At 39.6% G+C, this 72,089-nt stretch overlaps 4 protein-coding genes and 1 long non-coding RNA gene across 5 annotated transcripts in view; 3 read left to right on the top strand and 2 right to left on the bottom strand.

The window, feature by feature from the left end:
• The window catches only part of LOC143735259 (CD48 antigen-like), an 8,015-nt gene extending 4,829 nt beyond the window's left edge, over positions 1-3,186 (bottom strand). The window contains exons 1-5 of the mRNA XM_077225375.1: positions 3,122-3,186; positions 2,583-2,903; positions 1,567-1,854; positions 1,319-1,429; positions 1,170-1,231 (exon numbers count right to left, since the gene is read on the bottom strand). Of these exons, the coding sequence (XP_077081490.1) occupies positions 1,170-1,231; positions 1,319-1,429; positions 1,567-1,854; positions 2,583-2,903; positions 3,122-3,170 (831 nt within the window). The 5' untranslated portion in view covers positions 3,171-3,186. The remainder of the gene's footprint in view (positions 1-1,169; positions 1,232-1,318; positions 1,430-1,566; positions 1,855-2,582; positions 2,904-3,121) is intronic.
• A 13,618-nt stretch (positions 3,187-16,804) lies between these two features.
• LOC143734840 (uncharacterized) lies at positions 16,805-36,242 on the top strand. The gene is made up of 6 exons (XM_077225243.1): positions 16,805-16,949; positions 22,937-23,275; positions 25,386-25,715; positions 31,282-31,446; positions 31,536-31,567; positions 31,955-36,242. Exons 1-6 carry the CDS (start codon positions 16,841-16,843, stop codon positions 32,984-32,986), a joined length of 2,007 nt encoding a protein of 668 aa, XP_077081358.1. The 5' UTR covers positions 16,805-16,840; the 3' UTR covers positions 32,987-36,242.
• A 7,174-nt stretch (positions 36,243-43,416) lies between these two features.
• LOC143735561 (uncharacterized) lies at positions 43,417-43,648 on the bottom strand. Its single transcript, XR_013203225.1, has 2 exons — positions 43,570-43,648; positions 43,417-43,518 (listed from the first exon to the last, which is right to left on the bottom strand). It is a non-coding gene; the product is annotated as an uncharacterized LOC143735561 (long non-coding RNA).
• A 2,628-nt stretch (positions 43,649-46,276) lies between these two features.
• LOC143736299 (uncharacterized) lies at positions 46,277-47,996 on the top strand. Its single transcript, XM_077227042.1, has 4 exons — positions 46,277-46,307; positions 47,020-47,352; positions 47,444-47,731; positions 47,845-47,996. The coding sequence occupies exons 1-4, from the start codon at positions 46,277-46,279 to the stop codon at positions 47,994-47,996; spliced, it is 804 nt and encodes a 267-aa protein (XP_077083157.1).
• Positions 47,997-63,995: 15,999 nt separating this feature from the next.
• LOC143735214 (uncharacterized) overlaps positions 63,996-72,089 on the top strand; it is a 14,373-nt gene continuing 6,279 nt past the window's right edge. The window contains exons 1-3 of the mRNA XM_077225296.1: positions 63,996-64,315; positions 64,922-65,239; positions 65,323-65,658. Of these exons, the coding sequence (XP_077081411.1) occupies positions 64,228-64,315; positions 64,922-65,239; positions 65,323-65,658 (742 nt within the window). The 5' untranslated portion in view covers positions 63,996-64,227. The remainder of the gene's footprint in view (positions 64,316-64,921; positions 65,240-65,322; positions 65,659-72,089) is intronic.

The following is a 72,089-nucleotide window of genomic DNA, read 5'->3' as shown; positions in this document are numbered from 1 at the left end:
TGTAGCTCTAATGCACCTGTTACCCAACTGTGATTTTATGATGTATTTGGTCAAAATAATTTTCGTAAGGTAGTTTGTGTTTCTGGTATCAAACTTTGTCTTATTTTATTGTTGTATGTCATGCAGTGGATGAGGTTAAAGTCAACTGGAAAAATGTAGGAGAAAATGCATTCTAGGTCAGCGCTACCTATCATGCAGGATTAAATTACGCAAAGATAAACAATCGTTTCGCGTTCAGTGTGAAAGCACTGTTTGTCGGCGATTCACTTTATATCCTAGCGCCCACCCCTGTTAAGGCCCCCCTCCCCTCCCTTCACATCTCTACAGATAAAGCGTTGTCGGGATAATTACAGTTCGTGTGGCTACGCGGATGCGAAAAACATTCTGTCTTATAAATTTTAAAAGGTAACTAAACCCCTGGTCAGAGCCTGACTCCACCCACTGGCAATATTTGAAAAATGCTGGAAAAGTAGGCAGAGCCCAGTGGAGAGGGGGCGTGCACTTGAGACGTATCTCTCTGCAGGCAAGAGCTTGGTTAGTTGGTACCCTCTGACGTTACCGGCCACCACAACTTCCAATAGGAAAATTCAACTGCAGTAACCACCGTTCAACCTGAAGAGGGCAGCACTCAGACGTTTTTACACCATATATTTTAAAATTAAAACACTTTAAACACAAATGTCAAAAAAATTACTTGAATCAATGAACAGCACTAATAAAGCCCCATTCTTACAGATCATTAACTAAAAAAAGTTGGTTTAGGGTTTAGTTACCCTTTAAGGCCAGATAAGTAGTTTGTTGAGGGTTGATTTGTAGGGAAGGTCTACATGCTTGTGCACATTTTCAAACGCCCATACCTATAGACTGAACTCATAAAACACATGTGTACGCCATCGGCGTTCTCACAGGTTCACTTTTGAATTTTGCGCAGAAAGAACTTAAGAGTTTTGTGTTAAAACAGTGTCGTGTTGGCGGCCCCTAAGTTAATAACTAATCATCATTGTGATGAAAGTGAATCAATTACATTGTTAAAAATGCTATGATGGCTTGACTTGACTTGACTCTCTGTGAAGAGGCCTTTTTGCTGTGCACAAAACTTCAATCAACAAGCTTCAATCAGACTAACTGACTGCAACAACTTCTTGCAACATAGTTATGATTTATCTTACCGGTTTTTGTTTTGTTGGTTTCCACAATGCTGATTCAGTTCTGACTTCTTCCTGTCTCTGGACTGCATTAACAGTAATACACATGTTAAAAACGACCATTTATAATTCCATTAATAATATTTCCATCTCAAAAAAGATGAACATTTGACCTGTTTTTCTACATTTCTTGCAGATGCAGCACATCAGGACTATAACAACAATCATCAGAGATCCAGCGGCAGCAGAGATCAACACTATGTACATTAAAGGTAGGCTTTGATCTGTAATAGACAAAATGGAATTGAGCCATTAGTGTGAGTGAATCTGTCCGTCTGACCTACAACAAACACTACCAAACATGAACACTCTATAACATGCTCAGCTTAATTAATCAATGTTAATATCACCACCATCATACTTGCACATGTGTGACATAGTGTGTTGATGTCTAGATGTGTGGTCTGGTTGCCGATGGGATTGTTCAGCACACAGCTGTAGGTGTTTTTATCCTGATATTCCACCTCCAGAGGTAGAGAGAGACTGATGCTGAGTTCAGACGCACTGATGCTGGACAATACACTGATTCCTTTGTACCAGGAGAGAGTCACATTACTCACATTCAACACTGAACACAACAATGAACATGATGATGATGATGATGATGATGATGAACAATCTCTGGTAATGTCAAGAATGGGCAGAGGAGCTGGAAAACATGAGAGAATGAGTAAAAATAATGACAAATCTAAACATCAAGTCTTATTTTTAGTGTAGTGTGGTAACAGTCAGTGAGTGCCTCCATCATTTCAAAATGTAAAATGATCAAACATTTTAGTATGTAAAAAAAAAGTCTGGTTTAAAGTTAGGTGCTGAATGGGGCCGACTTAAAATACTTGTTTCAATTGCATGTTAACATTATTTTAGTGTGAAAAATCAACTACTAACTTTTCTGTGTGAAGTTATATCCAAAACTTACTTGCCATGTCAATGCAATGACAAAAAACTGTAAAACGACTTTAAAAATGCTCATTTAAAAGAGGATTTAATGTAAGTGGTTTTGAGTTTTCTTTTAGTTCTTCCAATTAATGGCCACATTCACGTCATGTATTAGTGCCTTGAAATAAGGGATGAGTCTATTGTTTTATTTATTTTTTGCCAGTTTGAGCACACGCAACAGGAACGAGCGCAGTGGACAATTGAAATTGGCAATGTGCAGTATCACAGACCAAAACAATAACAAACATTCCAGCCATTTCAAAGTAAAAGTTCAAAGTTCAAACCTTGCTGTAGAAGTGTTTTTCAGAGAAACGAGTATGTGAATTTAGCATGTTTCCTCAATATATGCAAACATAATATGGTTTTTTTATGCTTTAGTAGAGTGAAAAAGTTACATACAGCTCTTTTAAATGATGAAATATAATGATCTCTACTCACCATGGACAGAAACATTGAATGTTTTTGATGTCAGTTTCAGTCCATTCAACTCTAGATCATAAACTCCGGTATGTTCAGTTCTGATGTTTGTGATGGTCAGAGATCCAGTTTGATCGTCCAGCTTCAATCTGTCTTTGAATCTCCCATTAAGAACATTATCATATGTGTAGAAGATTTGCTTGTCTTTGTTGATTTTAGCTATGAGAGTGTTTTCTTCTCCAAATGTCCACAGTATGTCGTCGTCTTCGTGTATTTCAGTAACATCAGTCTTTAGAGTAACAGAATCTCCCACCATCACTGACATTGACTCACCAAACACACCTGGGGAACATGAAGAGGATAAGGCTTCTGATGGTTTACAAAGCCTAAAGGAAGCAATAGTTTGACAAATCACAATTTTAAAATGTCATGGGAAAAAGAGGCCTGACTGCAAAGCAGATCACACAACATTATATGTTTGAGATAACAGTAAGAGAAAACATAGTAGATTGTTCTGCCATTCTGAAATATTAAGCCATAATAATACTTTTATAACTTACCAGTCAGACGGCACCAGCACAAACAGAACAAAAAAAACATGTGAAACATTTCCTTCACCTGCTCTGTGTCTGACCTCAAACAACTGCTGAAAACACTCAAGCTGATGTGAATCCTCCTATGACAGAGTGTAACCTTGTTCACACAACCTGAACTCATGTTATATAGCCTATAGTTACATAAAAATGTTTTTTCTGGCTCTTATTAAGAATTGAACTATATTTTAAAAGTGGAACCATTCTTCTTTTTATTTCATTTCATTTAACATTGATTCATTCATTTAACATTGCTTATGTAGTTGTCTGATATTACATATTAATTACCTAAAAGCAGAAGAACGTGTGTGAATCTTATTGAATTGCATGGGTAAAAACAGCTTCAAATGATTTAATGATAAAACTTAATTATCTCTATATATATATTACTGTGTATATGGAAAAAACAAAACAGAAATGTTAAAACGTCATCCATCTCTCATTGCCAGGTTTATTGAGGTGTGACTCTTGCAGCTCATCTGAGTCAAACTGAAACCTGCTGCGGTTTGATTTTTCAGAATCCTGGTTTGATCTTTTGTGCTGAACAAACTGTTTAGTTTGCAGGTGAAAAGCTTCTTCCTGTCTTTCTGAAACCTCACAGTCTGACTTCCTCTCTAGACAAAACTGCTCTACAGAGTAATAATTCTGAATCAATCAATCATCAAGACTGATGTTTGAAAAACCAAGCAGAGAGAAATGTCAGGTCAAACTTGATTCTTACACATTATGTATCATTGATAAACCACAGATTGACAGCCAAATACCAAACTACACTCGATCATGGAGCCAGTATTGAAGCGGTTGAAGCAACCTAACCAGTTTGGCTGCCGCTGCGGATGCCATATGCCCCAGGAGCCTCTGAAATAGTTTCAGTGGAACCGCACTCTTGCTCTGGATGTGACGCAGGCAAGTCAGCAGTGTCTGCACGCACTCACTCGTAAGCTGGGCTACCGAGTCGATTTCCACACAGAGAAAAGAGATCCTCGGCACGGGGCAAAGTTTGCTCTTCTCCCAGTTGACCCAAAGGCCCAGATGAGCTAGGTGCCGAAGCACTAGGTCCCTGTGTTAGCAAACCTGATCTCGAGAGTGAGCTAGGATCAGCCAGTCGTCGAGATAGTTCGGGATGCGAACACCGTGTAGCAGTAGGGGAACAAGAGCTGCTTCGACGACCTTCGTAAAGACGCAAGGAGACAGGGCTAGCCCGAATGGGAGAACCACGTACTGGTATGCCTGCCCCTCAAAAGCAAACCGAAGAAACTGTCTGTGTCGAAGGAAGAATGGAGACATGATAGTAGGTGTCCTTCAGGTTGATCGTTGCAAACCAATCCTGTGGCTGAATACATTCGAAAATGGGTTTGGCCGTGAGCATCTTGAACAGAAGCCTGTGAAAGGATCGGTTTAGAATGCGCAGGTCCAGGATTGGTCGTTACCCACTGGTCTTCTTCGGTACAATGAAGAAGGGGCTGTAGAACCCGGACTTCATTTCAGCTGGAGGGACAATCTCGATCGCACCTTTCGCCAGAAAGGTAGCAATTTCCGCACGCATAACAGGGGCATTGCCACCTACCATAGTGTCGTGGACTCCCCTGAAGCGGGGAGGAGATCGTGCGAACTGAATCGCAGAGCCGAGCCTGATGGTCCTGGCGAACCAGCGGGACAGGTTGGAAAGCTGAAGCCAAGCTCTGTACCAGCTGTACCAAACTGTACCAGCGGGGTCATGGGGACCACAGACGTACCATCGGTGAGGCAGCGAAGCGGTATGACTGACCCGGACTGGGGAGGTGGAGCGTCCCGGTGTGGAGGCACAGTCATAGACTGTGTCCTGACAGAGGAGACCAGGGAAGGACGTGCGTTCCACTGGGGTCCGCTAAGACAGGGTTCTGGTGACAGAGGTGGACGAGAGTGGCAGGGCTCATAATCAGCGCACGCTGCCGTCTGCGTACTCTGGGGGCTCAGAGATGGGGAAGTTAGCTCTGTCTTTAACCACATAAGGGGGCCAAAAATATTCGCCCCCGGTGGAGGCCCTGCTACCACCTCCTCCCTCCTGCATTGCTCTAAGACATGGGCCCATACCTTGAGCGACTATGTAAAGTTTACCAGAATAGTAATGAATTGGGCGTAAACCGCCCCCATGATCTTGCATTAGACATGCAGTCATGATGCCCAAGTGTTAATGGGCATAAAGCACAAAGGGTCTATCAGATAATGCCTAATGCCGGTGCATGACATAGTGCTCTCTTCAAATCATTGAAAGCTTTGAAATGAAGTGTTTCCATACAAACAGTATCGGAATATTTAACATGGCCTTTCAACAAGTCATAGAGCAGCTGCGCTATCGAGGCATAGTCTTCAGTCCAAGGTCTACAGGAACCTGCTGTTCCTAAAAATGATCGGAGTGTTTTAATGATAGTAGGCGGAGGTATGGCTTTTATTGAAGCAGCTCAATACTGTGTAATGGATCTATGTCCTGCACCAATTGTTTGATCCAGAAACATGACTTGGTTTTTAGCAATTTGAGCCTTGTGAAAGCCGCATTTGTGTCCTTTTTTCTGCAAATAGTCCAACAATGCTGCAAATTAAGTTTGATGTACCTTGTGACCTGTTGAGGCAATCAAAATATCATTGACATATTGAATCATAGTGTTTGACTGGACATTCTGGGTCACACAGATCACGTGTTACAGCCTGATGGTATATGGTTGGGGAATTCTGAAATTCCTGTGGCAACCGTGTCCACTGGTATTTCTCATTGGGCTGTAATGATACACCAAACCCACGATTCAGTTTGCATCAGGTTTTTTAACCCACAATTCGATACAAACCGCATTTTTATTTATTATCAATCAAATTTTATTTGATCATCTCCTCATGGTGATACCGGCATACACCACGTCATTCTCCTCTTTTGTGTTATGCATAAAAAAACACAGTATACAGATTTCATAATAAAGTCTTTGTAGTTTGTTCAATAATCAGAATGAAGGAAGAGGACAGGGTCGGCAGTGCTGGGTCTCTTTATTAATACTTTAGAAATAAAAAAATGAAAACAAAATGGCGCTCAGAGCGCATTCGCCTTGGGGAAGGCAAAAGTCAATAAACAGACAGGAACAATCAGGAAAACAGACGGCGTTGCTGCAGCGGTTTGGCATGGAGACCCAGATTTCTCTCTCCTCTCTCTGAACCCCACGGCTTTTATCCTCTCTCTCCATGCCAATTACTGGAATTGGACACAGATGTTAATCATTCCCTCATTCCCCACTCACATCACGCTGATCTCCCAACAGTTCATCCTTCACAGACCGCGCTAAACCACGCCCCCTCCGCCACATTCTTCTTAATGAAAATGTGGCAAATTAATCTTGAAGACTGATTGAGATTCAGTGTGATTATATATTTTTTGATAAATACCATAATTAGCACTGTTATTAGAATGTATATGTACTAATACTAAGCAAACATGAAGTTGTTTTAGGAAAAGCCATTAATCATTTGCTTTAAATAAATCACTGATTCACTCAGTGATTTTGCTTCAGGTAAGTTTTACTTTGGACATAAATAGTGATGCAATTGTTGAAAAATTGATTATCTTGTAAATGTAACCAAATTTAGAATGTTTTTCTCACTTTTTAAATTTGATGTTGGGTCTGCAGAACATATACTCTGTGGGACTATTCACACAGAGCATACTTTCGCAGTTAAAAACGTGAAACTGGTCAGTAAAGTGAAAAAAAAACGAAACTTAATGGACTGGAGACATGTTTTTTAAAGTTGAAATAATTTTAACTATAGCGACACATTTTTAGAATGGCACGTCATGCACGAGACGCTGTGAACGATGCCAGACATGAGTGTAACGGTCAAACACGTCCTTCTTACGCTTGATCTGTGGTAGATTTTTCCCCTACGTATGACTTATGATTACCTGGGTCATCTCCTAATTGACGTCCCTAAACGTCTCCTGATTGACATTCAATATTTTTTATCCTCTAGAGCGTCTCCTAATTGATGTCAGCTCAAAACCTCAAACATCAAAAGCATTCTTTGTGATCCGGCCCTTACTTTAGTGCGGATAGGTAAATGCTTATTCAGACATCCCAAAGTAGAGGCTGCTTTCCCCAACCTGGTTGAGATCTCATCTTCTAGGATGGTTTCATGGTAGATCCAAGTTAAGGGGAACTTTACCACATCAACTAGTGCTACGTTATTTAACTGAAAACAACGTGTGTTAGTAGCTTGTTATGAAGCTGGGGACTAGTCTTACAAGTTAAACATCCTTTTTTTTTCTTTAAGACATAGAATGGCTTAATACGATACCGAAAAAGTAAGACTGACTGCCCCTGACTAACTGTTAGTGGGTCATATTAGAACTTAAAGTGCCCCTAATAAGATATTTTAAAGTTTCCTAATGTTGTTTTGGAGCTCTCCTCCAACAGGTTTACATGCATCAAAGGTTAGAAAACTGTTTAATTTTCTCATAATAAACATTGCACCACATTTTTCAATGTCCATCTAGTGACAAGAAGGGAATTCTGCGGGCCTTGGGAATGGTGAATTTCCTAGGAAAATTCCTGCCAAATCTGTCAGTCAAAACCACCCATATGAGAAAGTTGTTTCAAAATGATCAAGAGTTAGTGTGGGCTTCAGTACATGATCAAGAATGGAAGAGGTTAAAGGAGATTCTTACTACTGAACCTGTCCTTGTTTTTTTTGTTTTTCTATCACACACGGCCAACTAAGATCTCTACAGACGACTCTCAGGATCGATTGGGGGCAATGCTTCTTCAGGCCATTGGGGATTCATGGAGACCTGTGGCCTATGCTTCTCGATCTATGACAGAGACTGAAAGACGCTATTCTCAAATAGAAAAAGAGACCTTGGGTTTAGTATTTGGCTGTGATAAATTCCATGGATATGTTTATGGATTACCTACTTTTTACAGTAGAGATGGATCGTAAACCATTAATATCTATCATTCAAAATAACCTAAATGATATGTCACCTCGAATTCAATGCATGATGATGAAATTACAAAGATATGATCTGAATCTAGTGTATACACCTGGAAAGTATATCATTGTGGCTGATGCACTGTCTCGAGCACCAGTAGCTTCGGAGATTAGCAAAATGGTCGAAGTTGAAAGACATGTGAGTATGGTGTTTTCATCTCTACCAGTTTCAGATGAGATGTTAAGATTGATTGCGGAGGAAACTGCAAAGGACGCTGAACTGCAGAGGGTTATTGCATATCTTCGTTATGGATGGATTAAAGGCAAGTGTCCACAGTACTTTCCATTAAGGGGAGAACTGAATGTGGTTGAGGGCACGCTGTTGAGAAAAAAACAGAATTGTCATTCCAGTGTCAATGCACCAAGACATGCTTCATCGAATTCATGAGGGGCATCTTGGTATTGAAAAATGCAAGGGAAGAGCTAGACAAGCTGTTTTTTGGCTAGGAATTAATGTGCACATTGAGAAATACATCAGTCAGTGTGACATCTCTCTGAGTCATCATTATAAACTGGTTAAACCTTTGATGATAGCTGCTCACCCTACTGAACAGTGGCAAAAAGTAGGAACTGATCTTTTCCATTTGAATGTTAAGGACTATTTGGTGGTTATCGATTATTATTCCAATTATCCTAAAGTTGAACAGCTCTGTCATACAACATCAAATGACATGATTCAACGCATGAAATGCATTTTTGCAAGGCATGGAATTCCTCATATTGTGCAAAGTGACAATGGTCCTCAGTATAATAGTCGTGAATTCAGGCTGTTTGCAGAACAGTATGGCTTTAAGCATACTACTTCAAGCCCCCTTTATCCAAAGGTAAATGGTAACGCAGAAAAAGGGGTACAAATTGTAAAGAAGACTTTTGAAAAAAGCAGCGGCAAGCAATTCTGATGAAAATCTGTCTCTACTGAGTTACCGTTCTTCTCCACTCAATTGTGGATTATCTCCTGGTGAGTTACTGATGAATCGTAAACTGTGTGACACACTGCCAAAATGATCCCTGAAAACAGACAACAAAAGTGTTTCATTGAAAGAGATGCAACATCTTAAAGAGAAGCAGAAAGAATACTATGACAAGGGAGCTCTGCAACTGAAACCTCTTTCTGAACGAGATGTAGTTAGAGATGAGGAGCCTACTGGATGGAGAAAGAAAGCTACAGTCCTAAAAGAGGTAAACGAACCCAAGATCATATCTTTGTTCAAACAGAAGATGGGCAGACTGCAGAGAGCCAACCCTGTCTCCAGAGATGTAGTCTTGTGAAATGCCCTCTGTTGATCTGCCATGTCCTTTATATACCCATCTTTATATACCCATCCCAGAGAGCGCTCAGGGCTGGTATGAGAGGAGCAAGAAAGTGAAACTTTGCACATGCAAAAGAGAACGTCTGCGCACATCCAAATACGTGCAAAATTGATTTTCGTGCGCTCAAAATATTTTCTTATCTGCGAGACGAACATTTCTCTGCAAAACTCAGTTCACGCGCGTGCAAAATGCCCTTTTGCACGCTCAAAATGTGATCTTGTGCGCGCAGAATTGTGACCGAAATCTAACCCCATACAGAACCACATAACAATTCAGAGAGGTTTAGCGCGACCACCTTTGGAGCAATGCACAACATGCTGCAGAAATTTTCACTGCCCTTTTTGTGATAGCAGTATTTTTAAACCGACAAGACGGGACAAACAATCAAATTAAAATCCACTTTAAAAAGGCTGTTGTTCACAGTAGCACCTCAATGCAGTACATGAGATCCAGGAGCGGAGTTGGATCCAGATATAAAGGGTGGGTTTAGGGATTAAGGGGTGGAGATGAGTAGGTTTGGGTATATGTAAGGTGGGAGGAGTTGGATCTGGATCCAACTCCTCCCCCTGGATTTTGTGTTCTGCAGTGAGAACCATCTTGTTGTTCATGGAGGTAAACATCTGAGGCCTGTACCATGAGGGTAGTTGAACAAACTCAGGGTTACAGGATTAGTTTAGAGTTGACAAAACCAAACCAATCCAACCAGGCTTTGTTGGTACCATGATGCTGATCATCAATTTTCTCTGTCAACCCAGGCTTTGATCCTGAGTTTAGGAGTTTAAGTGTGACATCAGTAGTGAACAGCCAATCACATGTTGAGAAAGAGTGAAACTGAGATTAATTTCTCGCGAGAGAAGCAGCGCAATTCACTTATTAAATAGAATTATTAAAATAATAAGAATGTAAACAAATTTACACAGCAAGAAGTAAACAGCTGTCTATGGAAGAGGACAACTAAAAGAAAAAGTCTCGCTACTGTATATCAGTGCAAGTAAAAGTTGTGAAGTTATTTTATACAGCTGATAAAGGTATAGAGAGAATTGAACATTTAAGCTCACATGTAGTCATTTTATAGCTTCATCTATTGATGCTAAAGCGTATATATATTACCTTTACATATTTATTCATTTAAACTGCGTAATAATAATTGATGAACTAAAATTGTACATGTGTGATTGATAAAGGGTATCATAATTACATAAATAATATCTAAATCATACACATTTATTATTCTAAATAAGCATCACTAAAAACCTGACGATTTTGTCTTTAAAAATCATTTGCTATGTAGTGACCTTTAATTTGGAGTAGAAACAGGTGGAGTGACTTTATCGCAGACGACGTGTCACTTTGCTCACAGCTGATTGGTCCAAGTTCAGTTTGCAACCTCTTAACTAGAACATAACCTGCCCCGGACCAGGTTAGCTGTGGAGCATAAGTTACTATGGCGATATACACTGCTAAAAGCCAAACCACTTTCATGGTCCCTAAAACCCAGGGTTGACGCAAACTAAACTGAAACATAGCTGGCTAGGCACCTAAACCGGCTTCATGGTATAGGCCCCTGGAGTTATTTTTTAGTATACAGTGGAAATAGATATTATTTTACATTTATGCATTTGGCAGACGCTTTTATCCAAAGCGACTTACATTGTGACTTAATGTCTTTGATTTTGTTTTATATAATTTATTTATTATTTAGTTCAATTTTGTATTTTTGTTTAATTAATATTATTTATTTTGAGCAGGTAAAGCTAGTGTGTGATTCTTTTGATATTTCAGAGAAAAAAAAACTAATTTTATTTAAATTAATTATTTTGGGTTTTTTTTTCAGTCCATCATATAATTGTGTATGGTCTATGAAAATAATTGTTGGTTGATTATTAAAAATTATTTTCAATTAAATCAAATGTTCAAATACTCAAGCTTTGTTTTCATTGCATAATTTTTTTGTTTGTTTTAAGTTTTGTTTAATTATATTGTTAAATCATTTGACTCAACAAAACAAATGGATAAAGTATAATTTTAACATTTGTTAATAGTAGTATATTGTCTTTCATTAATAGGACAAAACATAATTCTTATCTTTTATACTATTTTCTAGGACGATCATTTTTATCAAGCTCATATTTAAGTTAAATAATTTCACTTAAATGGCAATGCAAATTACCTATTAATTGTCATTTAAGTGAAATTACTTAACTTAAATATACAAGCTTTATAAAAATGATCATTCTAGAAGAAAATTTCAGATGGCACTTAGAGGCTTTTGCATGAACTCTTCATATATAAAGATATATCTTAAAGATATCTTTTCAATTTAATAGTTTTTAAAAAATTCTTTATAATAACTTTGTTTTAAACTTTGAAATGTTCCAAAACACGGAAGTAGCGCAATGCCGTGCTGCAATTTTTTTATTTTTTTTTTGCAGGGTGGTAGCAGAAGACTCATTAATATTCATTAAGGAAGTCATCCCTGATTGGTCTTAACCCCAGAGACGGGTAGGTTTAGGGGTAGGTCATCAGACCAATCAGGGATGACTTCCCTAATGAATATTAATGAGTCTTCCGCTACCACCCAAGGGGGTAATCCATCAGCCGGAAGTTGAAGCCTCGCGGGAGCCGCCATTGTAGCAGAACTTCACCTGTTGTTAGCTTTCCATTGACTCCCATTCATTTTGGCGTCACTTTGACAGCGAATAACTTTACATCTGAGGCTCCAAAGATTTTGCCCATTATTTGTTTCTAAAGAAACATGACAATGTATAAAAGGCTCCATTACTTTGTATCTTACGTTATGGCCCCGTAGAAGCCATGTTTGTAAAAAATAGGCTAACGATTGCGTCATAACCACGCGACTTTCTGTCGCACAATAGAGACATTACCGTATAGACAGGAGTGTGTTTACTTGTTGCTAGCATATTGTCCCTCGTGCGAAATGTCTTGCTGTGTAGCATACATGTGTTCTAAGAGACAAGTCTCTTCTTCCGAGTTAAGCTTTTTTAGGTAAGTCCACTGTCTCCATCAGTATAATGCAAGATTATGATTATTTGAATCATCATTATATAGGCCTAAGCAGAGGTGTAAAGAGTAACGTTACCTGAAAACCATACTTGAGTAAAAATACAGTAAGAGTATCTGATTTCAACAGTATTTAAGTATTTTACTTATATATAAGACATGCAGGTGAAAGAAACAATTGATTTGTAAGATGAAATAATCATGTTTATTTTCTAAAATCAAAATAAAGAAAGGAAGGAGTCCGTGCCATCGAAGTCCACCCCAGCCAAACCAGACAACCTTGGCCGCTAGGCCATTGGCCCCGATGGTCTCTCTGGCCCTCTCTTCCCCACGACGAATGTGACTGCTGCCCATGATCCAAATCACTGGACCTGTTAATAGCATACAGCAATCACAATCAAAACATTGTTTTGTCAGTGTCAGTAAACAGATTTTAACACACACAAGTTACTTGTCACAGGCCATTGATTTCTTTCTATCCTAACAAAACAGAAAAAATGACAATATAGGTATTATACAAGGTTCATTTATTATTTTATTCTCTTACGGTCAATGTGTTGCTTTCCATATTTTACACTATATTTCTTAATTATATACAGGTGAAACTCGAAAAATTAGAATATTGTGCAAAAGTTATAATTTTGATGATTATGGTTTACAGCTTATGAAAACCCAATTCAAAATCTCAGAAAATTAGAATATTACATGAAATCAATTAAAAAAATATATATTTTAAATACAGAAATGTCAGCCCTCTGAAAAGTATAATCATGCATATGTATATAGTTTTATATACTAAATATATTAGTTTCACCTTTTAATCTGAATTACTGAAATACTTTAACTTTTGCACGATATTCTAATTTTTCGAGTTTCACCTGAATAATTAGCTGAACACCTTTAATGCTGCTAAAAAGGTTAGTATTTGAACCTATGAGGAAAGAAAAATAAAAAATGGCAACCATTAGTTATAGATGTTATTGGTGACATTCGTTATTGCCCATCTAAATATGTTATTTAACAGGCCAAAACAGACGCTTTTGTCCAAACCGATTTACTGAATAACTTTTTTTATGACTGATTCGTCCATTTCTCTTGCGATGTAGATAACAGTTAACGCCATTTTGTGGTTATATTCGGCGACAATTATTATTATATTATACAACATCATGTGCATTAAGTAAGGTTAATCATGTTAATTATGTGCCCAGCAAGCATGTTATCTTTACCAATGCCCAATTTCACCGTGCTTAAATGATATTTAAAATATGCGCTCCCTGGGCGGTTAAATAAATATGACTCATTTAACTTACATTCGACTTACATTAGCTGTTTAAGTTTAATTACTAATGTTACTAATGTTAACTAGCTATTTAGTTAGCAATAATTAGCCTGTGTCTAGTAGCCTAGTATTTTATCTCCTTACATAGCCTATAGCCTACCTATTGGGTAGAATTCATATCACAAGTTCTTGAATATCATTTTACATAACTTCTTAATATTATGCATTAACTTAATATGGCGTACTGGTGTTAAATTTTAAAATAAATAAATACTATGCAAAACGACAAAATAATTAATCAGAAGAATACTAGGGATGGCTGACGCGAAACAGTCGTTCCGAAGCTTTGCGAGATCCCGAAGCGCAGATGTTTCGAAAGACTGATCCGAAGCGTGATTCAAAACACCCATGTCACGTGACTACGGCTAAATGAAGCTTCTGAGTGTTTCGACAGGTGGCGTGCTCCGCCGATTCAGCGTTTGATTGACAGGGTCGGGAACAGACCACACAATCGCACATCTGTATAAAAAGTGAAGTCAACTCATCTTGACCTCGTGGGTTTTTGTGAGAGGATTTTTTCAAAGACTGGAGAATTTATCTGTTAAAAAAAGTAGGCTAAGTCCTTCCAAAGAAGAGAAATTAATATTTTTCATAAGAATCTCTAAAAAAGTGAGACATTGTGGCTTGATGTATTTTATTAATATTCATTTTTCAGGACCAAAATAACATTCTGCACAGTGAGGAGTCTACAGGTTACAAGCTTCACATATTAGAAAAATAGCTACAATAATAAAGAAAAAAAAAAAGAAAAATTTAATGGCTCGTTGTCAAGGTTGTTTCAGATCAACACCTGCAAGTGACCACTAGGTGTCACCGTTGAGACGGGTGTCGGATTGATTCGAAGCCTCGACACAATATGGCACATTTGGTTCAACTGTTTCATTGCTTCACGAAGCCTCGATCTGCCCACCACTACAGAATACTTACCAAAAGTTGCTCCAGGTCACACTCGCCGTCTCTACAAAATTAGGTGATTCAGATTTATCTTGGCACAGCTACTTTTTTTTTATTTTATTTTTTATTTATTTTTTATTATTATTCAATGCCACAAGAACAGAGGTATCACATATTCACAATATTACATTAACTGCCAAAAAAAGAAGAAAAAAATAAATAATAGTAATAATAAATAATAAAAAATAATATTATTATTTTTTTACATAAAATCCAGTGTTTTCAAAGCATTGCATGTTTTCATTGCTTTTTTGTTTTTAGTTTGTTCCAAAAGATGTACATATAATTTAAAGTCATTTATAAAATGTGGAAAATTTGGTTTACCTTGAGCCCACTTCTTTTTATGTCTATGGTATTTTCCTAATAAAATAAATAACTGTATAATATGCTGTTCTTTACATTCCAAATTGTCTTTCTGAGTATAAAAAAACACATCAAAAACACAAATTTCCATCATACACTTCAGTTTTTTATTAATAAAGGTTTCTAAATCTTTCCAAAATAATCTTGAATAAATACAGTGAAAAAACAGATGCAAAATTGTTTCTTTCTCTAGTGCACAAAATTCACAAGTATACGAAATATTAAGATTAAATCTTTCCAAAACATGTTTAGCAGGATAAATTCTGTGAAGTATTTTGTAAGACACTTCCTTAATTTTGTTATTGACACAAAACTTATTTGGTAATTTCCATGCTTTAACCCAAGAGATATCACCTAATAAAGAAGACCAAAAGAATCTTGCTGCAGGAAAAGACACAGAACCAAGAGCCTTCCTTATAATCATATTGCTACATTTTTGTTGTAAAACATCAACATTATCAATGAAAATTTTACCACAAATATTGTCCATGTTGATTTCCACTGAATCAGCGTTTTTTAAGAGTAAAATCACACTCTTTGGAATCGCGTCAAGAACAATAGCAAACTCTCTTGGTTTAACTGGTAATTTACATTTTTGTAGAAATTCAGTATATGATAACAAATATCCGTTGGAATTAACCAATTGTCTTACTAATATAATCCCTTCATTGAACCAAGTGTGATAGAATAGTGATTTGTTTTTAAAAAGTATGTCTTTATTATTCCATATGAAATAGTTGTGTGGTGAAAAATTGTGTTTATATACCAATTTCCATGCTAGCAGGGCTTGTCTGTGAAAAATTTTACAGGAATTTTGTCAGCAGAAAAATTACATTTCAACAAAAAATCTATGCCTCCAAGAGTATTAAATATATAATTTGGAAAAACGTTCCAAAGACTTTCTCTATTCTTCAAAAACTCTATCAACCATTTAATTTTAAAAGTGTCATTAAGTGTATTATAATCTAAAACCTCAAGTCCCCCTTGTTCTTTGGTGTTACATATTACCTCCTTTTTTAAATAATGTGTTTTTTTTTCTCCATATGAAGTCATAAAGTATCTTATCTAATTCCTTAATCACCTTAGGAGGCACATCTAATGATAAAGATGTATATACTGATCTAGATATACCTTCCGCCTTTGACAATAATACCCTCCCAATTATTGATATATCCCTCATTAACCACCAATTAAATTTATTTTTTGTTCTCTCAATAATTGGTTCAAAATTTAACTGACTCCTTTGTTTTTCATTTTTACAAATTACTATACCTAGATATGTTAATTGGTGTTTAACTGGGATGTTCTCTATTTCTGTAGAGGAGCAATCTTTAAGGGTCTTGGCACAGCTACTAGAAGATTTACAACTGTCAGACTGTCGTCACGCTCAGTTTGAGCCTGCGCAGTCGCTCAGCCATCAGACAGGAAGTGCAATAATCGGGCTTCAGTCTTCTCCGTTGAAATCAATGGGGTCGCTGTGTCCATTTCTTTTACTCTCGATGCTACCCTATATCTATGGATGCTACCACCCTGCAAAAAAAAAAAAAAAAAAAAAAAAAAAAAAAAATATATATATATATATATATATATATATATAAATTCGCTGCCTGCCTACGCCCACTTCCGGCATCAGACTGCTATGACGTATGGTTCTGCAGTTTGGTTTCACTTTAGTCGCCATTCGCCAAATGCGGAAGAGCGAGACGGTTGTTTTTTGTTGTTTTTTCGGACGAAAAGTAGGGAAAATGAAGCTTCTGTTTATTTTGATCTCATTGGGTTCATTTTTACTCGATCATGGTAAGACATTATTTGTTACAGTCTCTCTTCCGGTCTATCAAAGCGAACAAAAAACGTGAGCAGTTTCACTTTGTACAAGTTCTGTTTGCTTTGTGGTTGTTGACGGTAATTTATGTTATTATATTTATTTCCTTTATTCTTGCATTGTGTGTTGAGCTCGTGCATAGTAAAGCATTTATTGGGTACAATCTTTCTTTAGACCACCATCGAGCAGTGGTGGCGCAGATAGGATTTTTTTAACTGGGGGGGACCAAGCTGTCAGCAAATGATTTAAACTCAATTCGTTATTTTGCGTAATTTGGGCTTTAACTAGTGCTCAAGTAGTTACTTTGCGTAATTTGGGCTAATGATTTGCACTAAAAAGCCATTGGGGGATTCTTATTTGAAATCATGGATAAACAACTATGAACAAAGGAAAACAAAGGCCTACCTGATCACCACTAGCAATGCATGATCAGACTGTTATTTGACTAGTATGCCAATCACCCACCAAAACTTCATGTCTTCAGCAAAGTATTTTTTGTGGCTGCCCTCCTGCAGATCCTCTCTTGACTGACTAGGGCAGAGGTCTTCAGTCCTGCTCCTGGAGGGCCACTGTCCTGCATAGTTTAGTTCCAACCCTAATCAAACACACAGTTCATCAAGCTCTTCAGGATCGCTTGAATATACAAAGGCAGGTGTCCTGAAGAGCTTGATGAGCTGATTCAGGTGTGTTTGATTAAGGTTGGAACTAAGCTCTGCAGGACAGTGGCCCTCCAGGAGCAGGATTGAAGACCTCTGGACTAGGGCCTGCCTTACTGTCATCAGAAATTGCCTGCAGGCCAGAAAGACAACATTTTAAATCTCATAATTTCAGTTAACCCTCTATACCTCTATAGAATTTCACAACAATGTGAAATACAACATATTCCTGAGAATTAATGGCTAAAACTACTATTTCAAAAATGTCTATGAATAACCCAAAATTTTAAATTTAAGTGTTAATTACAAGTTTGTTGCAATTTATAGATTAGAAATATCTTTCAAATGATGTATAACATATTAAGAAATGTTTTTCATAGCCCATAATTTAAGAATCTATATCCTCCGTTGCTCCAGTCCATATAATAAAAAAAAAAAACATGATTTCCTGCTATAAGAGGATGTCAAAAGTTTATTTAGGCCTTTATTTGTTGTTTGCATAAACCTTGCACCTCACAAATTTACTTATTATAATAATTTTTATAGTGGCTTACATGACAGTGAACATACCTCAGTCAATACAGTACAATGGGTTAAATGATAAGATAAAACATTATTTCCATGACGACGATGATAAATTGTTTGATTTATCCAACTATTCTTTTTGTGTTCATTCATTATTTGCCTCTGTCCACTCACCTAAATGCATCGTTATGGTCTCCACATTTTGCTGTGTTTACTAAGTGCAAAAGCCTTCTTGCCATTATTGTCAGACTAGCTATTCCCCTTAACAGATCTAATCTTCCACATCTGGGAAAGTCAACAGGATGTACTTACATTGTTGGCAGTCATGGCCTAATGGTAACAGATTTGGACTGGTGACCCAAAGGTTGCTGGTTTGATTCCAGTACCGGTAATATGACTGAGGTGTCCTTGAGCAAGGCACCTAACCCCCAATCGCTCCCCGGGCGCCACTCAAGGCTGCCCGCTGCTCCGGGTGTGTGTATCCACGTTTGCAGTGTGTGTGTGTTCACTACTCACTACTCTGCTCCTAATGTGTGTGCACTTACTTGGATGGGTTAAATGCAGAGGTCAAATTCCAAGTATGGGTTACCATACTTAGCCATCACGTGTCACTTTCACTTTCACTTGTTTGGTTTTTGAAAAAACGAGGTGATTGTTTTTTGTCTCTTCATTGCCTTTATGTGGCATTTATACAGTCGATTTTTTTCAGTTCAGAAAATCACTTACTCAGCTCAGTCATAGATGGTATATGATCACTATGGTTACCGGTCTGCTCCGGCACGATTGAGGCAGCTACCAGCTCCTCATAGGACCCCGGCGACGTCACTCAGGAGTCGTAGCACACACACAGAGGGAGAGTGTGTAAACGTCGGTAGCATGATGGCATCGTGTGTTTATTGACAACAGAACAGCGTGTAGTGAGAATGTGGGTACAAACAAAGTAATGGTGACCGGTGTAGATTATTATTGTGTGTCAGCCTGCGCCTGCCCCGACCCGATTCTGAAGCAGCGGCGGGCCGGGACACTACTTTCAAACTTTGGCTAATGTACATAGCAAAAACACTGGTGAATCCTCTGTTTTCCAAATTTTTGTCGCCTTTCGAAAGGATAGTGAGGGCGGGGAACGGCTTGAATTCTTCAGATTGCATTATTCAGTGTAAAATGAATAGAAATGTTATATATATAACATGTTTTCAATCAGGTTCCAAAAGTCACACGTCATGCAAATTTGAAGCTGGGTTAAAAAAAAAGCACATACTACGTTTTATATTTATTAGTAAAAAAAACTCTAAATTCTGTCATCACTTACCCTTCAGTAGTTCCAAACCATTTTAAACTTTAGTTTATCTTCAAAAGAAAAACAGATATTTAATGAAACCTGAGAGATTAATATCGCTCCGATAAATGATTCACCTAAACTGAGAGGTCCTCGCTGCATCCTGTAGCACGATGACGTAACTGGATCAGATCCAACACATACTGGGCGCTTTTACACGCATGTGCGGTGGTGTGTTTTGGTGACGTCATATATGCATGCGCACTAGTAGATTGTGATTGGTGTTGTCAAATGGAGTGCATTCTCCAGTGACTACAAGGAGATGTAGCCTATCGAGTGCCATATAAACTGACTAGTTGCCGTTGTTGTTGGGACTTATTTAAAGACTTCCCGACAGGCTATATTGGAGATGGAAAGGAATAATTTGTGCATTTTACTCGACCAAAGACTTTGAAGGTTACTGCTCAGCAGACTGCTTCATCTGTGACAGCAATCACTATAGCCCCAAGGACAACTATTTATAAAGTTAAATATAAATGGTCACTTGAGTGACAACTGCTTGATCTGACTGCTGTGATCAGTTTGTATATTAAACTTAAAATCTTTTTTTTTTTTTTTTTTTTTTATGTACGTACATGTCTTGCGTGTTGACACTTAACAGCAAATTAAGAGGAACCCTATATGTACAGATCACTGTGGAAAAATTAACTATTATAGAAGGAACTCTTACCAGAAAAAATATCATCAAGCACTTTTTTTTTAGTTTTGATATCTGACAATATTTCTTTTCTTGATACTGTTTTTATATTTGCACTTTCCCTTGAATGTGTACTGGTATTTTAAGTTGTTTAAGGATCTTATTGTATTGTACCTTTAGGATTAAAATTACAGAGACAATTACTTGACTCATTTTTGCTTTCACTCAACAGCAAATATGACCTGAATAAAATGGCTTAATTTTAAAATGTTCTATATACACGTATAAAAAAAAAAAATTGCTATGACGACATGCTATTAATCCATCAAATTTAGATTTAAAATCATGTGATTTAAAATGTTGTAAAATGAACTATTTTGCATGTATATATAGAAAAACTAGGATAACATAAGCATCACATTTATGTAAATAATTACTTATTCATCAATAATATAAATAAATTACTTATTACTATTTATCAGTACTACTACTACTACAAAGGTTAGAAAATCATTTCAATACAATATTGAGCATACATGTCACTTAAGACCAGCACATGTGCATTATAACCCAGAGATTGGTACTGCGCATGCGTCTGTGACGTCGCCAAAACACACCACCATCCAGTACGTATTGGATCTGATCCAGCTACGTCATCGTGCTACAGCCTGCAGCGAGTGGTGTCTCCCACAATCACGTATATAACAGTTTAAATGTATCTAGTAACATTTGTAGAGATGACGCACAACATATCCGATAAACTGAAGCTCTGAGGTGTGAGGCGATCTAATTATCATAAGAACCAATCAGAGCCGTTCAACGTTCAAATATAAAAATTGTATTATCTTTAAATATATTGAAAGTATATTCGCATCATAGTTTTACCTATTTGCACAATGCAACTTTTAACACGCTTTAAAATAATTGTACTTTAGTATATTTTCTAAAAAATAGTGTAGCCTATTTATTTGCACTTAATTAAAAATATGTTTTGGTATATTTTAACTGTGTGCTGGAAATGATAATTGTAACAATTCATTGAAAGTAGAGTAGGTACGGAAAGTATTCAGACCCCCTTCCATTTTTCACTCTTTGTTATAATCCAGCCTTTTGCTAAAATCATTTAAGTTATTTTTCCCCTCATTATTGTACACACAGCACCCCATATTGACAGAAAAACACAGAATTGTTGACATTTTTGCACATTTATTAAAAAAGAAAAACTGAAATATCACATGGTCCTAAGTATTCAGAATACTTTCCGTACCTACTGTATACTTTCACAATACATTATAGTATACAATAGTATTTTGTACAAAGTATTATTTGTCTATTGATGTGCATTTGTTATTGAAGACAAAGTGTACAATTTGTAAGATCGGCGCTGATCTCAGGAGACAGGAAGTGAAACTAACATTGCATTCGGACGTGCCTTGATGCCTTCCGACCGAAGGCAGCTTTTATCAGTTTTCGGACACAGCCATAGAGTTGTCCAGTAGTTAGGTTTAGGGTTATGGTTGCTATTCTAGCCCCACCCATTAGGTCCAAATTACATTCACTTCTTTTCGCTGGACATCTAGCGAGGAGAAGCTGGATAAGCTCCACCAAATGACAGTTCTGCGGTAGCAGAACAACTGAATAAATCAGTTAAAAATGTAGTTTCAAATTTGTCTCACAATTCTGACTTTTTTCTTGCAATTTCAAGTTTATATCTGACATTTTTGAGAGAAAAAAACAATCTGAATTGCGATATTATTCTGTCTTTTTCCTGCAATTCTTTCCTCAGAATTGTGATATAAACTCAAGATGATAATGTGACATTCTATTCAGAGCTGCACACTGCAAAAAAACTGTGATAATTATTGACGCTAAGATATATAGACTATACACTCACCTAAAGGATTATTAGGAACACCTGTTCAATTTCTCATTAATGCAATTATATAATCAACCAATCACATGGCAGTTGCTTCAATGCATTTAGGGGTGTGGTCCTGGTCAAGACAATCTCCTGAACTCCAAACTGAATGTCAGAATGGGAAAAAGAGGTTACAATTTGCACAAGCTCACCAAAATTGGACAGTTGAAGACTGGAAAAATGTTGCCTGGTCTGATAAGTCTCGATTTCGGTTGAGACATTCAGATGGTAGAGTCAGAATTTGGCGTAAACAGAATGAGAACATGGATCCATCATGCCTTGTTACCACTGTGCAGGCTGGTGGTGGTGGTGTAATGGTGTGGGGGATGTTTTCTTGACACACTTTAGGCCCCTTAGTGCCAATTGGGCATAGTTTAAATGCCACGGCCTACCTGAGCATTGTTTCTGACCATGTCCATCCCTTTATGGCCACCATGTACCCATCCTCTGATGGCTACTTCCAGCAGGATAATGCACCATGTCACAAAGCTCGAATCATTTCAAATTGGTTTCATGAACATGACAATGAGTTCACTGTACTAAAATGGCCCCCACAGTCACCAGATCTCAACCCAATAGAGCATCTTTGGGATGTGGTGGAACAAAATCTCCCACAAATCTCCATCAACTGCAAGATGCTATCCTATCAATATGGGCCAACATTTCTAAAGAATGCTTTCAGCACCTTGTTGAATCAATGCCACGTAGGATTAAGGCAGTTCTGAAGGCGAAAGGGGTTGTTTGCATGTATTCCATTATAAATCCAGATTCCAGACATAATCCTATATTTACAATCTTTATTTTCTGGAGGAAAAAAAAAACTATACCGCAGCACTTTCATGTTGTATAATGTTGCTTGGTTTATAATAAACTGTTCTTTTCCTCTCCAGGTATTCTTGCTGTTGAGCCAGACAGTGATAGAGTGCTGTTGTCAGTGATGGAGGGAGATTCAGTCACCCTAAACACTGGTGTTCAAAGAAACCAACAAGAAAAGATTAAATGGTATTTTAATGGCACTCGCATTGCACAAATCACTGGAGATCTCAGTAAGATCTGTTCAGATGTTCAGTGTAATACTGGCACTGAGAGTTTCAGAGACAGACTGAAGCTGGATCATCAGACTGGATCTCTGACCATCACAAACATCACAAACACACACTCTGGAGTTTATAAAGGACAGATCATCAGCGGCAACAGCATTGCGAGGATATTCAGTGTTACAGTCAATGGTGAGTTGTTTAAAAGAGTGTCTTGTGCATTTCAGTCACATCAGTCAGAAGTATAGGTCTTTGATTACTAATGTGTTTAAAGGTCAGTGCAATCAGGAAGGTGTGAGTAATGTACAGTAGCTGCATGAAACCATGCAGTGCAGTGGTTGTACAGTAGGCCTACTGTTACAGCATCTGTTTGAACCAGCAACTGCAGTTAGTATGTTATCTGAGTCAAGTCCTCATTAAAGTCCCCTTGAACCGGAAGTTGCAAACGACTTTTATTCAGTGTTGTGACGTATTTCCAAGTGATAGTAGTGATAATAATATTGAATAGAGGACAGGGTTTTACTTTAGCACTCCTCCTCTCCATCTCTGCTCATAGCAGACTAACGGTTTGAGGGGAGTGGTTTAACGCTTTCAACCCAAGCAGTCAAACTGACGTCATCAGAGAAGGAACGCCATTCCAGACCGGAAGTAACTTTACAGATTTTGATTAAACGATTTAGAGATTTGCAGATTTAGATTACCACGGCAAACAATTTTTTTCTGTGTATTAACTTGCACGGATTAATTGTTCACCACAAGACTAGTAATATGCGCTAACGAAGTAAATGGGGTCAATTTTGATTTTGTGTCGACTTTAATCATAATTTAAGTAAAAATCTTCTCTATACACTCTATGGGCCCTATATTAACGATCTGAAACGCAAGTATCAAATGCGAAACGCTAGTAACTTTGTGGGCGGGTCTCGGGCGCTGTTGCTATTATACCTGCGGGATAAATGACTCTTGCGCCTGACGCAAATCTAAAATGGGTTGGTCTGAAGTAGCTACATTACTCATAGGTGTTGTTTGGGCATTACGTGAAATAAACTAAACAGAGCATCATCTCACATTCCCTTTAAGAGCAGGCGCACTTGTTCCATGGCGGATTGCTATTATAACGGCGGATACGCCAGGCGCACGCCAGGAGCGGTTCACAACCGAGGAGACCGACGTTCTCATCAGGGCCGTAAAACACAGAGAAGTGACATTGTATGGGGATGGGAGAAACCACTCGAATTAGCTTCGGTTAAACAGGCGTATAATAATAATGTGTGTAAGCTTTATGTACGGTGGCCGAGAGAGCTCAACGTGCTGCAACTGAAGACAGCACATGCAAATAGAAAAAAAACACCCACAAATTAAGAAAACATCTTCATCAGTTTCACAACACACATGTGCTCCAAATACTAACAACACAACCAAATACAGAAATGTGCTGCAAAAGTTCACAACACAACCAACCATAGAAACGCGCTCCAAATAATACAGACCACAACAGAAATGTTTCCAGGGGAACCAAATAAGTGTAGAACCCAGCTGGGACACAAAACCTAAAGTTCAGTGTAATGAGAGATTCAGATACAGTTTTTATTTTTTTTCCTCTTTGCATTCTTGTAAAGGCACACTATGCAAGATGTGTATCTTAATATAACCTCTTCGAAATCATTTTCGATGGTAAACAAACTCGTAGTATCCCGATAGCAAAGCAGGGGGTGGACACCGCTGGCAAAACCAGCAATGAAATCAGGCTGTGAGTGCTGAGACGCTCTCCGTGAGTAGTATTTACAACAGAAACGTTAAATACAATTACTCTACAGAGACTCTAGGGGTCGCTGTTTGACAAAAACGGAAAACTGCATAGTGTGCCTTTAATATACATTATTAATTGAAAACAGTATATACGGTAGATAATTTCTTCAAAAATAAATATACTGTTAAATTGGAATTGTAAATGTTGTTCAACATAGTTTTTGTTTTTCCATTAGCATGTTGTTACTTTTATCAGTTTGTTCTTGTCAATATTTCAGTTTCTCATAATATCATCTGTTTAAATACATCAGACTCAGTGATTTGTTTTAGTTCACCAGGGGGGATTCAAACAACAGGATTTGATGGAAAATTTTCTTTATGATGTAATATTGGGACTAAAACAAGTCCAAAATGTGGATAAACATTGCTTTTCAGACTGAAAATCAATAGACAATATTTTTTTTTTATTGCTTTCATATTCAGTTGTTTTTTGTTGTGGAGTTTAATCTCTTCAGCAAAAAATCCTCCAATCATCTGTTGGTGTGTGTTTCAGCTGTTTCTGCTGCTGAACGAGATAAAATGAAGAGAAAGTCAGTGATGGAAGGAGAATCTGTCACTTTATACACTGGTGTAATAAGAAAACTGAATGATTCAATAACATGGTATTTTAATGCCATTCTCATCGCTGAAATCACTGGAGATCTGAGTAAGATCTGTACAGATGATCAGTGTAAAGAGAGATTCAGAGACAGACTGAAACTGGATAATCAGACTGGATCTCTGACCATCACAAACACCAGAAACACAGACTCTGGAGAATATAAACTACAGATCAACAACAGCAGATTCAGCATCATAAGGAGCTTCAGTGTTTCTGTCACTGGTGAGTCTCATTTAGTCATTCAGTGCATTTTCACTTTAGCAGTGAAATACTTAAAATCCAGAATGTAAATATCAGCCAGCTTTCATTTAAACAATTATTCATTCACTCTAAAAATGCTGGGTTCCCATATCCCATATATTTTTGTCCATATTTGACTCAAACATGGGTTGAAACAAGTGTACAAATTGAGTCAAAGCTATTGGAAATATAAAGCCTTCTTTACCAGTGTTGGGCATGTTACTTTCAAAAAGTACTAATAGTTACTAGTTACTTCTCACAAATAATAACTGAGTTAGTAACTGAGTTACATCATTATAAAAGTAACTAATTTCCAGGGAAAGTAACTATTGAGTTGCTTTATAAAAGATAATAAAAATTCAAATAACTTGGATTCCCCCAATATTAAATATATTAAATTAATGAAATGGACACTAAATAGAATAAATTGTTGTTATTAAACATTGTACTCTAATTTACACTATTTTAATGTTGCTGTGGGACAATGTGAGAGACACCTATTAAATTCAATATATTATTGTAAATATTATCATTACTATAGTGGAACAATAAAACACAATAGATGGCTTAGAACTTTTAATACTTATTGCACTGACCGCAACTGGCCAACAAATAAGTCTAACAATAAATTATTATTCTTAAGAAATGTACCAAAAATGAATAAATAATAATAAAAAAATATACATACACTCTTTGTAGTGCAAATTAAAAATTTTAAACATAAAACACACAACTTCACAACTGGTAGACATACTGTAGCCTACTTGAAGTATTTTCTTCCTCGCAAAAGTAAACCGTTTAACAAGAAGTGCTCTCATTATAATACTGAACAATGTATCAAAAATAAATAATATTATTTGTGTTTTACTTGTATAACCTACAGAGAACGTCATCATCAGAGGTTATTTCAGCCATATTCTAGGTGTGTTTGCTGCACGTGTTCACAACCTGTCAAACTAAGAAAGGAAAGTTCCCTGCAGGTTTTCTTTAGATTTAATTTTTTATAACCAAAACGTTGCAGATGATACCAATAGGCTACAGAGAATATTCTAATGCTGAAATGTGTAATTTATTTATAAACAAACTATATTATGCTCAGCCACCCTCGTCTCTCTCGCGCAATGTCGCTCTCTCTCGGACACACTCGGCCTCTCTTGCACACTGGGTACTGGGCACTGTCGTGCTCGCGGCGTTCGCTTCGCTTTTGTCCAGTCCGGCACCTCATAAACACACACACCAGAGAAAAAACTTTGCTGGTCTTATGGCAGAGAGAGAGCCTACTCTGATGAAAACTGCTTCAGTGAGCTCAATTATAGTAACGCCACATTTTATTGTCAGTAACGGTAACGGTGTTGTAACGGAGGAAACAGTAATTAGTTTGATTAATCGTTACTGAAAAAAATAACGCCATTAGAAACGCCGTTTATTCCCATCACAGTTCTCTACACCTAACTCTAATCCAGTGGTTCTCAAACTTTTTTTGGTCACGCCCCCCTTTAAACCTTTAAAAAAATCTGCCGCCCCAGATTTTTGCAAAATATGTTTAACCAAACCAAACCAAATAATCTCCTCATGAGACTTTACACAGGTTCCTTACCCAGTGGCCAGGAAAGCATGGAGACACGTATCAGTCAAATAATACAAAAACATTATTTGAAAGCCATTAAAACTATAAAGGTTTAGATTTATAGAAAGGATAAAAACCTCACACATCAATTTTAAGACCGACTTGCATAATCATAAATCATTTAAACATCATGATTAAGCTGTGGCCTAATTACATGGAGGACACTCCAATAAGGGATCTCCTAATCTGCATAACACACTCACACACCAATTAAAGAAACCCAGTGCATGCTGCAGACCACAGCACACAATGAAGAAACACCACCAGAGGAACTGTTGCCCAGCTCCTAAAATAAAAATAACACTCAACACACACATAAAGTTAATACAATAATCTTATATCAATTACACACCAAAAAAAGACAGAGAACAGCAGGTTACCTTTAACTCAAAATAATACCAACTACAACATGAATGGAACTAAACATAAAAATCTACAATACAATGTTTCATAATATTATCAAACAAAAATAAACCAATTTAAACTAAAACATTAAACTCAAGACTCAAATTCAGACACTAAAGCCTCGTTCAGATTGTCAGTCCAAATCCGATTTTTATGCAAATCCGATTGGAATCCGATCAGTTTTAGATGGTGTTGTAAGCCTGTTTATTGGTCCAATGAGGGTTTCCAATAATACAGGTGAAGGTCTCTGTGCGTAACTGTCTTTCCTTTTACGCAACACAACAAGATTAAATGGAACACATTTTCTCATATGTATTGACTCGTTATTTCATCTGACTCCATAAATGAAAAGGGTTTTAATGATATCTGGGTATCATTAAAAGTGAGCGAATGTTTGATTATTCTTTTGAAACTCTTTAATTACGTTTTACCCGTTCAGATTAGGAAACTATGCTGCTTAGAGGTCCTCGCATCTTCTGCGGGTCTCACGATCACAATCTCGTCAGTTTCGTCACTAAACAGAGGTTTTGACTAATATCTCAGACGGTCGGATTCACCCAAAACACAATCAGAGATACTTTTCTTTTAGTCCCCTTGAATTGCATACACTTGAACTTAATTCAATAGTTATACTTTAGTAGAGGTTTTGGCCCTATTATAGGAATGAGTTGACCAACGATACTTTCCTCATAATAGTTTAGACTGGCCAAGCCCGTGATCTCTCACGTACACTTATCTAAAGTTTCATTAAATTAAGACAGAGGTAAAATAGACGTACCCAAATTTAGGCTGGTCAGGCAGCACGTTAGCTACCCCTAAACGGAATGCCCCGTCTCTACAAAGCAAGTACACTTGAAATAGTGACAAAGTATTAGTCGTCGCCAATCTGACGCAGAATTGCGGGAGCATACGAATCCGATAATCTCCTCGGGAGAACAAACTCAAGAGTTAATCAGAGTAAAATCAAACGTCTACAATTTATTGACCAGGTAATGAAGCAATAATTCAAAATCCAATTCATGAGAATAAAATCATCAGTTGATCATATCATAACAGAAATCAAGGAATTTGTAGAAAGTATTACCTGGCAATGAAAATTACACACAGCGATTGTGTGGGCAGTCAACCTACAGCGCGGCCGCGCTACCGAAGCACCACCTAGTGGCTGTTACCAAAAAAGCATCAGAGTTTCGCCTCTTGTTCTTCTATACTCTTTGCCTATACTACACATGTTAACACAATTACATGTGACGCCACTGAAAGGATGTTATCCACCCAAATGACAACTGTGGGAACCGGGATATAGCTGGAAGTTTAAATACTCAGCCTATTTTCAACAGCTGTAACACATACTGAAATAACACAATTAACTGAAATAACACAAATTGCGACTAACACCACTTCCACGGTTGATAAGCGGATATAAATGAAATATTCAGTAATAAACTCATACCTGGAGGACAGATGCACATTCATATTCATCAGCCGATTAGAGCAGCTGTGACAAAACGCAGAAGACGAAAGCGAACATAAACACAGCCGCTCTCCTTTACTCTTTCACATCCCCTGTTAAATACCTACACTTGCTGTCTTGGCCTCTTGAAAGCGCGTGCATATAATTAATAAATAAATAAATAAAAGCTTTGTAAACATAAGTGTGTTCCATCAAGTAATCAAAAGTTCTACACACATTTGCAGTCTTTATGCCTACTTGAACAGTAGGCTTTTTTGTGCTTTTGTCTGGCCCAACCAGACATTAGTGGGCGGAGTTCATGTAAATAGCCTCTTCCAAAAAGAGTTATGTGGGACAATCTTTTTGTCATGATTCATATACTTAGTCGTCTTTGTTATCGTTGACAAAATAAAAAAAAGGCTTTATCAGTGAACATCTTCATTAGTAATGTCCCTAATGAAATTAATGCTGTTATTGAGTAGGTTACTAGATTTAAAATTATTTGTTTAGTTCAAAATGGGTTGCTAGCTCTAATCAAGATTTAATTTTTGTAGTTAGATGGCTAATTGCAACTGTCTGATAGTGAGCTATATAGCATTGCGCAAGATACGACTTGCAGATCCAGATTATAATAATCTAGTGACTGTTCTGTTTTAAGATGAATACTTATTCAGTATCAGTAAAATAGGTATACAAAACTATCATAAAACAAGGAGAATTTATATCTTACCATCATGACATGAAAATGAGGATCCACTCTGCCAGTTTCACACAGCAACATTGCGGTCTGTAAATTCCCTCAGAAAACAGCCTGTGACGCACTTGAGTGTGTTTTTCAGACGCAAATCTAATTTGGAGTAGCTTCTTATGAAATAGTAGCATTTGATAAAAATAAAATAAAAAAGTTTTATTGTTATAAATTACATCATATGTTAGGTTTGTAGTGTTATTGAAAAACCAGGGGACCATGGGTTATTTTATTTTTTGGGTCCTTATGGGGGGTACAGGACCCCTCCCAGTCCACTGATTGAAGCAACCCAGCATTGTTTAGAGTGTTCATTCATTATTTATTCATTTATAAAGCACTTTACAACTGCAGATGCTGACCAGACAAACATTCAATTACATAAAATATCATAAAACAAGATAACCCAAAAAGTCTATCAACTGTGATCCACTCTAAATTCTAGTCTCGGACCTTCAACGGCAAATGTCTGATCACCCTTAAACTTTAAATGTGTGTGTGGGATAGTAACAAGCAACTTGCTTGTTGATCTTTAAGACCTATATGTTTGGTGATAAGCTCAGACACACAAGCAGGAGCCATTCCATGCACTGCTTTAAAAGGGACGATATATTTGATCCTAAAGTCAATTGGCAGTCACCTGAGTGAGGCCAAAACAGGAGAGATGGCTGGCCTGGCTGCCACATTCTGAACTAGCTGCAAACATGACATGATGGCAACATTTTCTGCTTTGTGTAAGATCAGCTATCATTAAAGGGATAGTTCACCCAAAAATGAAAATGATCTCATAATTTACTCACCCTGAAGTAATACTAGGTGTAAATAACATTCTCCTTTCAGACAAATACAATCGGCAGTAAATGGCCGTTTTGAAGTCCATAAAAGTGCAAAAAAAAATTGACGGTGAGTAAATCATGGTCTAATTTTCATTTCTTGGTAAACTATCCCTTTAAGTGAATGTGAAGTAAAGTTTGGCAGTCGTAAGTCCAAAGAGAGTGGCTAGGGCTGATATAACATACAAACAAAAACAGAAAGAATAAAACATACAACAAAGAGCGATGCCCAGCCAACATTATACACGGCGCCATCTTACCCATTCTTGAAACAATGCTGGTTCCTGTTGATCTCACAGTACTGTGATGCTGTTTCAGCTGCTGCTGCTCAAAAACCTACCAGATGGCAACATTTATCAATTAAATCAATTACATATCTCTTTATACTTTAAGTAGAAAGGTGTAAATATTAATTAAAATTATTGGTGGAGGGGTTAATCAGTTGCTCTCCAATAATAATGACTGTCTGTCTTCATCTGTTCCAGATTCAGCTTTGTCTTCAGCTGCTGCATCTCAGATAAATGCTGTGGCTGTTGGTGGTGGTGTTGGTGGTGTTGGTGTTCTGGTGGTTCTGGCTGCAGTTGCAGTTGGGATTTTCTATTGCCAAAGGAGATCTAAACCAATAATAAAAAATGGCAATCTAGTTAATGGTACGTAATGTAAATAAGAGATTTATTGTGCAAACAGAATCTTTAAAACTTTGTAAAAATATGTGTTTTTGTTGTTATTGTTCAAATAGGAAACGGAACACCATGCAATGGTCAAGATCAGGTGAGATACTGAGAGCACTGACTCTTTATGTTTGAAAGTATGTGTGGTTTCATTCAGAAATCATCACAGAAACACCAATAATAATTGACATATTTAATGGGATAGTTCACCCCAAAAATGAAAATTCTGTCATCATTTACTCGCCCTCATGTTGTTCCAGATCTGTTTGAGTTTCTGGCTACCGTTAAATGTTTGGTTTCCAACATTCTTCAAAATATCATCTTTTGTAACGAAAGAAACTCATACAGGTTTGGAACAACATAAGGCTGAGTAAATGATGAAACATTTTTCATTTTTATGTGAACTATCACTTTAAGAGAGTTCTGAATCATTAATACTGAACATTTGTTTTACCTTCTGTGTATCTGCTTGTTCTTCTTTAATCAGAACGACACCCCTTTGTTGGCTGTTGCTAGTGGGACGTCCCCTCATCCGGCTGATGCTCCTTTGTTGGCTGTTGCTAGTGGGACGTCCCCTCATCCGGCTGATGATCCATTGTTGGCTGCTGCTAGTGGGACGTCCCCTCATCCGGCTGATGATCCATTGTTGGCTGCTGCTAGTGGGACGTCCCCTCATCCGGCTGATGATCCATTGTTGGCTGCTGCTAGTGGGACGTCCCCTCATCCGGCTGATGATCCATTGTTGGCTGCTGCTAGTGGGACGTCCCCTCATCCGGCTGATGATCCATTGTTGGATGCTGCTAGTGAGACGTCCCCTCATCCGGCAGATGCTCCATTGTTGGCTGCTGCTAGTGGAATGTCCCCTCATCCGGCTGATGATCCATTGTTGGATGCTGCTAGTGAGACGTCCCCTCATCCGGCAGATGCTCCATTGTTGGCTGTTGCTAGTGGGACGTCCCCTCATCCGGCTGATGATCCATTGTTGGCTGCTGCTAGTGGGACGTCCCCTCATCCGGCTGATGATCCATTGTTGGCTGCTGCTAGTGGGACGTCCCCTCATCCGGCTGATGATCCATTGTTGGCTGCTGCTAGTGGAATGTCCCCTCATCCGGCTGATGCTCCATTGTTGGATGCTGCTAGTGAGACGTCCCCTCATCCGGCAGATGCTCCATTGTTGGCTGTTGCTAGTGGGACGTCCCCTCATCCGGCTGATGATCCATTGTTGGCTGCTGCTAGTGGGACGTCCCCTCATCCGGCTGATGATCCATTGTTGGCTGCTGCTAGTGGGACGTCCACTCATCCGGCTGATGATCCATTGTTGGCTGCTGCTAGTGGGACGTCCCCTCATCCGGCTGATGATCCATTGTTGGCTGCTGCTAGTGGGACGTCCCCTCATCCGGCTGATGCTCCATTGTTGGCTGCTGCTAGTGGGACGTCCCCTCATCCGGCTGATGATCCATTGTTGGCTGCTGCTAGTGGGACGTCCCCTCATCCGGCTGATGATCCCATCAATGACTAATGAGACATCATTAAGTATCATTGAAAGGGAACATGACGGACTTTCGCACCGGGTAGTTATAGGAACTAGCCACCAGAGTGGTTCCCCGAGAACTAATGGTTCCTAGTTGCAATCGCACCGCCAGTTGGAACTCTGAAGTGACATAAGCCGCACTTGTTGTTGTGACTTTTATTTTTACGTTGTGATAGTGCTGAGAACCCCAGAACATGGGCTATAATCTGTTTACACAGGGTTTTTTTTAAAAATGGCAGGTGCTAGTGTTTTGCGTGCATTCAGCCAATCAGTGTACACTAATGTCACGAATAGATCCTATAGTGCTGATTTAGACCCTATTTAGACCCTAAGTAGGAGCTAAATTAGTTAGAGTTTCTAGAACTGGAATCATTCCAAGTTCCTGCTGTACAAACATGCCAAAAAACAGGTACTTCCGGCAATAGTTCTAGGAACTATGAAAAGGTTCCTCTAGTGCGATAGCCCCTATGGAGAATAGGGATGTGCCTGAAGTTAAATACCTTTTTTGGGAAGTGAATGATGGGTTCTACCAAACCCCAGTAGAGACAAGATAATGTAAAATATATGAGATGAGAGGAAAACATTATGCTTATGCATTCTCTTGCAATTGTATAGTTAATAGGTAATAGGTAATTATATATAATTTGCAAGCATCAGGAAGCCACTATCAATATGCGGGGTATGAAATCACGGTAACACTTTAGAATACGGTTTCTTTTCTTACTGCATAACTAATAGCGCTTTTATATAGCGCTTTCATATGTACTACTGTACACCCAAAGCACTTTACAATCATCTCCTCAAACACCACCAGTGTGCACCACTTAGATGATGCAACGGCAGACACAGTACAATGGCGCCAGGGCGCGCGCACACACACACACACACCAACCAACACACACACACACACCAACCAACACACACCAGCTAGGTGGAGAGGAGATAAGAGTGATAGAGCCAATTCAGTTGATGGGGATTATTAGGAGGCCATGATTGGCAATGGCCATTGAGTAAATTCATGTATTTGGCCACATTCCCTCCAATGGCATTCTATGCTTATGAAAACAGACACACACAGTACTGTGTATAAAATATAAAAACTAATTTGAGGTTAGTTATTGCAAGGCACTTTAGTGGGCTTCATTTCTGAAGTTGATTTCTTACAAAACACACACACAAAAACACAGGCAAAAACCTCTTTAATATGTATATGTATTTGTTAAAATTGTATTTCCATAATACTACTACTATTAATAACATTAGTAAATAAGGGCCACATCTCAATGTAGTTTTGTATTACTGTTCAGTAGTTACTACCTAGTTATTTTTCTTGAACCTTAATTAGTAGATAATTAATAGTAGTTCTTCAGGAGGTATGACATAATTCATTAGTTATTGATTAACTAACTGTTACTTAACACAATCATTAAATTATATTACATACTGATTAGTTAACACATCTTCCTCAGTAATTAACAGAAGTGACTTAATTGCTAATGCAGAATTACATAGTACTTTAGTTATTCCTTATTAGTTATGCAGTAAGTAAGAAACAGTATTCTTAAGTGTTACTGAAGTCACGTTTGAATGCGCACTTGCTTTCTGCACATTTTTACAAGATTAGATATGTCAATGACACTCAGGATCTGTTGCACAAATACATCACAGCATCCTGTCAGTCATCTCTCCTTACTATGTTCGCGTAATAAAGTGAAATCTGATGTACTATAATGTAACAGAAAAGCGCAGCAAGCCTAATCATGTCACTTGTTTGCCATTTTCTGTGCTTTTCTGAATTCAGAATTAGTCTTCGGGCACATCCCTAATGAAGAAAAAAGGGGGAGTGGAAGAAGATCCGCTATAAATCTCATTGCTCAAATGGGAAATAGTGTCACAATACCAAAATATTTGGAGTTCGTACCAATACCAGTGCAAAAGTAAATCACAATGCCAGTAATGAAACCAAGAGTGCTTAACTTTAGGATTTCCAGTGTGTAACTTGAGGGATTATTAGAGGCTGATAAAGGAACCAGACAGCAACAGTTCAGGATATCTCTCTTTATTGCCAGTATTGCTGTTCCTTCAATCATCAGTAGCATTTACACTGCGAGACCCAGAGTAGGTATGTTTATATGCACTCAATTTGGTCAAACTGAATGTATTCAGTATTTTCAGATTCTGGAAGTTCTGTTTGTGTAAGCTCTAAACCTTGCAGTCCAATATTTATTAAAATGACTATATCTTTTTTTCTCTTTTGTAAAATCATAGAAACTCTAGATTTTTTATTTATTTTGCTATTGGTCCAAAAGGAAACACAAAACGTATTAATATTTGTTGTAGTTTCCGAGTTGACAATTCTGGAGTACCCTGGAAATGTGGAAAGGCTCAATTACATGTATTCAGAATATACATATGCAGTTCCCAATCAACTCGTTTAGAACTGGAGAAAGTTGCCATGATAATGTAACCAGAGCTTGCACAAGTATAATTGCCGTTTTGGCCATGACAGCATATACCTGAAAAGAAACCTGGCATACACTTCTGTGCAGAAGTCTTAGGCATGTTCACACTAACAAAAAATGGTTTTAAAACACACACATAAACACACACAGGAAATATCAGTTTACATTTCCAAACATTCATTTTGCCATGAATAGCAATAATCCAGTGTGATTTTTTTTTTTATCTGTGACTAAAAATGCCTTTTGAACATTCATTCATAACTTAATGGCGAACGATAGCAAAATTTTGAGCACATTAAGAAAGGTGGTTCAAATAAAGCAAGGTTCGCTCCATGAAATATCACCATTGTTTTCTTGATCAAACTCTGAATCTCAGGAACTGAACCTGTAAAAACTGCACTGAAAGACTATATATATAATTATTTATTTATTTTTTACTGCTAAGTTTTGTATTTTCATGTGAGGAGTAACACCGTATAGTTCCTGCTGAAAAGATCAATAGGATTTGTAAATATCATGGTGCCTATATTTGTAATGTGAATTTTATATTAGAAAAACTGTCTCTGAGATACAGGCCAAACTCCTGTACAAAATCCTGTAACACGATCAACATTAACTGTGTGCCTTGAGCTCATCAGCCAAGGAAAAAGTGTATTGATCTTGAGCCTGTATGCTATTTTCTTAAAATGGAAATTAACTTTAAAGACTCCTGTTCATTTAGTAATGTCATTAAAGACTCCTGTTCATGTAGTAATGTCATTAAAGAGATATTATTCACCTGACTGAACTATGTGAATTTGTCATGATTTTAGTTTAATCAGAAATAACTGAATAACTGTGTTTATGTACATCCCACACTCTAAACTTTTAACCTTTACTTAAGCTAACTTAAGAAGCTGTTCAACTCATGAATTAAATTAGATGTTTATATTACATGTAACAATTAAATGCTAGAATGAGACGGTCTAGTAAGAGCTCATGGCTATTTCATACGTTCCTGCCCAAGTGGTCACGGTACGAAAATACTATTAAAACTTATTTGAAATCTTTATATTAACTGGCTTTTTATTAATGCAATACAGTGAACGATAGCCATGTGCTGTTTCACAGTGTCTTACATTATTGTCAGTTCAGTGTTAGTGATTAATTCAAAGCAAAACAAAAGATAACATATGCTTTCATGTCCGAAAACATTATTTTTGTCTTACATTTCATAATAAACATAGACAAGCACAGTAAAGACTACAGACTCGTTTTCCCTTAATTTATTTTCGTGAATTGAAATATGTACACAGGATTGTGGGTGATTGAAGGCAACGAAGGATACATCAGTTGCATCCTTCAAAACAGGCCTAATGAAGGACACGAAACGAAGGCTGCCTCTCAAGGATCCTTCAGACGGCCTGCAGCAACGTTTGATGATGTGGCAGCCGAGATATGCGGCCTTACGTTTGAGAAACACCCATAGAGACCCAGCAAGCAATTTTGCGTTTAAAAGACATCTAATAGCCGTCCAAACACAGCCTAGATGTCTAGGCTAAAACGAGGCAAAATTTGGGCTGTCAGTGAAAATGTAATGGGCGTCTAAACCATATCCCAAGAATAGACTAGTCATCAATTAGATAACAAAGAAATGAAACGAGTGAAGAAATGATACCAATTTGCTTACATGATGGGATATCATGCATCTTGCAAGTTATTTTGGCAAAAAACGACATTTAACCATTTTCAAGGTTTATTTTGGCTAGAAGTGGGTTACTCATAGCCGGACTATATCGGGTCTAACCTACTGTAGATAATGTCAATTTAATCATTTTAGGCCCTGTTTACACGAAAACGATTCCGGGTGAAAACGTAAAAATATTTTATCAGATGTGCCTTTCGTTTACACGGCGACGGCGTTTTGGGGGCTTAAAAACGCAAAAAAGTGAAACCACCCTCCAGAGTGGAAATCTTAAAAACGCTCCACCGTCGCGTTCCCGTCTAAAGGGTAAAAACGCGAATCTGCTCACTGTGGCTTCTCTCGCGTACGCGTTTACGTCACAGGCATATCCCATACAAAAATGTAATATATGGCCATATATGTACTTAGATTTTAAATAGCATGACATATATCTATACATATATTTGACTTATCTGAGAACACAATATATGCCTGCAACATATATGAACATTTATGTGTCCAAACATGTGAAGAAAATATTTGAGTTCATCCATATATGATACCATATATCTGCATATATTACAGTATAGTATTGGTTTCTCGCATATATGGACAACATTAAGTATAAATATGTGACATACATATATATGGGAAAATATATGGCACTTACATGAAAACGGCCATTTTTGCTATATTTTGAAATATATGTTTCATATATGTCTGTGTTTTATATATATGAATTTTGCATATATTCTCATATAGGCAGCAGACATACATGGGCACTGACATTATATATGTAATTTAGATATATTGACATATATTACATTTCTGTATGGGATATGCGCCAGTACAGGAAAATAACAACCAACATGTCAGATTATTTCCATACGTCGGACCTTCAAGTTGCCCTAGCAGCTCTGATTAACGTACAAGAGTCTTTTCAGCAGTTGTACGAAATATTCTCAGATATTGGTGTTGTTGTTTGGCAGTGCTTCACATTGCCACCTAGCCACCTGGAGTGCATACTACATCGAATTTCACACACTTTTGCATCACCATATGCACGCGGTTCTCTTACGAGAGTATCTCTCGTACTGCATAATATCTTACGCTATGGGGAAAACCTCTTTTCCACGAGATATTGAAGCCAAAAATTATCCTTTAATTTTGATTAATGTAAAACGCTGTGCGGCAGCGTGCAGACATAGGCAAGATGGCTCGCGCGCCTATTGGCTGCCCTGCGGCAACAGCAGCAAGCCTATCGAGAGAGGCCCTGCGTGACGTGACATCCAATGGGGGTGCTTCGTGCCCATTTCGTCGCGTCCCGCCAGAATAGGTGTGGACTTGGCCTATAAATACGCTCGACAGGCTGATACAAACTGATTTTCAACTCTTCAGCGAAGCACTACTGCATCGCTGGATCCGGAGTGAGAAGCCGCGCCGTCTGATTGTAAGCCTTCTGCGGGACGAGCCTTCGAGCCTGAAGTCGCTGGCCTGCACCTCGCCGCCTTCAGCCTTCAGCCCTCCATCCTTTTCACTGCTGAGTGTGTGTTCGCCGCTGCGACTCACACTCTATCTCTGTTTCTATCTGTTCTAAAAGAGCAAGCGTCTTTTTAAAGATGCAAAGATCCTGCGGCTCGTGCCGAGCCACACTCATCGACGGGGACCGTCATGTCATCTGCGTTTCCTGCCTGGGTGAGGATCATGCGGCTCTCGCTCTCGTCGAGGGCGGATGCCCTCATTGCGAGCTGATGCCTATGGTGACTCTGAGGACTCGCCTGGCATCCTTCTCAGAGCCTGCACTTCAACCCGCTGCGTCGCCGCGCCGTAAAAAGCGCGCGCTCAGCGCGTTCCCGAGCCCTCTCCTGCCCGCCTAAGCTCGCCGGTTCGCCCGCTAGCTTCGCCGGCATCGCTCGAGTCACTCACCGATGGACAGCGGCCGCCGTCTGCCACCGCTTCCGCCATTGAGATCGACGAAACAGCCGAGGCTTGTTCTATCATGGCGTCTGACAGCGAAGATTGGGCGAGCTCTGTGGACCTCCCCTCCGCTGTTCGCGAGCCTTCCGGGAAAAGAGCGGGCATTGAGTCTGAGTTGATGCGTCCGCTCTCTCAAGCCGTCGACAACCTCGGCCTCGACTGGGAGGCGCCCGCGCAACCCCCGCGCAACCGACTGGATGGATGTTTCCTCAAGAAGGACCACGCCCCATCACAGTCCAGACCCGCGCCTTTTCTTCCTGAGCTTCACGAAGAAGTCGCGAGGTCTTGGAACGCCCCCTTCTCGGCCAGAATGCGTACATCTGTCTCTGCTGTATTCTCCACTGTGGACGGTGCGAAAGACAGAGGGTACCTTTCTCTTCCTCCTGTGGAAGCAGCGGTAGCATCACATCTCTGCCCGCCCTCTGCTGGACGGCGAGCACAGGCGGTGTTGCCATCTAAAGCCTGCCGAGTGACGTCAGCCATGCACGGTCGCGCTTACACCGCCGCCGGGCAAGCTGTGTCGGCGCTACACACAATGGCCATCCTGCAGATCTTCCAGGCCGACCTTCTCCGAAAAATGGACGAGGAAGGCGTGGGATCGATCAGCGTTGCGGATTTAAGGAGCGCTACAGACCTGGCTCTTCGCGCCGCTAAATCTGCTGCACAGGCCGTTGGGCGGAACATGGCCTCTCTCACCGTGGCTGAGAGACACCTATGGCTAACGCTGTCTGAAATGACAGATTCGGAGCGCTCTGTGTTTCTCGACGCGCCCATTTCGCCAGTGGGCCTCTTCGGATCTGCCGTCAAAGATTTCGCGGACAGATTCCAGGAGGTTCAGAAGACATCGCAGGCTATAAAGCACTTCCTCCCGAAGCGCTCTAGCTCTGCAGCAGGTCGCTCGAAACAGCCGTCTGCCCGTAGCTCACAGCCACAGCCTGCACCACCCGCCGCCGCTTCTCAGCGCCGCCAGGCCCGAGAACAGAGACCGCGCTCTCGCTCTGCTGGATGCCGCCCCCCTCAGCGCGGGCCCTGGCCGAGGATTGAGATCAAGCCCGAGGTCTCAAAGCCTTCCTAGCCATCCTAGGAAAGCGACGGTGTTCAAATCTCGCTGCGGCCGGATTTTCACCGAAACATTTCGCTCGTCCAGTTCCATGCGATGTAACTGTTCCAGTGTATTTAGCAGTCAACAAGTCGGTTCATTTGCCCGCTTGCCCTTGTTTTTACGGCTACCCAGATAAATCCAATAAAGAGTGTATTTTCTGGTGTCCCGGCCATAGCCTATGGTGTTATGAGTGTTGTAAGAATGCCCACGTCACAGTGCCCATTCCCACACACAGACACAGCCCGCCACAGTTCAGGGCTAGCACAAATAAAATCGACTCATGTCGATTGTGCAAATGTAGTGAATGTGCCCACGACACAGTGCCCACAAACACTACACAGTGCGTGTCCCACGGTTTCTGTAAAAACGAAACCAACACATATTCAGTCAGCGCAAGCCGACGGTGTTTTCAGTGCAGTAAATGTGCCCGCTGTCCCGCGCCCACATTCACTCACAGACACGCTGAACCCTACAGGGTTTGTCCCGCTCGTTCTCTCTCCACAATTTGTCATAGACAAAGCGAGTGCGAACAGGCTGCCCGCCGTGATCGGCGCGCCCCCCGCCTCGCACACTTTAAACACAGTGTTCATGTCTCAGCACACCGAAGCTCTGCAGCCGCCGCTGTGCCGCGGCCAGAGCCCGGATATCATTCTGCCTCTAGCTATCCACGCGAATGTATGGGACTCTGGTTTCTACAGCCGTTGTTTCCTGGTGCCGAAAAAGGATGGAGGCCTCAGGCCTATTCTAGATCTCAGACACCCGAACAAGGCCCTCATGATACGGTCATTCAGGATGTTAACGACCAAACAAATCCTCTCGCAGATTTGCCCAGGGGATTGGTTTTTGTCAGTGGATCTGAAAGATGCTTACTTTCACAACCAGATAACCGCCCATCACAGACCGTTCTTAATTAAGATTCACGTTCGAGGGGATGGGTTATCAGTACAGAGTCCTGCCATTCGGGCTATCACTGGCACCAAGTACATTTACGAAATGCATGGATGCAGCTCTCTCCCCCCTGAGACAGCGGGGAATGTGCATTCTGAACTACCTCGACGACTGGCTCATTCTGGCCCAGTCGGACGCCCAGGTTACAAACTCACAAATCCTGGCTCCGCAGCCATCTGGATTGCCTTGGGCTCAGGATCAACCTATCCAAGAGTGTACTGTCCCCCAGCCAGCGTATAACCTTCCTAGGAACAGTTCTCGACTCTGTTCAGAGGATAAAGGAAGGTCTAAACTAATTTGTTCTAATACTGGATAAAAACTAAGGGGTTGAAACTTATGGCAAGAACATTTTTCACATCACTTTACTGTTGTATAATTTTGTTTGGCTTAAATTTCACTCTTCAATTCTTCTTCAGGGGTATCTGCTTCTGAAAGAGTCTTCGTGATGGAGGGAGATTCAGTCAAATACATACTGGTGTTCAAACAAACCAACAAGAGAAGATTATATGGTCTTTGAATGGCATACGCATCGCTCAAATCACTGGAGATCAGAGTAACATCTGTACAGATGTTCAGTGTAATGAAGATACTGAGAGATTCAGAGACAGACTGAAGCTGGATCATCAGACTGGATCTCTGACCATCATAAACATAAGAATCCCATACTTTGCAGTTTTTAAGCTAGAGATCATCAGCGGTGACAACACTGACAGTGTTCTTTATGGTTTATTTGACACTGGTGAGTTACTGAGTGAAAAGCAGGTTATTTACTGTATGTTTAACTCAGACCATTGTTTTTATTATAATTGCAACATTCAGACATTTACTAGTACATTTACAGCTAGCATAAGTTTTTAACACAAGAAACTTCTGTATTATTCTAATACAGTAATTTAAATTCTCATTTTGTAATGCATTAAACTACATTATACATGTACATTATGTAATACATGTGTGGGTCAATAATACCTTTTGTGTGTTTCAGATTATTTTGCTGCTTATAAAATGACTAGAAATTCACTGAAGGAGGGAGATTCTGTTATTTTACATACTGAGTTAAAACTAAATGATGTGGTGACTTGGTATTTTAATGACACTCTCATCGCTGAAATCACTGGAGATCAGAGTAAGATCTGTACAGATGATCAGTGTAAAGAGAGATTCAGAGACAGACTGAAGCTGGATCATCAGACTGGATCTCTGAACATCACACACACCAGAAACACAGACTCTGGAGAATATAAACTACAGATCAACAACAGCAGATTCAGCATCATTAAGATATAGTGTTTCTGTCACTGGTGAGTGACATTTGATAATTTAATAAATATTTGTATTTTATTTTATTTTGTACATAGTGTGAAGTGAATATCATGCATGTCAAAGTGACACAATTTTCACATGGTGTGTCACTGTCACAGCAATCACATGTTTACTAATATTATTTACAAAAAATGCATTAAGTCAATTTTTCCTGTTGCTTCTGATGCTGTTTTAGCTGCTGTTGCTTAAAACCCCACCAGATGGAGCTATTAATCATACAATATCATACAACTGATGACAAAGAAGAAAAATCCAAGAGACCAGTAATATCAGTTACTCTTTTTAGAAATAATGACTCTCTGTCTTTAGCTGTTCTAGATCCAGGTGTGTTTCCAGCTGCTGTAACAGGAATAGTTGGGGGTGTTTTCTTTGCGGCTGGTTGTGTGATTGCCTGTTGCAGGATCCAGAAAGGTAAATATTAGAAATAGACATTTAACTAGATGGAAATATAAGATTTATTTAGAAGAAAAAAATCTTTAAAAGACAAAATAATAGAATATATATATATATATATATATATATATATATATATATATATATATATATATATATATATATATATATATATATATATATATATATATATATATATATATATATATCCTTCTAATTCACCAAATAAATGATGTGTTTAATTGAGTATGTTGTTATTGTTCAAACAGACATCAGGATGCAGCGCAATGATCAGTACTTGCCCTAAATCTATCTCAGATCTCTAAAATCTGTAAGTAGGCTACCATTTAAGTTTCATGTGTTTGTGGTATGATTCAGATATCATTACATAGAACATAGATCATTAAAAGTACAGTATGTAAGTTTCGTAAGTTTTACTCACGGATGGAGCAGAGAGAACATTTTCAGGCCTCCCCGTTTAGGTCTCTCCAAACCTGGAAAGCTTTTCTAATATTAAGGCGGGCCCTAAAACTCTTGCCTCACCATAACCTTTATTTTATTGTGACATTTCTCTGAGCTTTTCTCTTTTGTAATGTCACTCAGCCATCTCTCTTTCTACAGTCTTTCTTCAAATCTCCCTCTTGCTCATTTTCTCTCATCCCCCATCATGAGTGGACACGCCCCCAACTGCTGATTGGCTCACTCTCTCTCCTCCATCATGAGTGGACACACCCCCAACTGCTGATTGGCTCACTCTCCTCCATCATGGCACACCCCAAATGGCTGGCTCACTCTCCTCTCTGCATTTTTAAATGTAGTTTATGCTGTAGTTTATATATAAAACTAATTGTATTGTACATTTTATTACTAAATGTATATGCAGTGAGGTCCAAGGTTTTGAAATGATAATTTTGTAGAACAGTACTTTATGATGGTCCTGAGAAATAGGAAGAATTGTTTTTGTAATCATATACCTCATATACACCTTATTTTGTAAAATGTATGTAAACTGTAACAGGATACAAGGTTTGAGATGTGGATGTTCGGGGATGTACTTTGTAACTGCTATGCTACAATAAACTTCATCTTTGAGATCTTCATCATCCTATTTTTTTTTTTTTCTTATGGTATCATTCAGAATATTTCATCCAGTTTCTTCTTCTTGAAGACCGAGATTCATGACACCAACATATGAAGCTGGTCATACGCTGATAAAAAAAAATAAAAAAATCAATTCTACTTAGTAAATGTGTAGGAGAGCGGGGCACAACGTAACGCTTTTTGACTTTCTCAGTTTGTATAAACCTAATTAGGGTTATAGTATTTATATTTTCTTGCATTAATTTCACACGTCTATTACAATTATGTGGTTTTGTTTCATTAATACGTTGTATACTTTTTTCTTGATTTACCCCGAAAGAATGAAAGTGAAATGTGACAACATGCCCCATAGGTGGAGTGCATTGTATCATGACCATATGACTAAAATGTTATCTGATCTAATCAAAAAATATACAAGATGAAATAAAATATTTTCTCCAAAAAAAAAAAGTGTTGACAACAAACAGAAAAACACAGCTACACAGCTAGTTCAAAACATAATAATAATAAATACTTTCTGAACATTGACTCTCAGTCTTTTTTCACCATTTTCTCATGGTTTCTCAAAAGAATTCACAAAAGTATAGAATAGAAAAGCATAGTTCTAATAGGGGCTCATTGTAACACAATGTGACAACATGCCCCTCCTGCACAACTGGGATTTAAACCCGTCTAGTATCTTCTGCTAGTTAACGAAGCTTTAAATAACCATATCAACTGTTAAATAACATATTGGAGATTAAAATAATATCCGATTTGTCTCATTTTAAATAAACACAATAAACAGAGATACAAAATAACCTTAGTAATAACTTGACTTTTGCTATGGTTAAATAAATGTTTTGTTTAAATGAAAGAAATGATTTGAGATTACTGATTATAACTGAATTGAACCAACCTGTAAAAACAATGTTTCACTGAAGCATATCTGTCATTAGATATGACCTGATTTCTCCAGCAAGGTAACATTTCTTAATAAGTTTGATATAATCTTTTTTGTTTTATATGTTGAGAGTCCTTTTCCACCTTGATGTAAATACAGTTGGGTCAACACATTTTAGTTGGTTTAGGTCAAATTAGTTCACACTATATTTTTAACAAAATATTCACACACGTGTCAAGCTCCACTCATGGCTCATTCAGTATTTTGCACAGATAATCTTATGTCCACAAATAGATGTTGGATAGCACTGTGTGCACAACTGACTTTAAAGGCACAGACAAGCAGAAGTGCTAATGAACAGTATTTTACTACTGTTTTACTTCTGTTGATGTGCTGAGTGGCCATATTGGATTCAGTCATGGTTGTTGCGCTTTGTCCCGGTTGTTGACTGTTTTCGGTCCAGGTATTGATGCACACACAAAAAAAAAAAAGTTTTTTTTTTAATGTCATCTGGTCATCTTCAGGATGTGGGATCTAGGTTTTATAGCAACGGTTATTTCTGAGAAGCTTGATAAGTTCTACTGAAATATCGCACTGCAAGATCAAGATCAAGAACAATCATGTCAGTCCATCTTAATCCAAAGTATATGGCATTTTAATGTGTCACATTCAAACAATAAGAAGAACGCTTTGGTATGTCAAACAGTAGCATTAATAGTATTATATTTTTTATAGAAAAACTGTATTGTGAGCATCATATCAGCAGGAAAGGGGAACAAAAAGGCCACTATTGCACAAGCTGTTTGTCCAATACAATCAGTTACCACATCAAACCACATTTATTTCCAGAGCAGCAAGTTTCATTTTGACTCCCAAACACAGAATCACAGTCACAGCAAAAACACAATAGGATTTATTTTTTTAAATCCATTTGTTTGTCATATGATTTTATTGCCTTCATTATCACATTAAAGGGCAATTTAGACTACACCATTTTCAACTAAAAACAGAAAGCTTCTATGTGTTTTTTTTTTATGCATTTTGGACGTTCAGTTACTCAACAATGGCATTTTGGGGGCCTGAAAACACAAATCTTTGAAATACCATTATTGTCTATAATTATCGTGTAAACTACAAAACAAAACTCGTATTAGTGAAAACGGTTATGTCATGTTTATGTGTATTACATGTTCAGTCTATAGGCGCGTAGTGTTTATTTACAAAGTTACATTGCCATCAGTCATTTCCGCTGATCAAAATGGGGATCGTTTTGACAATGCTGTTGTCTGTACGAGAAAAATGCAAAGGATACACATTTTTAGTACGGTGTTTTTGTGTAAACGTATACCCTAAAAGTGGAAAACTGATTAGTTTTCCTACATTTAACTTTACTACACTGCAGCTTTTATTGCAAAAAACAACAAGAATGAATCTCCCCAGACAGCAAATCCAGATGTGTACCAGATGTGGCTGGGATCTGGGCCGACATTATGTTGCTGTCTGGGTTTAGTTCAGTGTGAAAGAAATGACACTGTTATCATGACAATCAGCAGTCGTCCTGTTTTCTGCAGGTTCACAAGCATCAACGATACGTTTGAGCACATGGCATGTTGTTTAGCAGGATTGCGACAATACAACAATAAACAGTCCAGATGTAAAGTTGTCCATTTGTATGGATTGCACTTTGAAAACTGCAAAACAGTGACTTGTAAGTGAAATCATTTCAGCCAAGGTGTTTTAGCAGGAAACTCTCTTACATGTCCACCATTTTGCATGATCAGATTTGCTGTGCTATCTGTGGAGGGAGGAGAAAGAAGACGTGCAGCACAGGAGATCGGGCTTGATCTCATCGACTGCAAACCACAGTGCTTTCAGACTTTAAAGCTTGAGCACCTCGAGAGATACTATTTCAGATCCCTGAACCACTGAGGAAAATGTTCGACAGATCAATTTTGTTCTTTTTGTGCTGTTGCCGTCTTGGTAAGTTACAAACAAATGAAGATGCGTCTCTGAGATCTATTTATCTTAAAGGATCTCATTTGAAAGTGAAAATTGGACTTTCCAGAATTTGCAATTGTTTCAATACCACAAAGTTCAGTAAAAGCTTAATTTAGATACCTTTACGATCCTTAATCTGCACAATTGACTTGCTTTTTCTTTGTTCTCCAGGTTTGTTTGGTGACACAGATGCAGTGAAGTCAGTGTCAGTTATGGAGGGCGATTCAGTCACTCTACAGGCTGACACTGAACTACAGACCAAAGATCTGATCATGTGGAACTTTGGAACCAACAGGTCTCTTTTGGCGAAAAACAACCGTGAGACCAACTACATCTCAATAAATGATGACGTTCCTGATGGGAGATTCAGAGACAGACTGAAGGTGGATCATCAGACTGGATCTCTGACCATCACGAACACCAGAATCACAGACTCTGGACTCTATGAAGAGACCATCAGCAGTGAAACACATACCAAACATAGATTCAGCGTTACTGTCTACGGTGAGTAGAGATTTACAAGTTGCACTGTGTGTTTGTATGCTATGACAGTTGCAGGAAAGCTGCATTTCTCTTTATTCTTTCATGTTTTAAGCTCGTCTGGCCATTCCGGTTATTATCAGTGAACTCCCACCAAATTCATCATCAGGATCATCAGTGTCCAAATGTGTTCTGCTGTGTTCAGTGTTAAATGTGAGTGATGCGACTCTCTCCTGGTACAAAGGAACCAGTGTAATGTCCAGCATCAGTGTGTGTGATCTCAACAGAAGCCTCTCTTTACATCTGGAGTGTCTGGATGATTCCTACAGCTGTGTGCTGAACAATCCCATCAGCAACCAGACCACACATCTCAACAACACTGAGCTCTGTCAGCCATGTTCAGGTGTGTTAGTTACTACTAATTACTGACATAATTATCTTGGATGCCTTATTTGTTTTGTACTGTATGTTTTTGGTCTTTGACAAGTGTATGGTGTTTTTTTTTATTTCCCTCAGATTGTGCTTTCTGTTGTGATGCTTCTGAAGTTGTCGCACGATTGGTCCTCTCTGTTCTGGTGGGCGCGGCTACTGTTTTTGTTTTAGTTTATGACATCATCACATCCAGGAGAGGTGAAAAGGAGGCACGCTCAGGGACGAGGCGTTCATAATGAAGAGTGTGCGTAACAAACAAAACAATATAATTCATCTAATTGACGTGGCAGTTTTGCTGCCTAGTATAAAAATCATACATAGACTATTGTTTTGTATGCTGAAGGAGAAAGATATTTCTAACACTCACTAAAGATTAAAGATTACTTTAGTCTGTGGGTTTATTCTTGGTTTCACAACCTCACTTAGCGCCCGTTTATACGACACCGTTTTCTACTAACAACTGAAAACCTTTTATCCGTTTTGGCCGTTCATTTACCTGAAAATCATTTGCCTGAAAACATACTTTTGAAAATGTTTTTTTTTTTTTTTTTTTTTTTTTTTTAACTATACTGTTATTGTCTCTGTTTAAACTACTAAAACATGAATTTGTGTAAACGGTGACATCATGCTCATGCCAATTACATGTTTAGTCTATAGGCACATAGTGTTTCTTTATAAAATTACATCTCCATCTACTGGCCTGGCAAGAAAATACAATGTTTTTGCTGAACCGTATGAACGGGGATTGTTTTGAAAATGTTGTGGTCTGTGCGCGGAACATGCAAATGGTAAACTTTTCCATTTATTGTACATCATCATTGTCGTGTAAAAATACCCTTGGATCCACTGATTCGGATTTATTTTATATTCATTTTCTGGCTTGTTTTACCTTGTTTTTTTTTACTGGTTGTGTAATCCTGTATAATTAAAATGTATCATGAAAAGGAATGAATTAAAGAGTGTTAAAATAATAAACTAACCAGAAATAAGACTGATAATAAAAGTGTAAGAAATTATAAAATCAAAGTAAAATGTATGTTAGTGTGATGATTGACATTGTAGTAATCATCCAATCACATTAAGTTTAGATTGAAGTCCCGCCCCACCACGTTAGTTGCTCTATTGGGGAAACCATTTTCTTTTCTCTAAAAAGGTTAGACAATTACCAAAAGAAGTCTTGGAAATTATATTAAAACTGTTTAATAAGATATGGAGAGAAGGTGTAATGCCCGATAGTTGGAAAAGTGCACTGATACTACCTTTTGGTAAACCTGGTAAAGACACTAATGCAGGAATCTAAAGACCTATAGCCTTAACATCACACCTATGTAAATGGATGGAAAAGATAATTGTCTGTAGATTGCCATATTATTTAGAGCAAAGAGGATTGCTAAAAAAATACCAATGTGGATTCTGTAAAGGAAGATCTACAGTAGACGCTTTGGTTAAAGTTAGCAATGAGGCAGAAAAGGTGAATAGTATGAATGAGATCATGGCTATAGTATATTTTGATATTGAAAAAGCTTATGATTCAATGTGGAGAGAAGGACTATTGATTAAAATGCATAAAATGGGTATTGGTGGAAGGCTACACAACTGGGTGTTAGACTTCCTGTCTAACCGAAGGTTGGTGATGCTGTGGGAGTATTTTGATATTGTAAATGGTATTCCTCAAGGGAGAGCTATAAGCCCTATTTTAATATCATGATAAATGATATTTTTATAAATGTTGGTAGAGATATTGGATCATCACTTTATGCAGATGATGGGGCTATATGGAAAAGAGGGAAAAACATTAGACATGAGACTAATAGCATACAGAATGCTATATTAAAAGTTGAAAGATGGTCATATGATTGGGGATTTAAGATGTCATTCGCAAAGTCATGTTAAATGTTCTTTACCAGAAAGAGAAAGATTAATAACATACAGTTTAAATTGTATGGACAAAATATGGAAAGAGTGAAAGAGTTCAAGTATTTAGGATTGTGGTTTGATGAGAAATGTATATGGAGGAATCATATTAAACAGGTTGAAACAAAATGTAAAAAGGTACTAAATCTATTGAGGTCAGTTTCTGGTTACCAATGGGGAGCAGATAAACAATCGCTACTAGATTTTTATAGGGCCTTAATACAATCGTGTATTGATTATGGGTGTATGGTATATGGAGCAGCAGTCATATTTTAAGAAAATTAGACAGAATACAGTTTAGAGCTCTAAGACTCAGTATAGGTGCAGTGAAAACAACCCCTACTAATGCAATGCTGGTAGAAGCTGATGAATTGCCATCATATTTAAGACTTTCTAAGCTGTTTTTAGCATATTGGATCAAGTTACCAGGATCTGGAGAGGAACATCCTGCAACAAATGTTCTGTGTGACTGTTGGGAATATACACAACAACTGAAAGTTAAAGGATTTGGTTGGAATATTAATGCAGTAGCAGAAGAATATGGATTAAATAGCATAGAATGTGGACCAACTACTGTATGGGGTAATGTTCCTCCGTGGATATTTCCTGTGCCCGATGTGGACCTGAAACTTCTAAAGAAGAAGAAAGAATGGAATGAAAGTAATGTGAATAATATAGGATGTTTGGTTCCCTTTCGTAGTCACTCCGAGTTACGTCGGATGACGACGAATGGGGGGTTTCGCTTAGAACACCTATCGACTTCGAGTATTACAAAACGAGCCAATGGCGATGAAATGCCATGGGTCTGCGGAATTTGCATAGGGTATCTCCGCCCCACCGCGTGGGTATAAAGGAGGACGCCGGCAACATGCAGGTATGTTTTCGCTTCGGAGCCAAGAATATTTCTTCACTCCACAATCATCTCTGACTTCGCTCTACGAGACGAGCTTCTCTCTCTGGTGTTGGTGTGACGGCGATCTGCAGCGAGCTCACAGTGCCTGCTGATCTGTGCAGTGATCTGCCAGTGTGTGTGTGTCTCCCTGTGCGCTTCAACATCGCGTAGTTTTTTTTTTCTCCTCTCATAAAAGAGCTCGCACGCGGCACGTCTTTTTAAAGACGGCTCGCCCGTGCATTTCTGGTTGCAGCGGACTGGTATCGGACTCTGATGGGCACGAGCGCTGTCTAGTGTGTTTGGGCTGTGATCATGCTTGAACAGCGCTCGTGGATGACTCATGTTCTCTCTGGGAACGTGATCATCATGTCATATATAGGTAGAGACTCGGTGAACTCCCAAGAGTGAGAGTCCCCTCACCCGATCTTCGGCTGGTGGACAGGGTGACCTGAGGGTGTTGGTCTGGAACAAGGCGCCGACTCTGTGTCCACGCCCCAGCCCCCCCTCTTTAATGACGGTGCCCGCTAGCGAACTGATGATTCCACGAGTCTACCCTCGGGTGGCCCGTGTGTTTTCATTTGAAGCTACAGAGGATGATGCTGTGTCTGTAGCAGCATCACTAGGTGGGCTTGATTCTTCTGGAAATGACGACTCTTCACAGATGCCACCCTCTGGTGTGCATACGGCTGTGCCTGAGTCTGATCCAGAGATCATGGCCATGCTTTCCCGGGACGATTGGTTTTTGGGTGAGGCCGCCGACGCGTCCACGGCAAACCCCAATATCTTTCCTCCCGGACGTGCATGATGAGTTCACGGGTCCTCTCGTTGGTCTCATCCGCCTTTCCTCCCCTCAGGGGCCGCTGCCCATGGGTACACTGGGGTTCCCCCGGTTGAACACTCTGTTGCCATGCTACTGTGTCCTCAGAGTGCTTCCCGGCGCAATCCTAAGCACCCGTCCAAAGCCTGTAGTTCTTTCTTCACAGTAATCTGTGGCGAAATCCTATAGTGCCACAGGACAGGCAGCTGCCTCACTGCATCCCATGACCGTTCTGCTGGTCTACCTGACCCAGACGCTCATGGACATGCAGGAGGGCGGGACTGACCCGAGGCTCTTCAGTGAGCTGCGCGCCGCCACTGACCTTGCTCTCCGAGCGACGAAAGTGGCCGTACGCTCTCGGAGTCAGGTGATGTTCACCAGTTTGGGGCTGACCAGTCTGATGTGCACGATGTCGGGCGGACCCGTCTGCTCGACACCCCCATCTCCCAGGTCGGCCTCTTCGGCGGTGCGGTTGAGGGCTTCTGCCCAACAGTTCTCAACCGCCCGTGAGCAGATTGAGGTTATTCTGCCCGACGGCCCCGCCGTCCGCTCAGATCCCCAAGTCTGCCCACCGCCGAAGGCTCCCTCCCACGGTTCCAACCCCGCCCGTTCACCCGGGCCTGGCTCTGGAAGACCGTAGGGGGATGCCACAGCCCTCTCCAGCCCCGCACCCCGCTAAACGCCGGGTTAAGCGGCACTTTTGAGATGGGCTGCTCAGAGATGAGACTCAGTTGTTTCCAGGAGTTGGTAGCAGGGCCACTCCTTTCCCCGGTGGAGGGCTGGGGAAGAATCCTTATTCAGAAAGAACTGACTCTCTCTTCTCTGAGCATACAGAGTTCTCGGACGACACAGAGCGCCGCCCACAAGCCGTGCTCTCCTCATCCCCCTCTGCCCCAGAGGTGGTTGACACGGCGTGCCGTCCACGGACCGTTTCGCCCCTGTCCCCCTCTGTCGCCAGACCCCTGACAGAGCAGGCCCCCGTGGAACGCTGGTCCTTCCCTGGCCTCCTCTGTCAGGGTGCGGTTATGACCTTGCCCCCACACCGGGCCGCTATGCCGTCCTCGTCTGGGCTGGTCATTCCACTTCGCTGCACCACCGGGGGGACGTCTGTGGTTCTTCACTCCGCTGGCACAGTTGGGAGCCTGCACTAGAGCTTCCCTATCTGTTCCGCTGGGTCGTGCGAACCATCGGCTCGGCTATGCGATTCAGTTCGCACGGTCTCCTCCCTGCTTCATGGGAGTCCGCTCCACTTTGGTCGGTGGCTATGCCCCTATCATGAGAGCGGAGGTTGCTCCCTACTGGCGAAAGGTGCGATTGAGACTGTCCCTCCAGCCGAGATGAGGTCCGGGTTTACAGCCCCTACCTCATTGTCCCGGAGAAGTCTGGTGGGTTACGGCCAATCCTGGACCTATGCATCTGAACCGCTCCCTTCACAGGCTGCCGTTCAAGATGCTCCTGGCCAAACGCATTTCTGGATGTGTGCGGCCACAGGATTGGTTTGCAGCGATCGACCTGAAGGACGCCTACTCTTATGTCTCCGTTCTCCTTCGACTCAGATCGTACCTACGTTCTGCTGTCAGGGCGCGCGCATATCAGTACGCTGTTCTCCCATTCGGGCTAGCCCTGTCTCCTCGCGCCTTCACAAGGTTGTTGTGGCAGCACTTGTTCCTCCATGGGAACACGGGGTTCGCATCCTGAACTATCTTGGTGACTGGCTGTCTTAAGCTCACTCCTGAGACCAGGTTTGCGAATACAGGGACCCAGTGCTCCGGCACCTAGCTCGTCTGGGCCTTCGGGTCAACTGGGAAAGGACTAAACTTTGCCCCGTGCAGAGGAGCTCTTTTCTCGGTATGGACTTGGTCGCCTTCTCCACTCAGCCATTAAACAAGAGTGCGGTCCCACTGAAATTGTTTCAGAGGCTCCTGGGGCATATGGCATCTGCAGCCGCGGCAACGCTGCTCGGATTGCTTCATATGAGACCGCTTCAGCTGTGGCTTCGCGATCGAGTCCCGAGGTGGGCATGGCATCATGGCACGCTCCGAGTTACAGTAACTCCGACCTGCCGTCAGACCTTCACCCCGTGGTGGAACCTCAGTTTTCTACGGGCCAGTGTTCCCCTAGAATGAGTTTCCAGGCATGTTGTTGTCTCCACAGATGCCTCTTCCACGGGCTGAGGCGCCATGTGCAACGGACATGCTGCCACGGGCTCCTGGACAGGACCCCAGCGCCTTCTGCATGTCAATTGCCTCGAGTTGCTGGCAGTACGCCTTGCCCTGCACCGTTTTCGCACGTTGCTCAAGGGTCAACACGTACTAGTCCGTTCAGACAATACCGCGACTGTAGCGTACATCAACCGTCAGGGTGGTCTACGCTCCCGCCATATGTCGCAACTTGCACGCCACCTCCTCTTATGGAGTCAGAAGCACCTGAGGTCCCTTCGTGCTATCTACATTCCGGGATATCGGAACTTTGCAGCCGACGAGCTGTCACGGTTTCGGCCCATCTCCGGCGAATGGCGACTCCATCCCCAGTCGGTTCAGCTGATTTGGGACCAGTTCGGGGACGCACAGATAGATCTGTTTGCCTCTCACGACTCGACCCATTTATTCCCATTTATTCACGACTGTTCTATTCCCTGACCGAGGGCTCCCTCGGCACGGATGCACTGGCGCACAGCTGGCCGCGGGGCCTACGCAAATATGCGTTTCCCCCAGTGAGCCTTCTCGCACAGACCTTGTGCAAGATCAAGGAGGACGAGGAGCAACTCATTCTGGTTGCGCCGTATTGGCCCACCCGGACCTGGTTCCCCGAACTGGTACTCCTCGCGACAGCACCTCCTTGGCCAATTCCTCTGAGTAAGGATCTCCTTTCTCAGAGACGGGGCACCCTTTGGCACCCTCGACCCGATCTCTGGAGGCTCCACGTGTGGCTCCTGGACGGGACGAGGCAGGTTTGAGTACCCTGCCACCAGCGGTGGCGGCTACCATCACTTCCGCTAGAGCATCGTCCACGAGACATGTCTATGCGTTGAAGTGGAACCTCTTCGTCAACTGGTGCTCTTCTCATCGAGAAGACCCCAGGAGATGCTCGATCTCTGTCGTGCTTTCCTTCCTGCAAGATGGGTTGGAGCGAAGGCTGTCTCCCTCCACCCTGAAGGTGTATGTGGCCGCTATCGCCGCATATCACGAAGCAGTTGAAGGTAAGTCTCTGGGGAAGCACGAGCTGATCGTCAGGTTCCTGAGAGGAGCGAGGAGACTGAATCCTCCTTGCCCTCCTCTTGTTCCCTCTTGGGACCTCTCAGTGGTCTTAAATGCCCTGCAGAGGGCTCCCGTTGAGCCTCTGCATTCAGTTGAGCTTAAGTTTCTGTCTATGAAGACAGCGCTCCTGGTTGCTTTGAGCTCTATCAAGAGGGTAGGGGACCTGCACGCATTCTCCGTTGACGAAGCGTGCCTGGAATTCGGGCCCGGTCACTCTCACGTGATCCTGAGACCCCGGCCTGGATATGTGCCCAAGGTTCCCACCACTCCCTTCCGGGACCAGGTGGTGAATCTGCAAGCTCTGCCCCGGGAGGAGGCAGACCCAGCCTTGGCACTGCTCTGTCCAGTACGCGCTCTCCGTGCTTACGTAGACAGAACGCAGTGTTTCAGGACCTCAGACCAGTTCTTTGTCTGTTATGGTGGGAGACTGAAGGGAAAGGCTCTCTCAAAGCAGAGGTTGTCTCACTGGATAGTGGATGCCATTGCTTTGGCTTACCAACAGCAAGGCCGACCGTGCCCCCTTGGTGTGACAGCCCACTCCACCCGGAGTGTGGCTTCCTCTTGGGCTCTAGCGCATGGCGCCTCGCTGGCAGACATTTGTAGAGCTGCAGGCTGGGCGACACCAAACACATTCGCCAGATTCTATAATCTCCGAGTGGAGCCTGTGTCCTCTCGTGTACTCGCTTCAGTTAGCTAGTACTGGACCCGCTCAGGTGTCTTCGCTTGCTCGCCATTCCACTCCACGGACTGGATACGTGCGATTATTCCTCAGGTGAGCCTTTCTCTCTTGAAGCCCTGAGTTCCTCCAGCACTGTTGACGCTGGCGCCAGTGTCTATTGCCTGGGCGTCGGCTAGGTGCCTCCGTGTGCATGGTTCCTCCCTGAGTAACCCCCACATGTGTATTTCCACTGTAAGCCTCCTTGAGCATGTGTCTTTCCCTTGGCAAGCCACCTTGCCCTCCTGGAGTTGAAAGTTGCCACCCCTCGGGCTGGTCTCTCCAGCGTACCTCCATATGAAGCCCTCCGGCCATATGTGTTTCTTAAGTCCTCCCTACGGGTAGGCATGCTGCGGCATATCTCCTCTGAGATATGCTTCCCAGTGTACTTTGGTATTCCTGTGTTAAGTAGGACTCCTTCGTCCGTGCCAGTATCACGACAGGGGGATCAGACTTTCGCAGGGCACTGGAAGACAGCTGTGAAGGTGGCGTGATTTCACTGGGACCCCCATTCGTCGTCATCCGACGTAACTCGGAGTGACTACGAAAGGGAACGTCTCGGTTACGTATGTAACCCTCTTTCCCTGAGTAGGGAACGGAGACGTTACGTCTCCCTGCCACTTCCGCTGTACCGCTGGGCAGACGCCTGAGTTCAGTCTCGGCTCCTCGCCATTGGCTCGTTTTGTAATACTCGAAGTCGATAGGTGTTCTAAGCGAAACCCCCCATTCGTCGTCATCCGACGTAACGACTCCCTTCCCTACTCAGGGAACGAGGGTTACATACGTAACCGAGACGTTCGAGATTATGTGAAGAGGAATTATTATAATTATATGATATTTACTGACGGATCAAAATATCCAGGGACTGAACATGTAGGATCAGAAGTATACCTGAGTTTGATGTAGGTATTTGTAAAAGAATCAATGATAAATTATCTGTATATACAGCAAAAATGTATATACAGCAAAAATGCCAGAGAGAGTTGTCATTTGCTGAGACTCCACTGCCGCCCTGTATAGTTTGAATTCCAAAAAGACAGTAAGAGAGATGATTTAATGATTGAAATATAGACAATAATGTTGAGAATACAAAAAACTGGAGGTGATGTGCAATTTCTTTGGGTCCCGGCTCATGTTGGTGTTAAGGGAAATGAAAAAGCAGATGAGACTGCAAAGTTAGCGTTAAAATTAAGAAATGTCAAAATAATGAAAGTTCCCTTTGGAAAAGTAGAGGCCAAATCATTAATTAGAAAAGCAGTGAGTGACGTATGGCAGAAGAAGTGGGACACAGACACTAAAGGGAGACACTATTACAGCATTCAGAAATCAATTAAGGTGAAGGGTTTCAAAGGGAAATATAGAAGAGATTAAGTGTTTTTTTCAAGATTAAAGTTTGGACATACTGTTAAAATCAACACTGTACTTAATGGCAAAATGTGTGTCTGATAAATGTGAGGTTTGTAATGTTCCTGAAAATGTTGAGCATGTCATCATGAAGTGAAGTTTGAGAGGAACATCTTACATGATGTATGATGATATGTGAATTAGGACGGGGATGGAATTTAGAAGGGATTCTAGGGATGAGGAAACAAGGGAGTGTTGCAAAGCTCTCTTTAACTTTCTATAATCTACAGGATTAGACCATAACATGTAGGGTTTTTTTTCCTTTTATTTTGTCATTTTTTTTACAAGTGCACTGAATCTGTAACCTGAAGTACTAAAACTTTGATTTACACACTCCGGTACAGTAGGTGGCAGTATGCACCTGAAAAAGTTGGTTGCGTGGGACAGAGAGGAGAAAGGAAGGCATTTATATCAAATTCAAAAGAATGTAAAAATAACTAGGTTAGCTGGTGCGCACAGGAGAGAGGAAACTGTGATGACAAGGTTAAGACTGGGGCACGGTGCTCTAAACAAATCCCTGAAAATGATAGGAAAACACGAGACAGGCTTGTGTGAGTGGTGTCAAGAAGAGGAGTCAGTGGAGCACATAATTATAAGATGTAGGAGGTATGAGGTACAGAGAGTGAAATTGATGAATAATTTGAGCGTTTTTAGGCTATAAAAAGGCACAAAGAGGCTATATGGTGATTTAAAAATGTGCGATAATCATAACAGTATATAATAAATATAATTATCAAATGAAAACAAAGAATGTTGACATTTATTTGTATAAAGGTTTTTTTTTTTTGAGTTGACAAGTTAGGACCTTCACCTTTTTCCAGTCAGCTTGTTTCATCTTCATTTAGGCTGAATTAACAAGTGTATTTGATTAGTTCACTTCAAAATGTAAATTATGTCATCATTTAAACCATCCTCAAGTTGTTTCACCTGTATGAATTTCTTTCTTCTGCTGAACACAAAAGAAGATATTTTGAAGATTGTCGGTAACCTAACAGTTGACTTGCATAGTATTTTAATTATTATTTTTCCCTATGAAAGTCAATGGAGTTAATCAACTCAAGTTACAGACATTCCTCAAAAATTATGGCTTTATGTTAAGATTACATTTTAAACATAGATAAACATTATGCTATACTTATATATTTATATAGGCTACACACACATATTGGCTCTTTATCATCAGGCCTATATGAGTAAAAGAGCAAGAAAAGGTGCGTTATGACTTATATAGCGCAAACTGCGAGATGTAAATAAAGATGCAGATAGCTTACAGCCTGCTAATTGTCTGTGCGAAAGTTTTTTTTTCAACAACTTTGTTTGAACTTGTTTAGAAAACGCCTCAATTGGCATCATCCCACGTCATTGTAGAGAGTGAGGCGAAAGGCCTTATGGGCATGGTTTGTGCGTGTAAATTGCTTAGCTCGGGAACGAGGGAGCTTCTCGGAATTTATCACACTTAGAAGAAGGTTAAGAAGAAATGCATGTGAATACGTGTGGTTGAATTAGGCGGGAAGTTTTTCGTGAGAAGTTCAAATGTACCTAAAATACTAAACGGTGTGCAATTATTAGTGAATGAGACCCATTATCAACTGAAAATGTTCCTAAACGAGGAACTTTTATATCAGTTGTCATTTCTTGAATACAAGTGAATGGTTATTTTGGTTGAGGAGATTCCCCCTTCCATAGCCTATGTAAGTGCTTTGGGTAGCCTACCTAGAAAAGCACTAAATAATAAATAACCACATAGCTAGCTATTGACAAATTAAACAACATGCTGTTTGAAAAGCTTTAACCCTCTGAGGTCTGAGGTGTTTTCTGGGTACTGGAGGTGTTCTGACATGCTCTGACATTTGTGCTTTTTTCAGTTATTTATAAACATGTTAATGGCAAAGGTGTAAATTCACTCTATATAGCACAAACGGGGCTACCGTAATATGTGAGCAACATGTATGTACATGTTTGTATTTTTAAGATAATAATGTTTATGCATGGTTATTGAAAAAACTAAAACTTAAGTGTCTGAAATAAGGCCACAAAACACATACTAAATATGTGTCCACAAGACTTTTGACTAATGGGTGTTGTTGCCTAGAGTTTATGCTTCAGAATGATCTTAAATCATCCTGCCTAATCATTTACACAAAACAATACATTGATTTAAATTTTATAAGACACCTTTTGTTTGGAAAGGCAATATGCATGGAGGCGTGTTCACACCTGAGAAGACAAAGGCCGGATAATGTGCCACATACATAATGAGCTGCATATTAATTATCCTTTCACACAGGCTTGTCACAGGATCCCAAAGAATGCAAGGACAAAAGAAATGATCTATATATACATATTTTACAATTAGAAATTGTAACCAATTACAAATAGGTTACAATTACAACAACAATTACAATTTTAACAATATTTCAAGTGTATTCTTTCTTTGTAAAAAGTATACATTTTATCATACGTATTAAAAAAGGTAAGGATTCATTAGTTTGAATATTGGAACAAACACTATAATAACATCTTAGTGGATAATTCAATATACCTACTTTATTTTTGACAAAACATCATACTATAGTATATTTAACATATGAGCAGAAATTGGTGAACAAAAGCGTACCTATTTAATGTGACAGTAGTCTTTTTTTACAGTCAAAACTTTATAATCCATCCAAAACTAATCACAAAATCTTGTCTAAACATTCATATTTAGTCTGTAACATATTGTGTATGATTAGCATATACATGTTAATTTGCAGTTTGTTGCTTATACAGACATTTTATTTCAGCATATTTCTGTCTATTTTTACTCATCTTAGTAGGCTATAGCAATATAGTTTGCATGTGTTCATGTAAACATAACGTTTACTAATGTAGGTGCGAGAGTGAATGAACAGCACAGACATGCACTGTATAGGCCTAACTGTAGTAAACAAAGCGCGCGCCTGTGCCGTTCATTCATCATTTAGCCTACACACAGACACGCAAATTCATATTTAAACAGTCTTTTTGCGGTTTACATACATTATTCAATATCGCAATTAGAACAAAGCACTTAAGAAGAAATGACTTACTACATCAGCTGGATCCGTTGCTCCTCGAAATGAAACTACCAGCACTTCTGGTACATTTTCCAGGGTTATTAAATAGTATTATTCCTCAGAGCCTAGGGATACGCTGTGTTCACAGCTGTAGTAAGATACTTACTAAAGACGATGTGTTTTATAAACCAGCTGGTGGGCATTGGCATGTTTGCAAGGCTTGCCTTAGATCATTTGCGTTTGAATACCGCACGCTCACCGTGGGCGTGGCACATTAACGCGTAATCAGGTATAATGAGCTGGAAAGAAAAAAACTGACATCTCTCCCTTTTCATACAGATTACATAAACTGAGAAATTTTTTTTTTATATAAATTAATTCATTTAAAAGAAGAGAGTTCAAGCTTCATTATGGAAAAACACTCGTGCCTTTATGACAAGTATTCACGGAATTACCGTTAATTTTCGGACGCGTTTCAGAATGGACTTCACTGACGGAGAGAAGGCTGAACGCGCATCATGTTTGTTTTTCTTTATTTGGCGAAAGCACAAGTATCCACAAAAGAAATTGACACTTATCAGGATCTAATGATGTACAACACTTAATATGTTGTAACGGTTCATGAATCGGCTGTCTCATGCTGAAGTGTCTGTGTGAGTGTAATTGTGCGGGTGTGGTTACTCGTTGTGTTGATTAGTGTCACCAGCTGTCATCAATTCCAGTTCCTTTATATGCCCAGCATTTTCTCTCTCTTGTTGTCAGATCGTTGTGGTTGTTCCTCGGTGTGGGTCCTGTTCCCGTGCCTCGTCTGTAGAGTTCTTCTTCTGGATTTCGTCAGTTCCTCGTGACGTCTGGATGTTCCACGGTTCCTGGGTTTCACTCGAGCACGCTCACCGCAGCACCACCATCGGATCGCCATCTCGTCCCTGCTTCACCTACCACCTGAGTGTTTGCCCCGACCTGTGTCATACATCTGATTACTCTTTAATAAACTGGATTTTACTTGCATCTTGCATCCTCCTGTTTTTTCCCTCACATATGTAAAATCAAAATCAACAGAGTATTTTGAGTTTCTTTTGCAGTGATAAGAAAAAAAAAGCGAGACTATCGCGCGGGCTTAGAGGGCAAGGACAATGTTATACTTGAAAAACTTTAGATTTTACTTAAAGGGGTCATATAATGCCATTTGTGCACAAGCTAATATGATTCTTTAGGGTCTAAATTAGAAGTTTGTAATATACTTTAATTTAAAATTCTCATTAGTATTGTAAGAAAACACTAATTTTACCTGGTCAAAAACAGCTCTGTCTTCAGCACGCCGTTTAAGTGCATGTGTCTTTAAATGATAATAAGCTTTGCTCACCCTGCCCCTCTGTTCTGTGCGTACACCGTTTGTAATAATAACACAATAACCATTGTTCACGCGTTGTTCATTATAAACGTGGGATTAGGAATTATATTGAGAATGTTGTACATAGAAAACATGCATTAATGTGCTCTCTTCCATTCATGAGAACTGAAGCCGCCACCGTCCCGATAAGGCGCTGACATATTGGAACTTGAGTGTGCGCACTAGCGATTTCGGGACCAGACCTGCGCAGTAGTGAGTGCATTCTGCACACTTTTTAAAAAATTGATTGCAGTACAGCAAGAGTCTTGTTAAAATAAAGTAAATACAATCTCCTCAGTCCTCCGAAGATCCCGAAAAAATGTCCGTTGGTGCTTCAGTGACTACTTCGCTCAGAGAACCTGTCAATCACAGCTGTCAATCATGACGTTACACCACCGATTTGATTTGAGAGAGGGGAAACATCCTATTTCTCCGTATCTTTTCCTGCTTGTAACTCAGTTATTATCTATGCATGTTAAAAAATATATATTCTTAAAGGTATCTCAATTGCAAATAGAGATATTATTATAAGCCGATGATACAACCCTTTTTTTAAAAATAGTGAGCAAATTCCAATGGCAATTAATGTTATTAATAAGTTTTCTTATGCCTCTGGTCTCTCTCTCAATGTCAGTAAGTGTGAGCTAATGGCTGTTAAACACTGTGATTTAACAAGTATTAGTAACATTCCTGTCAAGGAGAGTGTTACATACTTGGGTATCATCATTGTTAAAGACCAGCTGAAAAGATGTTTTTGAATTTTAACCCCATAATAGATAAAACCAAAAAAAAATTAACTTGTGACTTCAAAGAGATCTCTCCTTAAAGAGAAGAGTTCTCCTTATGAAGGCTGAAGGTATAGCCCGACTAACATATGCCTCCTTATCTTTGTATCTTGATAAAACCTTTCTAGTAAAAAATATTGATAAAATGCTATTTTATTTATTATGGAAAAATCGAACACACTAAAAAAGATTGTAATTATGAACACATATGAGAATGGTGGCCTTAATTTTTTAGATTTCACCACAATGAACCATACCTTTAAGATTAATTGGATCAAGCATCACTTAAAAACCCCCACTTGGTCTTGTTTTGTTGTTTAATTATAATATAGATCAAATTCCAGCTAATTTATCTGCTTTCCACAACCAAGTGCTCCTATCTTGCTCATTAATATATAAGCCCAATTTTTCTACGCATCGCTGTTTCATCTGGAATGACAGAAACATTCTTTATAAACACAAATCTCTTTTTTTAAAGAACTGGTTTGACAACGATATTAAATTGGTCAGTTATATAATAAAGAAGGAACACTCTTTTCTTATGATGAATTCCCCTCTTATTGTAAAACACCAGTCACTCAAAAAGAATTTGCAATGGTTTTTGGTTCAATCCCTTCTGGTACACACATGCTATTTAGAGGTATTGATAAAGACCATTCTCCCGGTAAGGTGTCTTTTGATGTTACTAAATCCTATGTTGGTAAAATTTGTTTTTCATCATACCTCAAGAGTAATAATAGAGCTATTCATAGCCTTTTCCAAAGAGAAATTGTTACTGTGCCTTATATCTTGTCTCACTGGGCCTCCTTATTAAATGGAAAATTGATTTGCTGGAGGAAAGTGTGGTTGTTTTTCACTCTTATGGGAAAATTTACTTTTTGGCTTAACTGACTATCCTGACAAAAAAGAACAGTACTTTTACTTAATTGATTTACTTATTCTGTTGACCAAATGCTACATTGATAAGTGTAAATTTAGCAATAAAAAAACAATTTTATGGTTTTGTTAACTGAAATATGTATTTATATTGACAGTATCAGTGACTCTGTGAATAAGAAACCTGTAAGAACTTTGAAAATGTGTACATTTATTTATTTGATTTTATATATATATATATATGTGTGTTATGAAGTGGTTGAAGCAAGGGAGGAAGCCGGAACAGAACGCAGCACACTTTATTAACTAAACTTAAAACAATACAAAGACCAGGAAACAGGGACAGAAACCAACAACAGCGCTACCACACAACACTAAAACAAGAACTCACAAGGACTAGGCTGAAACACAGGGTTTAAATACAGGGGCAAACAAGCTAGACAAGATAACAAGGGGGCGTGGTTAACGAGAAACACATGGGGAGACTAATCAAACTAATGGGGAACTGAAAACCAGTGACAAGACAGGGGAACACAGACTTGAATCATGACAATGTGTGTATAATACTTTCCTCCCCCTGGCAATTGTTTTGTTTGTTGTAATTTGTATTTCCATCTTTTTTTGTTCCTTTTTTTTTTTTTTTTTTTTGATAACATGTATGTTATAGTTCTTCGAATAAAAAAAATAAAAATAAAATAAAATGATGGGGGAAACATATAAGGAGATTGGATGGATGGAAAAAAACACTGGATGGATTTGTATCATTTTATGATGGTTGTGCACAGGCACTGCCAACACACATTTCAGTACAATCAGCTTGTAAAAGTGCATGCACCATTATATGACCCCTTTAACCTGTGCTTCTTGCAGTCTTAATATGCCAATATCTATGGGTTTAAATATATCCTCTATTGGATTTGTTTAATGAGGTTCAAATATGTAAGGTATATTTAAGTGTAATATGGAAGGCATGTTGCTTGTACAATCATTTTCTTCTGTCACCTTTTGAAGGTGGCTCCCAGGAACTCTCAATAATAATAATAATAATCATTTATATATAATCATTTATATATATATATATATATATATATATATATATATATATATATATATATATAAATGATTATATATATTTATCTGTGTTGTTCTCTTGTTCCGATTTTACGTTATGTTTGTAATTGTTGAAAACTAATAAACACATAAAAAAAAAAAGCATTAGAAGTCAACTACACTCGACTGTACCAGTTTTTGGAGTCAAGTTTTGACACGCATGATGATGAAATACGCCAGAAAATTCTTTTACATGACTTTCTGAAGAAAAAAAAAAGAAAGATGATCCTCAACGCCCTTGCATGCTTTGAAATTGCGCTACTGGATCCATGCTGGAGCCTCGGTGTCACCAGACTCAACTTATCATCAGCATGAAGAGTCTTGTATTCATCTTTCTTTTCTCGTTAGTTGTGAACGGTAAGTGTTGGGTTTTTGTTTGTTTATGTGTTCGTTTGTTTGTTTGATTTATTTTTATTTGATTTATCTTTTTATTATTAGATTTTTTTTTTTTTTCAACACTGCAATTGTTTGGTTTTATGCTGGTTGAAACGTGTTTTAGGAAGCTTGGCTAAAATAATTATCTTCTGCTCACCAAGGCTGCATTTATTTGTACCAAAATACAGCAAGACAGTAATTTTGAGAAATATTTTTATTATTTAAAATTCTATTAAATATTTTAAATGTAATTTATTCCTGTGATCAAAGCTGACTTTTTGTCACATAACCCTTAAGAAATTAGTCTGATTTTCTGCTCATGCAACATTTTTTTATTTTCAATATTGAGAACAGTTGTTTATGATGCTTTGGTGAATAGAAAGATCAAAATAACAGAATTTATCTGAGAGAGAAAGATTTTGTTTTATATATATATATATATACATATATATATATATATATATATATATATATATATATATATATATATATATATATATATATAGTTTAGGTGGTGGGTGATTTTATTTCTGAAGTCATATTTAAAGTGAAACTCAATGTAATGAACTGTTTATGTGTGTTCTGCAGATGTGTCTTTTGCTGAGACAGATGTTGTGGAGTCTGTATCAGTGATTGTTGGAGATTCTTTCACTCTACATACAGATGTTACAGAAATACAGAGAGATAGTGTAATTGAATGGAGGTTTGGAGAATATATCATTGCTAGAATCAGTAGTGAATCTAATAAGAACATAGTACTTGTTAACCCTAATAAAGAGACACTGCAGATGGACAATCGGACTGGAGATCTCAAGATCAGGAAAGTTAGAATCACAGACTTTGGACTTTATAAACTTGAGATCAACAGCGACAGGGGGATTTCATCAAAGACATTCAATGTCAGTGGTGAGTATATCAAGTATTTAGATGAGGTTTGAGACTCAAGGTGAAAGTGTTTGCTATCTGACAGAAATGTTTCTGTTCATTAGGTGTGAATAAGCTGGTGTCAGATGGAGTGACAATCATGCCGGTGCTGGAGAGAGACTCTGTCATTCTTCCGTCTGGTCTTACTGAAATACAGAGAGATGATCAGATAACCTGGAAGTTTAAAGGCACACTCATTGGTCAACTAAAAAATCAAACAGCTGAAATCTTTGCTGATGTTCTTGATGGGAAATTTAAAGACCGACTTCAGCTGAACCAACAGGATGGATCGCTCATCATTACTAACGTCAAACCCAACACCTCTGGACCTTATGAAGTAGACATTGCCAAGAGCGGCAAGAGTTACACCACACACAAGACTTTCAGAGTTACTATCATTGGTGAGTCACTTTAACCCTTTACCTGTCACCCCCCCTTTTGATAATTGACATTAAAGGGGGGGTGAAATGCTGTTTCATGCATAGTGAGTTTTTCACCCTGTTAAAGAGTTGGATTCCCATACTAAACATGGACAAAGTTTCAAAAATGAAGTTGTAAGTATGATGGAGTAATTCTGTTCCAAAAATACTCCTTCCGGTTTGTCACAAGTTTCGGAAAGTTTTTTTCGAATACGGGCCTGTGTGACGTCAGAGTCGCCGGAATTTCCTTATACGGGTCTTAAGGGCACTTCTCCCGGAAGGGCGCGCGCGCATCTGTAGCCTAGTGCGTGCGAGAGTACGCCTATGCCCATCAGAGCGCTGGGCTCGGCTGCGCTGCAATTAAAAAAATGGCACCAAAAAAGTGTGTTTTTGGTTGCCAGGGCAAGACAACATTGCACAAATTTCCAAAGAACCCAGCGTTAAGGGACCTGTGGATGGATTTTGTTTTTCCAGAGCAGCAACGGAGTTGTGCAAGTGTTTTTGTTTGTTCCCTTCATTTCGACAGTAATAGTTTTATAAACAAGGCCCAGTTCAACGCCGGATTTGCAGATCGCCTAATACTCAAAGATTAAGTAGTCCCAACAATAAAGGTTCACGGTCGTGCGTTGGAACCGCAGGCGGTGAGTAAAACTGCTTCAAATGTCTGTTAGTTGTTAACTATCGGCGTGTAAGCACAGAAAGTAAACAACATGATCACATACAGTTAATGTATCTATGGAGCATGCGATGTATGGTGTGTGTTTAAATACATTTGTTTAGCTGGCCACTGTAGGTGTCAGTTTGTTTATTGTAAAAATAAATCATGTCCTCATAAACCAGTCTGTCTGTTTACAACACACAAATGTTGTAAAACTCGCGCATGACATGGTGTTCTAAAAACACTGCGCTCAAGTTCAAATCATTTCTATTTTTAAAAAAACGCTCGAGACCTTTTGTTTTTCACCCATTTCACTGCCCGTCTCACGTTTTTGTAAGCAAAAACGCGTTCTGTATGAACGAGCCCTTATATTGTTTAAGTTATAAGTTATACCGTTCCAGTAGGCCTACACACCACATAGAGACGTCCTGCTGTAGTCGTTGCTGCTGCTGCTGGTCGTCTTCAATCTCAGCCTCGGGATCTGATTCTGGATCAAAAATGTATGGCTGAATCTGATTGTTAGCCATGGTTTATTTTCGGATGTCACTCACAGCTTCCAGACGCTCTCAACGCAAAAGCTTCGCGCGCTCGTGTCGTGATTATTTAGCTCCGCCCACACGGTACGCCTCCACCCGCTCGGGTTTTTCCGGAAAGACTCGGTACAGCCTATCTTTCTTTTATAAATATAATAAAACTAAAGACTTTTTGGAGATATGAAGGATGCAATACTACTCTATAGGTACTCAAGATTAACATGAGATTGAGTGAAACTGAGCATTTCACCCCTCCTTTAAAATGCACTATACTTGTTTTAAAGGAAACAATGAGCTGATTATTACTGAAGTGAAAGCACTTCAAAAAATTAAAGTATGAAAAAGTTATGGAAGTTATAATTTACAGTAAATCAAATATACTTTATTAATTTTTTTTTATATAAAATAAATATTTTACAAAATATTTTTTACTATAAAATTATATGAAAGCTATATATCTAACCAAGTTGTGTTCCAAATTTAAAGTTGATATCACAAAAATTTAAGTTCCCATGAGATTTTGTTTAGGCGTAAAATAGCAACGGGTGCCATTGAATTCCCTTGAAGTTAACTGTATGCATTCTGCCATAACAAATTAATACATTTCTATCCAAATATCACTTCTGTCACTAAATATGGAACCTTGAGACTCAGACCTTTCTGACAATATGTGTTTTGTCAAGATTAGAAAAGGTTTTGATAATAAATTATGAAAGATGATGCCCAAAAGGGGAGGGGCCTAATAAAAAAATACCATTTATATGGTAACGCAACGTCCAATTTCAAAACGGTTTTCACAGGATGAATTCTGAGTTCGTAAGCTTTCAAATGATACCTCATTTATGATAACTACTAAAATATGTGAAATAATATTAATAAAAAATTATAATACATAATATATATTATACATTTTAGAGGACTACTTACTTTACTTTTTAAAATATAATTTTATCTTGTTTTATTGACAAATACTAGAGTATGTTTTATTATGAACTTTTAGCATTAAAAAAGCTGTAATGACGTCGATTTTTTGAGGCGCACTCTTGTCATAAATTCATATATTACTGTTCATTCATAATTTGTAAGAAAAAAACAGCACTAAAATATCTATTTAGGAGTCTTATACCTTTCCAACGATATATAGTTTGTCATGACTAGATTAGGATTTAATAGTAATATAGTGACGTAAATTTAGGTTGCCCGTATACGGGCAGGTGACAGTTAAGGATTGAAATGCTTGAAGGATCTCAGGGCCATTAACAAAACGTTTAAAAATCTAGATGTAAACGCACGTGCCAAGTTCTCAGAAATGTTTTACGGTCGAAATGCACCCTCGATCCGCACTTCTGCCGAGCCTGCACTGATGTGAGCTCCGTAGCAGACATCTTTCCGACAGTCAAATACTCAGCATGTTATACACTTGTTTGTTCATGGTTTGAACATTCTTATTTTCTTTATCATTCAATAAAGTTATTTTCAAGATCTGTGGTAAATTATCCATTGCCGCTTATATTACAGAAATAAAAGCCATCCCAAAATGTCAGCTACATTATTGCAGAAGTAAAAACCATTCAATAATTAGAATTGCCCTGTTCCGTTTCAAGATCGGTTCTTTGACATTGCATTAGTAGCTGACGCTATGGGGAAACATTTTTCTCCTGGAATACTGGAATACGCACACGTGATGGGAAGAGAAATCCTCTATATAACATGGCACTAAATAATCTTTCTCATTCAAGCTTTTGTAATATGACTCTCGTCATAGATTTATGATCTCAAGAAGAGAACGCTCTCTTCACCAATCCCCTTCAGCGTACCAGTGAAGAGGAGGATGGCCCTGAAGGAATGCAACATATATGGGGGCTTGATTCAGCTCCCGGATGGATACAAGGCTTGCATGTTGTGCCTGGGCCATGCCAAGATGGCTTTTGATAGGCGTGCTGCCCCTCCGCTTCTTCCTCCTGCTGCCATTGAGACATGGGACAGGAACCAGCGACAGCCACGCTCAGGAGGCTCTTTAAGTGATCTCAGGCTGGCCCAATATCCGTGTTCTCCGCAATCATTGGAGCCTCCTCTCTCTTGTGCTGTGGACAGTCTCCGCTCCTCAGACGGTGACTACAAAATTGTCAACACCGGCCTGGGAAAAAGACGACTGGTGTCGTAGCTTGTTCCAGAAAGATATATATATATATATATATATATATATATATATATATATATATGAAGAGATCAGATGCAAAAGCCTCTAAGTGCCATCTGAAATTTTCTTATAGAATGATAATTTTTACCAAGCTCGTATATTTTTAAGTTCAGTTATTTCACTTAAATGACAATCAGTAGGTAATTTGCATTGCCATTCAAGTGAAATTACTGAATTTAAAAATAAGAGCGTGATAAAAATGATCATTCTAAAAGAACATTTCAGATGGCACTTGGAGGCTTTTGCATCTGAACTCTTCATATACACTCACCTAAAGGATTATTAGGAACACCTGTTCAATTTCTCATTAATGCAATTATCTAATCAACCAATCACATGGCAGTTGCTTCAATGCATTTAGGGGGGTGGTCCTGGTCAAGACAATCTCCTGAACTCCAATCTGAATGTCAGAATGGGAAAGAAAGGTGATTTAAGCAATTTTGAGCGTGGCATGTTTGTTGGTGCCAGACGGGCCGGTCTGAGTATTTCACAATCTGCTCAGATTTTCACGCACAACCATTTCTAGGGTTTACAAAGAATGGTGTGAAAAGGGAAAAACATCCAGTATGTGGAAGTCCTGTGGGCGAAAATGCCTTGTTGATGCTAGAGGTCAGAGGAGAATGGGCCGACTGATTCAAGCTGATAGAAGAGCAACTTTGACTGAAATAACCACTCGTTACAACCGAGGTATGCAGCAAAGCATTTGTGAAGCCACAACACGCACAACCTTGAGGTAGATGGGCTAATACAGCAGAAGACCCCACCGGGTACCACTCATCTCCACTACAAATAGGAAAAAGAGGCTACAATTTGCACGAGCTCACCAAAATTGGACATTTGAAGACTGGAAAAATGTTGCCTGGTCTGATGAGTCTCGATTTCTGTTGAGACATTCAGATGGTAGAGTCAGAATTTGGCGTAAACAGAATGAGAACATCGATCCATCATGCCTTGTTACCGCTCTGCAGGCTGGTGGTGGTGGTGTAATGGTGTGGGGGATGTTTTCTTGCCACACTTTAGGCCCCTTAGTGCCAATTGGGCATCGTTTAAATGCCACGGCCTACCTGAGCATTGTTTCAGACCATGTCCATCCCTTTATGACCATCATGTACCCATCATCTGATGGCTACTTCCAGCAGGATAATGCACCATGTCACAAAGTTCGAATCATTTGGGGCGGCAGTGGCTCAGTGGTTCATGTAGGTTGTCTACAAACCGAAAGGTTGGTGGTTCGATCCCCGGTTCCACCTGACCAAGTGTCGAGGTGTCCATGAGCAAGACACCTAACCCCAGCTGCTCCCGACGAGCTGGATGGCGCCTTGCATGGCTGACACCGCCGTCGGTGTGTGAATGTGAGGCAAATATGTAAATTGCTTTGGTGGCCATTCGGTCTGTGAAAGCGCTATATAAATGCACTCCATCCATTTACCATTTCAAATTGGTTGTACTAAAATGGCCCCCACAGTCACCAGATCTCAACCCAATAGAGCATCTTTGGTATGTGGTGGAACGGGAGCTTCGTGCCCTGGATGTACATCCCACAAATCTCCATCAACTGCAAGATCCCATCCTATCAATATGGGCCAACATTTCGAAAGAATTCTTTCAGCACCTTGTTGAATCAATGCCACATAGAATTAAGGCAGTTCTGAAGGCGAAAGGGGGTCAAACACAGTATTAGTATGGTGTTCATAATAATCCTTGTGTACAGTGTATACAACTTGTATACAGTGTATACACATGAGTGTATACAAATAATTGACTCACCTTCCGACTTTAAGAGTGTCATGGATTTTTCCCTAAACCTAACTATCTGGGTTGTCTCCAATCGACGTTCCCTATATACTCTACCTGGGTCGTCTCCAATCGACGTTCAATATATAGCCTATATATAGCCTATAGGCTGGAAGAGTTCCCGGCTAGTTCTCAGGGAATCTCTCCCAAGAAGAAGCAAGGCTGGAGGATCTCAGACAAATTCCAATGAGAATCCCACCAGCTAACACAAATACAACAGTTTTTATAGAATATGGAGGTATGGCAAAATTATATGAATTTGATTGGTTCTTCATATGAAAACCCCTCTGTTAGTAGGTAAAGCAAACTTTGTTTTAAAGATTACTTCATTGTTAATCACAAGGTTCTAACCTAGTCTTCTGCCTATTTTCATTTCCCATATTTGTTATTTTTACACTCACACAATCAAAGTCAATGGGGTATGGCAACACAACATACAACATTCAAAAACACAGGACAGAACGTTTTAGTACATTGTTTCAACTTGTTAGTTTTGTTAGGCCAAAAAGGGAAGTAAGGTTAGATATTAGAGTTAAAATTAATTTGACATACAGTTTACTTTTTTATTCATTAAAAATGCATCTACTGTCACAGAGGGACTACCTCCTCCGCTCCCGCAGGAGCCCTGTCCAACTTATCCATTGGATAATTGGGAAATGCAAGCTGAAAACCCAATTTGGTTCCACTGCTGCATCAGTTTCATCTCCTTGTGCCTCGTTTCTCCTTTCAATATAAAATTACTGCTTTAGCAGTGCTACCGCATCCGCTCCCGCGGAAGCTCCACTATTGCACCAGCATTATCTCTCCTGTTCCCGCAAGAGCTCACCTATGTGCAACCTTCCACTGCTGACTATCAGCGAGGCTCACCCTTCTGATACCACGACCATCAAACTCTCATCTGACGCAAGAAGCCCTTACAATCCAATGACTAACCCACCCTACGATTGGCACACCTTCAGCTTCACTCTCTGCAAGTTTTTTGGGGGTAATCAATATCATTTTCTGGCTGCTGTCCCGCGTTAGTTTTGACTTGTTGGGGGTAGTACTCTGGGTTTTGGCAAAATACCGAGCTCGGAGCCCTCTCCTCAGACAGCACACTGACCACACAGGCGTGGTCTCGCGAAGTCTGTAGCGAGAGACGAGTCAGCGAGCTGTGCGGTGAGTAAGTAGGTCAAGTGCAGATGATGAACACCTGTGTCTGATTGCAGTGATTGGCGTGGAGACCGCA

This window comes from Siphateles boraxobius, unplaced genomic scaffold, assembly GCF_051911475.1.
Source record: "Siphateles boraxobius isolate OS27281-9 unplaced genomic scaffold, OSU_SipBor_1 13, whole genome shotgun sequence".
NCBI lineage: Eukaryota > Metazoa > Chordata > Actinopteri > Cypriniformes > Leuciscidae > Siphateles > Siphateles boraxobius.
The sequence above is the reverse complement of the archived record's forward strand: the minus strand, read 5'-3'. Positions and strand labels throughout refer to the sequence as shown.

What these genes read in the sequence shown, in the direction of transcription:
- LOC143734840 (XM_077225243.1), top strand. Translation starts at nt 16,841, where the DNA reads ATGCGGAAGAGCGAGACGGTTGTTTTTTGTTGTTTTTTCGGACGAAAA. An exon ending in CTTCAGTGTTTCTGTCACTG is followed by an intron (nt 25,716 to 31,281) that starts GTGAGTCTCATT and finishes CATCTGTTCCAG; the next exon opens with ATTCAGCTTTGTCTTCAGCT. An exon ending in AAATGGCAATCTAGTTAATG is followed by an intron (nt 31,447 to 31,535) that starts GTACGTAATGTA and finishes TTGTTCAAATAG; the next exon opens with GAAACGGAACACCATGCAAT.
- LOC143736299 (XM_077227042.1), top strand. Translation starts at nt 46,277, where the DNA reads ATGAATCTCCCCAGACAGCAAATCCAGATGT. An exon ending in CAGACAGCAAATCCAGATGT is followed by an intron (nt 46,308 to 47,019) that starts GTACCAGATGTG and finishes TTTGTTCTCCAG; the next exon opens with GTTTGTTTGGTGACACAGAT. An exon ending in GCTCTGTCAGCCATGTTCAG is followed by an intron (nt 47,732 to 47,844) that starts GTGTGTTAGTTA and finishes TATTTCCCTCAG; the next exon opens with ATTGTGCTTTCTGTTGTGAT.